The sequence below is a fragment of the Tursiops truncatus genome, chromosome 10 (assembly GCF_011762595.2).
Source record: "Tursiops truncatus isolate mTurTru1 chromosome 10, mTurTru1.mat.Y, whole genome shotgun sequence".
Lineage (NCBI taxonomy): Eukaryota > Metazoa > Chordata > Mammalia > Artiodactyla > Delphinidae > Tursiops > Tursiops truncatus.
The window spans coordinates 90,650,483-90,722,571 of NC_047043.1; the positions used below are offsets into that span (position 1 = coordinate 90,650,483).

Genomic DNA, 72,089 nt, shown 5'->3' on the forward strand with positions numbered 1-72,089 from the left:
GCTTGACACAAAGAGAACAGAGCTCAGAACCAAGAAGAACTTACCCACAGCCCTCAGAAACGGTGAGAAAGACAGAACTCAGAAGAGTTTGTGGTTACTATGCCTCTGTTTCTCATTGTCCCTGAAGCCACTGGAAGTCTCCTTCGACTCCACCATTGTCACCAAGTCTGTTAAAAAACAAAATTCAACGGAGTAAATTTGAAGATCTAATTTGCTTAATTTCATGATTCATGAATCGGGCAGCATCCCATCTTAGCAGATAGAAAGGAGCTCTAAGGAGCTGAACAAAATGAAAACTTTTATAGGAAGAAGGAGGCAGGGCAAGGAAGCTATTCTAGTGAAGAAAGGATTGTTTCAGGCAAGGTCACCTTCCTTTGGGGAAAGCCAGGGGGCTTTCAGGCAGATTACCTCATTAATACTGACCAGATAATTCCAGATTGACTGATTAAAGGTCACATTCCTGGGAGAGGCTGAAACTGCAATTAGGTTGGGTATGAAGTCTTGGTTTGCTGACTTGGGACTTAGCACAGGCAACTTCGTTTTGGGCCTGTTGTTTCTTTTTTTGACATTTCAACTGTGTTTTCTCAGACTCATGGCACAGAAAGATTTCTGCCTACTTTACATGGCAAAATGTGTATATGTGTCCTGTCTCTGTCACCTTTCCTTTCCCTTAAATTTGCACATGGCAAGGAAATCACGCAGATAAAGGGATTAAGAGGCAATAACTTAGGTAAGGGGGGAGGCTTCAAAAGGATACAATCTGAGCTGGCTCCTATGATCTATACAAAAATAACATTCATCACGGTAGACCTGCATTTTAAAAAACACATAAAAAATAAATATTTGCTGCATATTTTATCTCTGGGGCCTGAGAAAGTAACCGCAGCACTTTGTGTTCCCAAAATGTGACCATGCTAAGTTCTAGAAGCTTTTAAAAGATACCCAAGACAGAAAAAGTTCACACCTGCACTTGGAGTTCAACCAATGAAAACATTTAAAGAGAATTTCCAGGGCAATACATGAAGCACAAATGACGAAGCTTAATGCAGACCAGCACACGTATATGAAATTTCTTATTTTTAAGCCAGGGTAGTATGTTTTCTTAATTGAAGACAGAAAATTTTTAAAATACTACATTTCTTCTCTGTGCTAGGCATGTGTACTATCTCATTTAACCTGTTCAAACACACAGAGGGTAGGTATCTATACAATACCTGCTTCTCTAGATGAGGGAGCTGAGGTTTGGAGAGGTAATTAATTTGTCAAGGGTTATCACAATACCAAGAGCTAGGGCCAGAGTCACATCTGCCCTCTTAAACCCCACTCCAGACCACCTTGGACGACATCACAGCTACCTCCCAGCACAGTTTCTCATTTTAGATGCAGGGAGTTAAAGTCCTCCAAGGTAAAGAGGCTGCCTAATAGTGGATATAAAACCTGTTAGTATGACCAGCTCACTCTGGTCTAGACTGACCCTTCTGGTTTTGGGCACCAAAATATTGCATCCTGGGAAATCACTCAGTCTCTGTTTGAAAAAGAAAAATTTTGTGCACCAGTAAACCCCTCAGTTGCAGGCAAACTGGGACAGTTGGTCACCCTACCTGTGGTTTTCCCACATATGTAGGGGCAGAGTCAATCCTAACAACTGCTTCTTTAGCATCATTCTCCCGTGTCCCCACCACAGCCTACATCTGATCCCCTAGGGCCTAGCTAAAGCTCAGAGCCAAAACTAGCCCCTAAACATCGTAGAAACTCAACATATATTTGCTGAATTTGTGTCCATGTTTGTCCAGCCTCCCAGTTCATGGACCATGGTGTTTTGCCTCTAGTCAATGTTCATCAGTGTTTACTGAATCGTATATAGATGAAATCAGTCTGTAATAAACACTGATGGCAATCTTAGAGAAATAAAGAAGGTTCCAAGCAAGGGAGAGCTCTGTGTCTACAACTTGATGATGGTAGAGGACTCGGGGGTCAATTGAACATTTATGAATATCACATCTCTCTCTGCTAGAAGATCAATTGGTGGAGCCACATTTCCTCTCCTGGGCAGCAGCCTCCCCAAATCACTGCTCGACTGCCAACACCAGCTGGGCTTCCAAAGGAGCAAAGGTCAAGGTAGGTGCCCCAAAGACTGTTCTAGAAAACAGTTCTCATGTCTCAGGCAATGTGCTAATAATTAGCCCATTTAATACTTGCAACAACATGACACCGTTACTATTATTATTCCCATCCTATGGATAAGCTGACTAAAGCTTCTAAAGGGACTGAATCCAGAAGCCAAGCTCTTAGGCACAAGGACATAGTACGTTCCATGTTATCATACAGTTGATGGATATGCCATGCGTAATAATGTGGTACCTCACTGATTTCTGTTGTCTTTGGGGTGTCCAGATAATAACCAGAATAGTTATTTTCTGGTAACTGACAGATGTTAGGGAGTAAAAGATAATGTAAATGGATCTTTGTATATTTAAGGTAGATTAAGTTTGCTTGTTCTTTCTTCTGATTTTTGAAACTTTGTACTTGGAACTTGTAGATCTGAACCTGTGCCAAACACTGTAAGCAGTTTTCCTATACCTGCATCTGCAAGTATTTGCAAACTTAAAAATGCTTCCCTCGAAAGGCCCTAAATATGCCCTTTTGAAAAAAAAAAATCCCGTGCAATGTCTTTTTCAAATGTCCCTCCTTTCTTTCCCTTGCCCTCCCTTTTCTCTCCTTTTGTGTGAATTGGATGTTCTTGTACCAATATAACTAACTGAGGGAATCAAGCAAAATGTAAATGTAGGTGAAGCCATACTCCTTGAGTATAATATCCTTAACTACTCTAATTATAGAGAATATATTGGAATTGGCTGAATCCTACAGGAAATAATTCTTTAAACTTCTCTAATTTAACCTTAGAAATGCATAGAATCAAGAAATTTTAACACTAGAGAGAATCTTAGAAATAATCTAGTTTGGTGGTTTTCCACCTTTGGTCTACAGAGCCCTGGGAGCCTGATTAGCGAGTGACCAGCCAACAGGGTCCCATCAGCATCAAGGAACAGTGACAGGTAATGGTCAAAGAGGGGCTCCTGCTCACCTTCAATGAGCACCGATGGCATATGTTGTGAGCTGACCCACCCAGCACGTACTGCAACCCCTTTCTAGCTGGCCTCCTGTCCTGCACAGTGCCTAGGTTCAGTCAAGCAACACACCAGGTACAAGTGAGCTACATGAAAAGGCAGCCATAGGCTGGGGGTTCAGATCTTCTGGCAAGGACAATGGCAGCATCATTAGGCAGAGCTGTGTAGAGTTTCTGGATTCCAGTCTATAGTGTGGTAGGTATCAAGTGATGGGCAAGTGACAATGTGGCTTCCACCAGAATAGGGACATGGTGGAAAATTCTCTAGCTGCTTTGTTCCTGGATGGACAATATGCATGCCCAGCTGTCCAGCCTTCCAGAGACCCTGTAGGCTTACTTGTATCTTTTATTAAGCTCTTCCTACCTGAACTACCTACAGTAGATTTGGTGGTTGCAACCAAAAACCCAGACAAATTTGCTTTTACGTCTTGATGTAGTGTTTCCTTATGATTTTATTTAACCAAAGAATTCTGGGAGGAAGAAAATGTGACAACTATAGATTCTATCAGCTGCCTATCAGTTCTGATTCTATCAGTACTCTTATATACAAAGAACTTGGGGTTCAGAGAAGTGAAACTATTAGTGGTAAAGCTGAGTTTAGAATCCAATTCTCATGACAGGCTCACCAAGTGATGTTCCAGAAAGTGACCTTGGCAAACCAGATCCCATTCAATTGCCCAGTCCTTAAGAATCACCTAGGTGGGACTTCCCTGGTGGCACAGTGGTTAAGAATCCGCCTGCCAATGCAGGGGATGCGGGTTCGAGCCCTGGTCCAGGAAGATCCCACATGCCACGGAGCAACTAAGCCTGTACGCCACAACTACTGAGCCTGTGCTCTAGAGCCCGGGAGCCACAACTACTGAAGCCCTCAAGCCACAGCTATGGAAGCCCACGCGCCTAGAGCCCATGCTCTGCAACAAGAAAAGCCACCGCAATAAGAAGCCGGCGCACCGCAACGAAGAGTAGCCCCCACTCGCCGCAACTAGAGAAAGCCCGCGCACAGCAACGAAGACCCAACGCAGCCAAAAATTAATAAATAAATAAAATCTACATTTAAAAAAAAAAAAAAAAGAATCACCTAGGTGGCCTTTGGCTGGCCCTTCCTGCACACTATTTAAAAAGCTCCAGTTTTACAAATTAAAATATTGTTTCCTTTTACATTTCAAAAGTTTTCAAATGTCCTGCTGTAGACTATCAAATCTTATTATTTTGTGAATGTCTCCATTATTCTAATAAAATGTGATTAGCATTCCTCAGATTTCTCCTTTCCAAAAGTATTAAGATATTTGGCGACAGTTCCTAGAATGCTACATCAATCTTTTTTTTTTTAATTAAAAAAATTTTTCCCAAAAGGTGTATCTATGTCAATATGACCAACATGGGGCAGGTCTTTCAGATTATAGTACTGTATCACAGATGGAATCTGAGATTATATACTATAGCATAGCTAAGAGCATGAGTTCTGATATCTGGGGCATATTATCTACCCTCGTTAAGATCTCAATTACCCTATCTGAAGAAAACAAGAGTGATAATCATACCTACCCATCTCATGGGATTGTTGTAAGAACTACATGGAATCCATGCAAAAATCGCATCATGCCTAGCACATAATATATGCTTAATAAGAGTTAGCTGCTATATTTTTCTTCTCCTCCTCCTTCTTCTTCTTATTAAAACAAAATCTTAACTCTGATAAGGAAAATTCCAGAGAAAATTGCTTCGTGTCTTCCAACCCCAAACTCCTTTCAGATTTCAAAAGGAAATGCCCCAGAGGGCATTTAGTTATTTGTCCCAGAGTCTGTTGGTAACGTTTTTTCTGCCCAGGAATGAGGGTGAAGGGAAAAGGAGCAGCTGGCCGACACACTCCACATTAGAGCCCACCCACGTCATGCAGGCTGTCACAGTCTGTGGAAGCCTCATGCTGGAAGCCCATCTCTCAGAGGACCTTCCATTTTCCTGGCATCATGAAGAAAATGGCTGACATATTCCAGAGTTTGCAAAGTGCTTCACTGAAGAGTTTGACTTGATCCAAAACACCACCTTCTGAGGACGCAGGTGGGACAGATGTCTTTACTCTGACTTTCCAGGGTGCACATTTAAGCTGGCAGATGGCACACTAGGAGGTACATGCCCGGTCACTGGCACACTTATATCTTCTGTCTTTAGCCCAGGACTCTCTAGAGACTTATATACAAGTAACATTTGCATAATATATTTGAAGAGCCAATTCTAAATCAGTTTATAAATCATAGGTTGTACATTTCACAACCAAAGAGGCCAGTAATCTAAGTGTGTGAGTCAAGTCTGGTGTAAGGCAATAGGCAGGGTTGTTTCTGAGAGCATCTAAAATTCCCTGCCTCCCTGAAAACATTCACCTTCAAGAGTCGTTAATGTGCAGGCTTACTGTCACTCTTACACACTGCTGCTGGGAATAAAAAATGGTACCACCACTTTGGAAAGCAGTTTGGCACTTTTTAAAAAGCAAAAAAAAAAAAAAAAAAAAAAAAAACCAACCCACCTACCGTATGATGTAGTCATTTCATGCTTGGGTATTTACCCAGGAGAAATAAAAGCATACATCCAGATAAAGACTTGAACACAATTACTCAGTGTAGTGTTATATGTAATAGGCAAAAACTGGAAACAATTTAAATGCTCATCAACAGGTGAAAGAATAAACATATTGTGGCATATCCACAATGGAGTTCTACTCAGCAGCAAATAACAAACTATTAAAACACACAACAACATGGAAGGACCTCAGAATAATTATGCTGACTGAAAGAAATTCTAGAAAGTACAAATTAATCTAGAGAAAGCAGGTGAGTTTACTGAACCTAGGGATGGGCAGCAAGGAGGAGAGCACAGAGGGTAGGAAGGAACAGAATACAAGAAAGCACAAAGAACCCTTTGAGGGTGATGAATCTTTTCATGATCTTGTGATGATGGTTTCACGGGTGTATACAGAGGTCAAAATTTGATACTATAAATATGTGCAATTTATTATATGGCAATTGTATCAGTTTGCTAGGGCTGCTATAACAAAGTATTGATACTACAAACTGAGTGGTTTAAACAGAAATTTATTTTTCCATAGTTCTGAAAGCTGGAAGTTCATGATCACGGTGTAGGTAGGGTTGGTTCCTTCTTAGGACTGTGAGGGGGAATCTGTTTTGTGACTTTCTGCTACCTTCTGGTGGTTTGCTGACAAACATTGGTGTTCCTTGGCTTGTAGAAGCATTACCCTGACCTCTGCCTTTGTTTTCACTTAGTGCTCTGCCCATGTGCATGTATGTCCAAATTTTCCCATTTTATAAGGACTCAGTCATTTTGGATTAGGGGCCCACCCTACTCCAGCATGACTAATCTTAACTAATTACATCTGCAATGACCTTATTTCCAAATAAAGTCACATTCTGAGGTCCTGGAGGTTAGAACTTCAATATATGAATTTGTGGAGACACAATTCAACTCATACTAGCAATTATATGTAAATAAAACTGTTTAGAAAAAACCAAAAAAACCTACCAAACCAGTTAAACTCAAATTCAACCATCAATTTTATGTAAGAGTTGAACTTTTCCCCTTTTTTCCGTAAAATTAAGTCAACTTTTTAAGTGTGAACATGGTACTCATGCTCTCTCTCTTTCCCTCTCTCTCTCTCTAGTTTTGACTACTCCATGTTGTGGGGTGATTCAGTTCTCTTATCCTTTTTTTTCTCCCCTCACTTTTCAACTCATGAAGTTTCTCAGGAACCTTCTTTCTTGGAATGTGCTGAGACATCATGCGGCCTTTACCCGGTGAGAAGACATCATTTCTACATCGAAACCACCCCGTTTTCCTCTCATTAGTTCCGAATACTTTAAGTGGTACTGCTTGGCATGAACGTGATCATAAACACAAACATAAAGACAAGCACTGGCACTAGATGGCATTTTTCTTCGCTCAATTATAAGGATGCTATTCAAATGACTCAGAATATGCTTATATTAATTTTTCAGATTATTATTGGAATTCAAACAAATAACATTTTCTTATAGCAACCTAGCAGACTCCTGAGAGTGTATCCACAAAATCCTGGGGGCCCTGAGGATCCCAGTTAAAGTTATACTACTGCTAGAGAAAGATTCCTCACCTAAATATCAAAGAACGAGATTAGGTTTAGTGCTCCTATTAACCAGCAGTGTGACCTTGGATAAGGGCTTAAATCCACCCAAACTTTCCAGATGCTCTTGAGGTACACGGAAATGTTAGCATTCTTGAGACTTGAGTTTGCTCATCTGTGAAATGAAAGGGTTGAGCCAGATTACCTCTAAGGTTCTTTTCAGCCCTCAAATCCTATGGTACTTGCTGAACTGAATTGCAATACAGCCTCATTTCTAATGACAAGCCTAAGTCACCACTTACATATCGCACATCTTTCTGTGGTTTTTTCTTCTCCCAAAGTCACAAAACTCAAAACTAAGTCCCTTTTCCAAAAGACTGTGTACAGTGCAAGGTTTGGGCAGGATACAGACTCAAGGGTACAAGTGAATCAAACTTCAGAGGAATAAGGATTGCATTAGATGATCAGTCTGGTAGGAGAGTAGTTAAGTTATCCATGAAAATGGAATACAGGCAATGTTTTACTCAGAAGAGACTGTTAACATGCTCAGAGATATAAAGTGTGAATGTCTGTTATAAAATGGAGTGCAGTCAAAAATGCAGACAAACTTGACAGGGGAAGGTGTTGGATGAAATGTAGGGAAATTCTGTGAGCTTCCGTGTTTCTGCAGGATGTGTATAAACCATTTGTGTCTACTCTGCCTGACAATCTTTCTTTTAGAGCCTGGTATGCCCCTAGGACTAAAAGTAAATGTGGACATTAAATTTATGGTAATATGGGCACTGAATTCCAGTGCAGTAGTCTCTAAGCATTTTCTTACGAGGAAATATTCTGAACTTCTTTAAAGTTTTACGGTTACTGAAAGAAAAAGGATGTCAATGAAAGAAGGAGTACAAGCTGCTATTGGGGCAGCTGACAGTCGCCTTTCCGTGCTTTAAGTTCTCTGGGAACTTCGGGAAGGCAATATGGTGAGGGTAATCAGGTTAGCCATCCACCAAGAACAGTTTTTTTGTTTTTGTTTTTGCTGTACGCGGGCCTCTCACTGCTGTGGCCTCTCCCATTGCGGAGCACAGGCTCCGGACGCGCAGGCTCAGCGGCCATGGCTCACGGGCCCAGCCGCTCCGCAGCATGTGGGATCTTCCCGGACCGGGGCACGGACCCGTGTCCCCTGCATCGGCAGGCGGACTCTCAACCACTGCGCTACCAGGGAAGCCCACCACCAAGAACAGTTTTAAGAGGAAGTGAGAGGAGAATATAGCCAATATTTATAATAACTATAAATGGAGTATAACCTTTAAAAATTGTGAATCACTATATTGTCCATCTGTAACATATACTATTATACATCAACTATACTTTAATTTAAAAATTTTATAATAGTTAAAAAAAGGAAGTAAGAATTGGAAAGCCCTGTCTAGCAGCTGTTCTATGTATGTTTTGTTTGCTGTAATTATGGCCTCTTCCTTGCTGTATGACCTGAGTCAGTCATGTGCTGGCTCTCCTACCTTGTCAAACTTGTTATGAGGACTAAGCGAGATGAGAACCAACAGTAAGAGAGATTGCTGTATTTCTAATATATGTTGCTATATATTTAATACAGATCGCTGTGTGTTGCAAACTTTCTTCTACTCTTAGGCACACACCTCATCTACCTTTGCCAGTTTCCCTTGCTATTCGGTGTAGCTATGTATCTGAGTTCTTGCCAATAGAACGTAGGTGGAGGTGATGTGAGCCATTTCTTAGCCTGGCCCATAAAATTTTCCCGTGTGGTCCTTTCTTCTGTCTTTCTTTCCCCATCCTCTGTGTGAATGGGAAAGAGTCTGCAGAAATAGAGGAAGAAGAATCAAAAGATGGAAGGAGCCTACACCCTGAATGATCATGTGGAGGCCACCCAGCCAGGAACACACTCTGTTACACAAGTGTGAAATAAACTTGCCTTATTTAAGCTCCTGGGGTTCTTTATTTGTTCCAGCAGCTAGCATTATATTTACTAATACATTAATATTTAGTGAATGCTTGCTATATGTTAGGCACATAAACATCTCTTTAATCCTCACAAACCGCATGATATAGATGCAAATACAAAGAGGACTTAAATAACTTGCTCAAGTCCATACAGGTTGTGCTGGAATATAAACCTTAGTAACATGAATAAAGAGCTCTAGCTTATAACTATTATAGGATATTGCCTCTTTCAATATAAGAAACATTACAAAGTGTATTACCTGGCACAGAGTAAGTACTTAATTTATGTTAATTTATGTTAGCTATTATTATACAGGCAAAAAAGAAATCAGAATGGAGAGCAAATAACTGAAAACAAACATATCAACTAAAATCTTTATAACATAGAAGCAAAAAACCTAAATAATCCAGTATTTTTTAGTAAGGCCTGGCTGTCTAAAAATAAATAGTAATGAAAACAGAAAAAAATTGAATATGTTAAATTGATGATCCAAGCTATAGTTTATGTATCCATAGTTCAATAACCAAATGGGCATTTCTAATGAGTATGTTTACTATAACATACGTTTTAGCAAATAATTGATAAAGGCCTTATTTCTCACCAACAGAAGACTGGTGGAATGATACAGCCATAAAGCATTATAGTTCTAAAGACTTTTTAATAATACGAAGAAAATGCTCATGATATATGTGTTCTAATTATATAGAGACATTAATTTATTAATTGATTCAATTCATCCATTCAAAAAATGTTTACGGAGTACCGATTACATGCTGGGTGCTGGGCTAGGAGACAGCCATCTGGTCTCTGCCTTCAGACAGTATATAGTGTAGCTTTTTAGTGTAGGCTTCGTCAACAGACTGGCACAGTCCCTTTCTAGGGCTTAGTTTTCTTATGTGTAAAATAAGGAGGTTGGCTTAGATGATTGTCAAGGGCTATGTATGCAGCAATTAAATTAAGTGGAAATGGGATTCTTGATCCAGTCAGGCATAAGGACATAATTTGGTGTATGTGCAAGGTTATAACACAACTAAAGTTGCAAAAGTACCATAAACCTATCAATGTGAGTTATTTAGAACAATGAGTCATCTTGGTTTGATGCAGACTAAGGGGTTTCTGAGATGTGAAACTTCTAGGACTAAAACCTGCAAAGTCCTAGGCAAACCAAGATGGTTGGTCACCTTAGTTTCATGTCAAATTATTAACTTAAATGGTAAAATAATTTTAATTAATAATAATCAAATTATTTTGCTAATAATTAATACATAATAATTACAGAAACCTTAATGAATAGTTTTTTTGTATTGGAATGATTTCATATGCAGTACAAAACTGAAAGAACAGGAAATATGAATATGTAGTAAAGTCATTCAACTGCCAAAAATTTTTAGAGAAGTACACATTTCATGTGAGAATTAACAATGATCACAACAATCACATAATTATGAGTTTTACAGTCATCGTCCTCTGAAAGCTTGGTGATGATTAGTTTTGAAACTATAATCTTAATTCAGAGGCTGTAAAGAACACTATTAATATTTCAATTAGAGAGAGACATATTTTCTTTATTATTATTTTTTTTATTGAAGTATAGTTGACTTACAATGTTGTGTTAATTTCTGCTGCACAGAAAAGTGATTCAGTTATACATATAGATACATACTTTTTAATATTCTTTTCCATTATGGTTTATCACAGGATATTGAATATAGCTCCCTGTGTTATACAGTAGGACCTTGTTGTTTATCCATTCTAAACATACTAGTTTGCATCTGCTAACCCCAAACTCCCATTCCATTCCTCCCCCCTGCAATCCTTGGTAAGCATAAGTCTGTTCTCTATATCTGTGAGTCTGCTTCTGTTTCGTAGAAAAGTTCATTTGTGTCATATTTTAGATTCCACATGTACGTGATATCATATGGTATTTGTCTTTCTCTTTCTGACTTACTTCACTTAGTATGATAATATCTTCATCTCCAGGTCCATCCATGTTGCTGCAAATGGCATTATTTCATTATTTTTTATGGCTGAGTAGTATTCCATTGTATATATATACCACATCTTCTTTATCCATTCATCTGTCAATAGATATTTAGGTTGTTTCCATGTCTTGGCTATTGTGAATAGTGCTACTATGAACATAGGAATGCATGTAACTTTTTGAATTATTGTTTTGTCCAGATATATGTCCAGGAGTGGGATTGTTGGATCATATGACAACTCTATTTTTAGTTTCCTGAGGAACCTCCAAACTGTTTTCCATAGTGGCTGTTCCAGCTCACATTCCTGCCAACAGTGTAGGAGGGTTCCCTTTTCTCCACATCCGCTCCAGCATTTGTTATTTGTAGACTTTTTTTTTTTTTTTTTTTTTTTTTTTTTGCAGTACGCGGGCCTCTCCCGTTGCGGAGCACAGGCTCCGGACGCGCAGGCCCAGCGACCATGGCTCACGGGCCCAGCCACTCCGCGGCACGTAGGATCCTCCCGGATCGAGGCATGAACCCGTGTCCCCTGCATCGTCAGGCGGACCCCCAACCACTGCGCCACCAGGGAAGCCCTGTAGACTTTTTAATGATGGCCATTCTGACTGGTGTGAGGTGATACCTCATTGTAGTTTATTTGTACTTCTCTAATAATTAGCAATGTTGAACATCATTTCATGTGCTTATTGGCCATCTCTGTGTTTTCTTTGGAAATATGTCTAAGTCTACTGCCCATTTTTCAATTGGGTTGTTTGTTTTTTTGTTGTTAAGTTGTATGAGATGTTTATATATTTTGGAAATTAAGCCCTTAGAGAGGGATATATTTTCAACTTTTAAAAGTTGTGGCTTAAAATGGCATATTATAATTTTGTTCTTAAAATACAGATGTCCTTTTAAAGATTATTCTAAGATGATCACCTTCTAAAGTTACACCTTTCTTTCTTCCCTCATTTACCACATACACCAGTACAATTAGGCTAATATCAATTATAATGTTTCTTCAAACTGAAGCTGAAGAACCTCAAGGGGATAATGAGGGAACCCAAAGGGATTTGTAGTGTCTCAACAAGGCCAACTCCAGGGGCAAGAACTCCTCCCTACATCAACAGTAAGACCTGGCTCCCTTGGGAACTCTGGGGCCCTTCTATCCATTCCATTCTCCTTCAAAGCCTCCAAGGTTTTCCAATATGTAAGAAATAAATAAATATTTACTAATAAATTTAGGACCCCAGAACTGGGTGAGTTCACTAGGAGTAATTCAGATACATTTGAGGATTCTACAAAAGAAACAAATGAGTTTGGTTTAGTTATCCCTGTCTGTTGACTGAGTGTTTCCTCTTCATTCATTCCAACGACAAGGGGCTTTTAAGTGTCAGTTGATAAAACAATCCTGAAACCACTTCGCAGAGTTACAAAATGGCAGTTCCTAAAATTTGGACCCATAAACCATTTAGGCAATTCATCAAATTTCCAATGACTGAATCAAACTTCAGATTTCTTTATAAACGCTCTGCCTACATTTGTCCTCCTCTGTCCCACAGCAATCTTTCCAACACACAGCAATCTTCATGCTCCTCCACAACCAGACCCCCTCCCCAATTCTGGCACATACATTTCTTCCTAATGATAATGCTCCTTCTGTCAGAAGCCAAATATATGCAATGGTCAAGGGGAAAGAGGCAGAGGTTCCGTTCTCACCCTTGCCTTGGGGAAGAAGGAAATTAGTTTAAATAAATGATATGGTGATTTAAAAAGAAATGAACAGTGGAGAGACAGAGTCTGTTTCTCTCACTGGAGCTGCTAGTGCTTTTAAAATATTCTGTCACCTGTGTCGGTTCTGTGAAATAATCATCCCACCTGTCTGACCTGATGTCTTGCTTTAGTCCTCACTACCTGGCTAATAATGCCTAGTGCTTCCATGTGTTGAATGCTTACTATATACCAAGACCTGCACCAAGTATTTTACAGGCTTACTCTTACTTAACCAGCACAACCCTTTGGGATAGATACTGCTATTAACCCTACTTTATAGCCAAGGAAACTAAGGTTTAAAGAGGTAAAGTGACTTACCCCAGAGGGACACAGTTCCTAAATTGCAGTGCTGGGATTTAAAGCAGTGTCAGCCTGGTTTCAAAGTTCATACCTTGGAGTCTGACTCAGTTTCTTCTTAGCTGGGCTTAAAAACCATTCTCATGAAGTCTCTTCCAAAACCTGGAGCCTGCTAGATATCTTGCCCCTGGGAAAAGGAACTCCAAACCACCAAGAATTGCTTCAACTGCTCCCCAGGACCTACCTCTGTAAAGCCCCACTGTGCAAGGTACAGCATTGTTTCCCCTCCTCTCCCAGAAAAACCTAAAGGAGACTCCCTAAGAAACCTGTGTTTTGTCTTTCCCTGATCATTCAAGTTCTGTGTTTCTACCAGAGGCCAACCCTCTTTCGGACAAACTCCAAGCTACATGTAATCAGCATGAGAAAGGGAGGAAGAGACAAAAGTATGGCTCTTGAGAAAGGTTCTAGACAAGTTATTTTGAAAGTTTTTAAATCTTCTTTTATAGGTAGCACCCTCCCACTCTAGTTGCAATGGGCCGTTTCCTATAGCTGTCCTTCTACTCTTCACTTACCTTCTTCCCTAAATCCTAATATCTTCTTTCCCTAGAGCCTTCCAAGGCACACTGTGACCCACTGGTATTTATATGACAGTTTCAGGATAATATAGAGTAAATGGACATATGAGAGCATCAAATATTTATCAGACATCTATGAAAGACACCAAGAAATGCTATAGGAATCAAGATATAAGATTATTGTTGTTAAATTTCTACTATGTTTTCAAGGAATTCAAAAGATGATTCTATAATAATGAATGTATCCGCCCTAATTCCCCAGAAGTTCTAAGCTTGGACATCATGAGGAAATGTCACCACATTCTCTTGCGTGAAGGTGCTTGGCACTGAGAGGTTAATAATGCTCTAGCTTAAATCAGATCCCCCAGTAACAAGCACCAAGGGCTTCTCTGGAGTCTGGATCTAAGCTGGCCACTTGGAAGATGAAACTCAGGTTAATGAGCAGTTTCCAAAAACCCGTCTCCACCTTGCTCTCTGACACCCCCCTCTCCAAACAGACTATATTCTCAGCGCTCCGCTTATGTGAACACAACTTTCACACCTAACAAATCAGAAAGCTGTAATTACAAAGTTTCAGAAACGTTTTCTGAAAGCCTCCCTAAATAAAAAGCTGCTTCACCGTTCATTTAAGTGCCACAATACTCTCTTTCCGCGGCAAGGGCTCAGACCAGTTCCGCGTGCACGTACACCCAGGCATGTACACACAGCACAAGGAATCGCCATTCATTTTAGGAGGAAGGGTCAGATTTCATACTGAGACTTGGTTCTGTCGGGTTGAATTTTATCTGCTTCTCAGTCCCCGGAGCCCAAGTTCTACGTTGCACACAGATCTGGCACCGTTGTGCCTAGCTGGCCTGCTAGCGTGGGCTTTTTTTTTTTTTTCTGGTGTGTCTTTTGCTAAGAAACGGCAATGTGTTTTGCCTGCCTAACCCAGCCGCAGCCTGTCGTCCCCTAGACAAAAAGCGGCAGCCCGCTGCTGCCTGCAGCGGCCGCGGCGGCGACGCAGGGAGGCCGGGCCACCTGAGACCCGCGGCGCTACGCCTTTGTTGGGCGGGCTACAGATGGTGCCCCAGCACTGGGTTGAGCCGGGGGCGGGCGTGGGGGGCCGGAGGACCGGAGGGGGAGGTCGGGAAGGGGGTCGGGCGGGAGGGGAGGAGACCGTGGAGCAGCCAATCGGAGTGCAGCCCATCAGCTGACCGCTTTTGCTTACACCAGGTGCACGCCGGCTGCGGGGAGCACAAAGCCGGGCGCACCGAGGGCGCCGGCAAGAAGCCGGCGAGCTAGGCGAGGCCAGTGCGTCCGCGCCTGCAGCGCCCTCCGGGCGGGGAGAGGGGCCGCCGGCGTCAGCCCGGGCAGCGGCATCCGCGCGGTGGCGTCCCTAGGCGCCCCGGACGCCGTCCTCCGGACCTGGACGCTCGCTGCCCCGCCCTCTGCACCCCACTTCTGCCTTTTTTCCCAATCCTGACTGCCCCTGCCCCGGCCCCCGAGAGCCGGATTGAGCCCAGGCCCGCGCAGCAGCTGTTGCTTGTGTGGCTGCCTCGCCTCCTGTCTTGGTGTTCTGCCGGGAGCCCCCCAAGGAGCCAGTGCCTGTGGGTTGGGAGGGAGGCGCCGCTCAGCCGGTCCTCCTCCTCCTCCTCCTCCTCTTCCTCCTGCTGCCACCGCCGGTGCCTGGTCCGTGCGCACCCCGACACCCCCGCCAGCCGGGCCTCGGGGTAAGTGCGCTTGCCTAGCCGGGCAGCGGCGGGAGATGTGGGCGGCAGCGAGGGGAAGTCGAGGCAAACTTGGCAGTGCGGCGGGCCGGAGAAGGGTCTGGGGAACCTGGGACAAGATCGCGGGCCTAAGGGGTACGAGGGGGCGCGGCTCATGAAACTGGGGAAAATGACGAAGTCGGGGAAACCGGAATCTAGTGACCTCCTTACTGAAAAAAATCACTGGGGTCGGGGAGAACGATACTTCGGAAGGAAGGCCGAACAGAAGCGAGCAAAAGACATTGACAGGAGGCGAGCCTGCTAGATTTCAGGGACCGACGCGGGGGAGGGTGATGCCCGGGTATCCGGAGGAAGGAGGGCTGCTGGAATGTGAACTGAGGAAGGCAGCCGGAGCCGGAGAAGAGCGCGGAGAGGGGGCCCGGGGAGTTGGAAAGAGGACTAAGACAAGGGGAAAGAAGGTGGCAGGCTGTGGAAAGAGAAAAGAGGAAGGATGTTTTGGCGGTGGCCTTGTAGGTAAAGAAAGGGACAAGGGGCGTAATTCACAAAGCATCGAGTGTACTGAAGTCAGGGTATTGGGAAGAATCTGCTCAACTGTCGCGCGGTCGAAGTGGGGAAAAGACCTCATCCTACACGTTCTGAGTCCAGAAGGGGTGGCAGCCTCAGGAGGCTTGCCAAGGATGCTGAAATGTCAGGGAAGCCTCGGTCCGCTCGAGGCACGGAGCCGGTGCTGGGTTCCCCGCGCGGCCGGGGTCGATGACGAGTAAAGTTTGCCAGCGAGTGTCCTTTGTGCTGCGTGGAGAGGGGTGTGGGCAGCCGCCGACTCGGCACTTCCCAGGGCCCTGCACCGACTACCTCCGCGGAGGGGAGTCCCTGCTTGGCAAGCCCAGGTAGAGTGGAAAGATCGAGTAGATGGAGGGGCGCGGCGCACTCGGGACTGGTGGGAAAACCCGTCCCAGGACGGTTGTGAGGGAGCCGGCCTGCGTACTCGCACTTGGAGGTTCGGCGGTGGTACCTGCTCTGGGAGACAGGGGACCTTGACTGCTGGGTTCACCGCTGTAGCCACAGTGCCTGGAACTGAATGAATGAATGAATGACCGGGGTGAGAATGGTTTTGAGGCATTCGAACCACAGAGGAAAAGGCCACGGGTCCAGGAAAAGAGACGCTTTTCTAAATCTCATGCCACCATTAGCATTAGCATTTTCACTCCCAGACCCAGAAAATAAAGAAAAAGTGGAATTCAGTGAGGGGACAGGTATTACTGACTTGAGCTGTTGCTTGTAGGATTTTTTTGAAAGACAGTATGTTGTTTTGTTTCGCAGTTTGCCTTGCCACGATGGTCTAAAGAACTAATATTACCCGAATACGCTCATTACTTCATTTTTAAGAGCTAGGACTGGAGAACTGGAAAGTTCAGGAAGGTACTTGGATCAGTGTAAGTCTAGAGTAAAAGTGGTGTTGTTGGCTCCAGGGCCATGTGTGTCCCGAAGTCTCTGATTCGCATGCAAATGTGAGCGAATCCTGGCAGATGTCTGGCCTCATCCATTCACATGAAGGAATTTGAAAAGACAAGGAGTCTTTAGTTAACAATAGACCTTAAGAAAATGGAATAAAGGCGCAGTGAGTTTTTCTCTTTGGGAATTCCAAGGCGTGCTGACACCTTTATTCAGGAGCCAAATTCCCTGAGTGCTATTGTATTGAAAGCCTCAAGTCCTGCTTGCTCTTTACCTGGCTGTGTGTTTTTGTGCAATTTCAAGCTGGATGTTCTGAACTAGTGAGCAAAATGGTTATATGAAGCAGACAGTAACTTAATTTTGCTTCTGGTGGTTTCAAGTAATTTCTGAATTGACCCCTCAACTTTTATTTAGAGTTTCTTCTCTTTTTCTTTTAGTAATCCCACCTCCTGCTCACATTTGCTCTCCATCCTCAGAAATATACAATATAGGAGAAGATAGTTGTAGGTGACTAACAGGAATCTCTCATTAGAATGTCCATAGTCCAGTCAAAATCATTTTAGTAACAAGCACCAAACTTGTAGAACTGCAGGTGATGAAACCATCACGTTCCTAGTCACCTGAGGGGTTTTCCGGTCACAGGACAGAACAATGAATAGCGAGGCAGTCATGCAATAGACCCCAAAACAGGGACATTTCTGCCTTGTCTAAGAGTAGCTAATAGACCACTGCACTGCTCACCTCCTGGCACTGATCAGCCGGTGAACAAAAGGCGGGCAGTGTGGGCCACACGTGAGTCCCAGGGATTATACCTACTGACAGGCCAGCCCAGTGGCCTCTTCTTTTGTCAGTCTCAAACACTGTTGAAGGGAAAAAGAACCTATTCACTGAACAGCGTTTGCCACTGTATGCTATATATTCACTGAAAGGGACATTAAAATACAACCAAAAAAAAAAAAAAACAAGACAACATTGTTTTGAGGACTCAGTGGAGTGGGGGTGGAGGATGGGTAGCAGATGTTAGTCTGCTGTTTTACATGTTTCCTTAAGTTATTTTCGCTGGTTCAGTGACTTTTTTACATATAAAGCAGTACTTTCCCAGGAGGGGAAAAATGAATTGAGTCAAATTTAAGTAAGAAAATGTTATAGCCAAGATTACATTTTCTGTCTTAGAGCTATCTAGAAGTCAGAAAGTAACAAATCACTATAATAAACTCTTATGTGACTTAAGCCTGGGATTTTGTCTTTATTATGGACTTGATGGCTACCTGTACAATGCAGTTGACATTTCTAAACTAGGCAATAAGCCATTTTATTGTAAAGTTATCATCTAGGTATTTTTGAAACAAATGTAAGTTTAAAATGACCAAAGCCTCATATTTTGTGAGGACTTACTTCGGCTGTTACCTGCCTGTGTGAAATCTTTGTTCTGCAAGTCTAATGAAAGGGAAGATTAGGGCTTACTCCTTGGTAAATAAAAGTAATAAAGTACTTATTATTAGAAAAGGATCACTCTGCTAAATAAAATCTTAGACCGGATCCAACTGCCGACTCTGGTTCTGAACAATAATATAGGTAGTTCTGGGCAGTGTCTGGAATTCCCAAAAAGCAGGGAAAAACTCAACCATTGATTTCTCTCTGGTTACACCCTGCTAAGGCTAGCTTCTTGACCTGAACTGTTAGAACAATTATCACATATTCTAAACCAGTGACACTCATGGGAACAAACCCAGTAGGTACTAAAGAAAATATGTCTCTACAGAATTATAATGCCACTTCCCAAGCCAGTTGGGCATGATTATAAATAATTAGAATGGCGGACTTTTTAATGTCACCATAAATAAGCCATGAATAAAGTATGGTAAATTATAGGACCTGGGTGTCACTTTTTACTAGACTTTCATAATGCTTTCTTATCATTTATTTTTAAGCTACAAAATAATAGTTCTTTGAATGATTTGCTTGAGCACTAATGTAAGCTTGCTCAAATATTGTATTTAACTTTTCAGAATTATTATGCTGAACACCTATTTTGGGTTAAGACAATCTGGAGATAAAGCAAATTCCATTTTAGATTCATAATTATATTTTGGTTTGGGGGAACAATGTAAGTATCTTTAACTCATGAATAGAGCTTTGATTAATATTTTATTCAAGATGAAATTATAATTATATAGATGAAGTCAGAAAAACATGTATTCTCTCTTGTTTTGGCTCAAAGTGCAGAATAGAGACAAAAGTTAAACCCTATATGTAAAATCCAATACTTTAGTGACCAAGGGAACCATTCATTCTACAAGTCTTCTTAAATGAAGTTTGCCTTTTAAATTTTCTTGTTTTACTTATTTTATGGATATATCACTGGATGTACCATCCAAGTCTCAAAACATTGACAAATGAATAATAAATTGTTTACTGCCATTAAAATTACAATACATGATAAAATAATATAGTATATATTTTCAGACTTTATGGCCACCCTATAGAAGTGTTAAGCATATTAAGCATATTATTCAATAATTAAAACATATGCCGTTTTATGTTAGAGTTTTTTTTTAAGAAACAATATGTAGGCTTATATATTATTATTCTTATTTTTACTTTTTGAATATTTCCAAAAGGTCTAACAAAGGTAGGATATTATTAGCAGTTTTATCAGTTATTTGGTTGGTAACTAAGCTAACTAGTCATAGCCAGTTGATCTTAGATCAGCTTCTTAACCCCACCAACCCTCAGTTTCCTCATTTGTATCGTGACAAGGTTGGGAGAATAGGGCTGGAAGGACTAATTACCATAATTAGTGAGATTGCTAAAAGGTTTGTGGAAGCTGTGTGTGTCTTCAATACCACAACTGACATAAACATTTAACTTGGATGGAACCATTACACTTAATATACCAAAAGTCATCCTGAGATGCACAGAAACTAGGCTTAAACTTGCATTGATACAGACTGGAGGTCTGTCAGCTCTGATTTGACGGTACCCTCCAAAGATGCTGCTGCCTTGACTTACAACATTTAGTTTTGAAAACTGTGTTTACGATGGCTTATTGCCTTCCATTTACACTCTTCATAGCTCAGGGGTTGAAATGTTATTTGAAAGCTCTGATTAATATAAATGTCTTGTAATTTTCTGGCCATCCTAGCTCACATCTATTATACCCCTGGCAGACATGTGGACTCCACAACTGCCCCCTCATTTGTATATGAAACAGACACACTGGTGGCATTTTTTGGTTACCATAGTTACATTAACAATATACACATGACCTGACATACTTCTTCGTGAAAGCTTTTTGTTGCAAATATTATGTTGACCTGGGAGTAAAGGACAACTATCTAAAGTTTGAGGCATACATAGATTAATCTGTTGTCCATTTCTGGAGCCACCATTTCAATCATGGGAGAAGAGCCATCCTACAGTGAGGTCCAGGAAAAGGCAATCGCAAGACTTTGACTAGCAAAGATGTCCAAGGGAGGCATTTCCAACAATGCTTAACCTCTACAGGAGGATGTCTGTTACATATTCATTTCAAAATATTTGCTTCTCCTATTCATGACTGCCCTTCGTGAGATAATGTATCAGCATCGTCATTTTTGGTCCATACAGGGAAAAAAGGACAGCATCTATCTCAGTAAGACCTAGGGGACAAAAAAATCAATCTGCGCTATTAAGCAGTAAGCACAAAGAGAGAATCTTCATTTAGGAAAACTAAAAAAGCTTTACAAAGAAAGAAAGATTGCTTAATTGGTTTCACGCCTATAATTTTCCCCTCTAGAAAAAAATGTTAGCATGGCAATAAAGAATATCACTAACCTGCACTGTTATTTCACAATAGTAATAAGTCTTAATTTGCATCTATAATAATCACTGTAATCAAGTACTGTACAGAGACTCAGGAAGGCACAGGCTCATTTCCCAGCTCTGACACCAATGACTGAATGTGTGACCTTCTGGATGTCCTGCATCCCTCCTGGTGCTTCACGCCCCTATCCGAGTTGTGTTTTAAAGGATCCAGGAACACTGGTAGATATTTCTAGTATTACCACTGCAAAGAATTTGATTTCTGCCCTATACGTCATGATGAAATGGAGCGCTAAAGGTCTGGGGGACACGGCAAGGTGATTTTTCTGGTTCCTAATCCCACAACTGAGATATTGCTTTGTTCTTTTAAAAATTTTCTCCCCCTAATAGGACAATTCCCCACCACCTCACTTGGACTCTCTTGAGGGAAAGAATTTTACTTGGGATATAGGAAGCTGCTTAGGATTACAGAACCCTTGCACACTCAGTAAATATATACTGACCACCAGCCATGTACCAGGCATCATAAGAGGGACTAAAACCGAAAGAAATTAGCTTGACTTTTCTGCATCTTGTATGCTTAATCCATCATAAGCATTTTAAGTATTTATTGAGTGCCCGGTATGAAAAAGCACTTGGCTAGATCTAGCATGGAGGCTTTCAACTAGGGATGATTTTGAGCACCCCCCACCCTCAGGGGACATTTGGAGACATTTTTGTCAATTATTGTCACAACTGAGGGTGGGGTGTGCTACTGGCTAGAAGCCAGAGATGATGTTAAACATCCTAAAATGCACAGACAGTCCCTCCACAACAGAGAAGTATCTGCTCTACATGTCAGTCAGGCCAAGGTTGAGGAATCCTGCTCTGGTAGAAGTAGCTCTGCCCTCAGTGAGTTTAAGTCTCGTACAGGTTACAGAAAGGAGACTGGCAAGTACAGTAAAGCATGCTGTGATGGTAAAAGTGTGAGCTACAGAATCTGTACACAAGTAGGAGCCTTCGTTCAAAGTTTGGCTGCCAGCAAAAGCTTTAAGAAACATTCTGATCAATTCCCAGAACGGGCTATCACCTGGAACAGCAGTGTTCAGCAGGAGACAATTTTAGATCTAACCTCATTGAACATAAGTGAGTTGGATGGTTGTTTGAAAGAGGGTAGACGCCTTAAGTTTGTTGGGAACTCTACACTGGGGATGGAGTTCTTAATTCCTCGTAGGACTCAGAATTCAGAGTGTCCTGAGTCATTAGGAGAGGAGGCTGGAAACAGAATGAATGTCATTGGCAAGAAACATAGGGCTGTACAAGCTGCTTAAAGAGAAGATGTAGCTGAGTTGACAAAGTGAATAATGCCTCATGTTTTAGAACCTCAAATTCTGCAGAGTCCTTAAATATGTATCTCGTTTGACCTGCCGCAATCTGAGACACCAAGTATTATCATTCCTTCTCCCTTTTTTCAATAACTAAGGAATCAGAGCCATGGAGAGATTCAGTGTGACCTTGGACGAGTCACTTAATATTTCTCTAATGTTTATCTATAAAAGAAGAGGGGTTGCAAGGCTCTTCTTCCTAATGCAAGTTCAGTTTGTCTCAGGACACATTTAGGGAAACAATGGAGCTGGGATAAGACCAGCCTCACTGCCTCTCTCAGACCCAGTGCCTTTTCCATTCACACCAAGGCTGCTTCCTGGACCGTGAAGTCAGAACAGGTAATAATATGACAGTGATTCAGCATTGTACCTCTTGGGTTACCAAAAAGAGCAAGGATTTTGGATGCATCAATTATAATGTATAATGCAGAGAAACTTAAGCTGGGTTTCCCAGATACCTAAGGACGAATCAGACCTTCCCTCTAATATTTTATTTTAAGCTGACCTTAGAAGCTTAAAAAAATACTGTGACAAGCTGGGAAGAAAGGTTCATAGGAGAGTGATGCTAGGGTAAGAAAATGATATAACCCAGAAAGTGTGTGCAGAACTGAGGATGTTCTGCCTAGAAAAGAGATGCAGTAGTGGCGTGGCTTTCTGCCTTTGATTTTGCTCTGTTCTTTGGCAGGGGTATTTTAACTTTCCTCCCAGAGAACGATGACCAGTGTGTACATACACACACATGCACACCCACATACAACAGGCATGACATACTAGATTCCATACTGAGACATTTATGTTTTTGCTTTAATTAAGACTGGCACATTAAAAATGAGCTTTGGGGAGAGCCTTCTCTCAAGATTTTAAAGATTTAACTACTTCTCACTTCTCTGCAATGGAGTAATGTTTTCTTGTTAGAAGGAAGACTGAGAAGCTACCTGACTGCTCAAATTTCTTTTCATCTTCATAATTCTGTGATTTCCAAGATCATGAGCGAGAGTTATGTAGGACTTCAGCCATGACCTGAGAGTTTCCGAGACACTAATGGAATGTATATTAACTTATCCAAGCATGATAGAACCACTGAAGACTCTGGAGTGGCAATTAACTGGATTTCTCCACTTGTTCTTCCAGCTGATTGTAGTTCTTTGCAGGGAGAACTACATGTCAGGTTTAACCCCTCAAAGGACCAATTAGCTTTGCTGTATCCTATGGGGATAGTCTGTCTCTGGAATCCCAGCTGACCTCCCGCACATACCCACAAACTCATCATTTCTCTCCTGGGAGGCCAGGTGAAAAATTTGAGTCTCTTCAAAACCATCTGAAGGAAAAACACAAAGTATGTGGGCAAATACTGGTGGGATAGTTTTCTTTTCATGCATGAAGGATAACACTGTCAAAATAGAACCCTAGTGAAGAAGTTTCCAAATGGCTTCACCCTCAGGATAGAGCAATGGAATGAGAGATTCACTCCATGCACATGAGATGCTTTAGTTTTTAGGAAGAAAATATTACATAGAACTCCCAAATAGCATCCCCAGGGCCCACCATATTACCTAATATAGAATGTAGAAGCAGTAGGAGAAAGGTAATGCTATCCAACATTATTGTGCCTTTCCAGTGTGCCAGGAACTATCTCACACACCTTACCCACATTCATTCATTTAATCCTTGCAACTACTGTATAATGTAGACACCCGCTTTACAGCTCAGGAAACTATCGCACAAAGCAATAAAGTAACTTGCCCAAGGCCACAAACTAGTGTGTACTCAATAACTATTTATCAAATGAATGAATGAATGAATAGAATATACATCTGTTTTAGAGAAGAGAGTCCTTTATTCGAATTCTCAGTTTATAGCAGTCCTGCTTTCTAAGCAGGGCACTTTCAAGAATGATGACAAATGAAGTCTGGATGACAGATGAAGTCTCAGGGCTGGTAAGTGACAGAGCAGGGATGTGAACTTGGGTCCGACTCTGCAACTGCACTGTTAAAGCACTCGGCTATGCTTCTTTCTCTTTAATTGCAGCTACGAAACAAAAGGATTGGACTAGACTAGCTTTCATAGCCCATCTGGCTCTAAAAATTCTACAATTCCATTACCAAAGTAAGGTTTGTAAAATAAAACATGATGTCTATTTTATTACTTTAAATTTTAAAATCTGATATTTTTATTTAACCAATCATCATGGAATTATCCTTTAAAATTACATTGGAGTTATTAACAGCATGTTTTTAAATTGTTTTTAAGATAAGTATTTTAAATAGATGAAAATGCATACTTAAAGATTGCATTCTCCTAACCAGTACCATCACATGGCATATTGAATTATATCATCATCTAAATTTAGAAGGTTTCTAAAAATTGAAAAACATCTTTCTGTTACACAGAGAAAAGAAGTCAAATTATTAATTGTGAAAAAAGTTACTTTGATATTTGCAGAGATAAGGAGATTGCTGAATATTATGAAAAGTATTGAGTGATTTTTACAAGAGCTTAAAGCTGCTAGCAATATTAGAAACTACTTGAGATTTGCTTCTAAATATTGTTTTGCTTTAAGAGATCCTTCTGGCATCCAAGTGATGCATCAGAACAATGTGAGTCCCTGCCATAGTATTACAGGACGTACAATCCAAGGCAGGGCAAAGAGAGTGGATAAATAGGCAGGTCTTAGAGTTGGGAAGAATTGGTTCCAAAACTGCATCCTAGCTGTGGCCTGGAGTGATTTCAGTGAGCCTCAGTATCCTTATCTGTAAAATGGGGATAATAATAGAACCTGCCTTATAGAATCATTGGATTCATTCAATGAGATCATGTGTTTAAAGCCCTTTGCACATTTCCTGGACCAAGGTAAGTGCTTAGTAAATAGTAGCAATGGGTAGTAGTGGTATTATTATGTGGAAATCTGGCATTCTGACTGCTATTGTGTCTGGATGCTCTTTTGGAGGCAAGTGGAGGTATTTTAACAGACAAGAAGAGTCAGACTTGATACTTCACACCATTGTCACCTTTTATGATGAACCCCAAGAGAGCTTTATATTTGTCCAGACATGCAAGAAATCTTGAGTCAGCGGATGTACTTTGAAAGAAGTGGCAAACAGATGAATACATTAAAGCTTTTTGGTTTCTAGATTCTGCTTTGTATCCACTCTCTCTGAAAATATTATAATACCCCTAAGTTGTGATTCATAGAATCAGATTTTCTAACCAGAGAGAAAAGGTTCAGTTCAGAGCTATCATTCCCCAAAGAGGAGCTGAATTCAAGACATTGTTAGAACTAACAGACCCAAAAGCTTCAACTCTCTGAAACCCACTGTTAGATAATAAAGTTGTTGAGGCATATAAAACTCTTAGAACAATGGCTAGCATCTTGTAAATGCTCAATAAATCCTGCTGCTACCACTGTTATTGTTGATTCTGTGTATCACCATCTTCATAACATTTATCTTCTTGCTTCTTGACCAAACTACAAAGCTCCTGGTTGGGAGCAGATTAGAACCCAATGCAGTGTAACCAAGAGTCCTCCTGGGAACAGGTCAGTCACAAAGCAAGAGGAAGTACCAGGCAAGCCAAATCAGGTGACTCTTAAGAAGGCCCCTGGTAGATTGACATAGGAAAAAGTTGCTACGATTTAGCTCCTATAGCCTCTACCCTGTTTCAGCCAGCAGATTCTCCTTTACTCATGAATGGGAGTGTTAGAATACAATTAAGTGCCTCATTTTCTTTGAGTTCTTTGAGGGCTGGAAATAATAATTATATACAGAGAACCTTATATTCATTGTCTGTTTAATCCTTCTAATCAGAGCTTCCCAACTGGTAGCTGGGTGCATTTACAGGTAATTGGAGATACTGATACTCTTAGCCCTTGGGGAAAGCCAGTACCACCCAGTTAGTCACCTCAGGTTACCCTTGCCAATAAACAGCATTTTCTAGTGTGCTGAGAGGACGGCATAGCAACTATTATCCCTGGTTTAAAGATAAGGAAAAAACCTGAGACAAAGAATTTGTCCAGTATCTCACAGCCAGTTAGTGTATAGGACCAGGCGCTTTTAACTCTGGTTTTCCTCCAGGCTGAGTTAGTCACACTGTCTTTGACTTTCCCACATTTCCTTGTCCTCACTTCAAGCATAGTGTGTTATCTTAGTTTAAGATTATTTATTCACATCATAGTGATACCACCCCTCCACCAAACAGCTCCTTAAGGGAAAGGCTATGGCTTACTCAGCCTTGAGTCCCTGGCACCTAGAAGAGTACTTGGCACATGGAAAACACACTTACAAATATTCAGGGGATGAAAGAGGAAAGGGATTTCCATATCATATGTCTTCTTCATTTTGCCACACTGTTTCTTCTCGTAATTAAAAAAAAAATTATTTCCTAAATAGTTTGGTAGAAATTAGTAGCTCTTAAACCTGTGCTTATACTCAGAGATGTTAATACATTACTATTTTAGACAGGTTATTATAGAAAGCTGAAATCATTTGAGGATGCTTTTATGTTATTAATGCCAAGGAAGTGTTATTAATCAAAAAGTGTTCATTAAATGCATGTAGAATATCCAGTGCTATTAGCAGGGTGATGTGGAGGAATGAAAAAAGTGTACAAGGTGTTATTTCCATCCCAGATAAGCTTTGAGACTCATTGGGGAAACAGAATGAATAGAGATGAGACAAAATAATTAAGTGATCATCTGTGGAAATTCCACAACAACAGAAAAAAAGAGGGGCTCGGATGAGATGGGTCTGGGTTTGAATTTCAACGCTATCACATACTAGCTGTGTGATCTTGGTTAAAAGACTTAACTTGTCTGATCCCCCAAGCTGTCTCATCTGTAGAATGGAGGAGTGATATGACCCCACAGGGTTGCTCTGAAGATATGTGGGAAAGCTCTTGCTATAATGCTTAGAACATGACAGTCATTTACTTCAGTCACTTGGCAAATACTGACAGCATCACCTCTGTACAGATCTTTTTGTGTGAGCTGGGGATACAGTGGTGAGCAAAACAGATGAAATGCAGTCCCCTCCTATGTGGGGCTTGCCTTCTGAGGGGGGATAAAAGCATTAATCCGATTATCGCACAAGGAAATGTAAAAGTATGGCTGTGTTAAGTCCAGTGAAAGAGAAGTTCATGAGGCCAGAATAGAACATTACATGGAGGCTTCTAAGAGAAGACCTGCCTAAAGAAGTGACATTTCAACCAAAATCCCAAGCATAAGTGAGAATTAGCCAGGCAGTGGGGTGCAGGGGGGAGCTTTGTAAGCTAAGATTTGGAGGTTGGAAGAAACTCGATGGGTTTGAGAAACAGAAGACCCGTGAGGCTTAGAATAGAGCAAAAGGGAGGCCATTAATCTCAGACCTTCCTTTCCCCCTTCCTCGAAAGTACACTAGAGTTCAGACAAGACAGATTATTATGAAGTTCCGCAAAGGCGGGAGTTTGCATTATGTACAGAAGGGATGGGATGTGTTGAATCTAGTCATGGAAAGGGGAAGAGAACAGAAGGCTTGAATTCCTGGAGAGAAGAATTGCAGGAGCAAGGGTTCAGGTGCCTGAGCTGGCTGAGTGGCATGCCAATGCCTTGACATATTTGGACTGACATACCAAGACTAAGAGCTAAAGAGCACAGGAGGAGAAAGTCTCTCCTTCCTTTCTGTGTGGTCTTGGGCATGTTACTTAACTTTTCCACCTCTTGGTTAAAGATAAAATGTATGTGAGAGTGACACAGTGTCTAGTAAGCTAATACACATCCTTTTATTTCCTGCTCTCCATTGCCTTTTTCCCCCCGTAATACATTTCCTTTTATTATAGATGAACCCCTGATTAAGACACTAGCTAACTGACAACACATCAACTGTGTTGCCCACAGATGTAAATTTTTAAATACTAGTTTAGGGTTATCTTAAAACCCTCTTGCTTGGTATGCAAATGTTTCATGTGTGGAATATCATTCTTGTTCCTGGTCTCCATCATGTAAATTGCACTTAGCCACATCTGGCCGGGTGTTAACATGAAAGACGTGACTGATGTTGAGTGTTCAAGATCCTCCAAGAGATTTAGATGGTAAGTAATTTCATTAGGGTGCTAATGACCATAAAACCTAGTTGTTATTGATTTGTCCTCCATGGAGAGATCTACTTTTCTGCCTGATCTCAATTATGGTTCATAATACAGAGGTCGTTTCAGCACTGAGTTAGCATGCTGCCCCTGTAATAATTTGTTTTCGCTTCATCTTTGTATTGACATATAACTTAATTCAGACACTATCACCAAATAGTTATCAAAGGAGATGATGGAGACAGTCATTTATTTTTCAGTAAGATGCCATTATCCTTCATCTTTGTACTGTGCTTTATAGCAGTACATCTCTGGTTCCCTGAACACTTTTATTACTATTCTACTTTTTTTTTTTAATAGTAATCTTTTATTTATTTATTTTTATATTTATTTTTGGCTGTGTCGGGTCTTCGTTTCTGTGCGAGGGCTTTCTCTAGTTGCGGCGAGCGGGGACCACTCTTCATCGCGGTGCGCGGGCCTCTCACTATCGCGGCCTCTCTTGTTGGGAGCACAGGTTCCAGACTTGCAGGCTCAGTAGTTGTGGCTTACGGGCCCAGCTGCTCCGCGGCATGTGGGATCCTCCCAGACCAGGGCTCGAACCCGTGTCCCCTGCATTGGCAGGCAGATTCTCAACCACTGCGCCACCAGGGAAGCCCTATTATTCTACTTTTCTCTCCATGCCTCTTGAGATCTTCTTAAGTCTTACGAATTTCACTTCTCATTACCTCTTATTTAGCTTATTGAAAGTGCTTCTTAGTGGGTTCCCCCATATCCATTATGTTCCCTCTCCTGTCTTACACACAGCCGGTGGATCAATCTTTATGAATTGTAGAAATGATCCCATAGTTCCCTGCAAAGACATTTAGTGGTCCCCACTGATAATGAGATTGTGCTGGATATTTTCCATACCCCTCCAGAACCACCCTACTCCACTTTGCTTTGTAACCTGAGAATCAGATTGTATGGACTGTCCCAGTGGGTCCTCTGCCATCTGGTTTTTGTTGACTTCTGCTTCGTGCAGTAGCTAGCTCAGGAGTGTTTGGCCACCCTTTGTGAGTTTACCTTAACCTTGTCCATGCCTTGTAAATGGTCCCTTTTTTAAAATTTTCTTTATTCACTCGTTTTGAATGTACCTTCTGTTTTCTGCTAGGTCTCTGACAAGGATAATAAATTGAGAGAATACTTCCTAGTGAAGCATAAAAAGCCCTCCATAGCTAGGCACCATCCTTCTTTTCTGTCTTGATTTCCATTCCTACCTTAGAGACCTTGAATCTCATTCACAATGAAATAGTTCTGATTCCATGTACCTATTCCGCCTCTGCTACTTTGGTGCCTTGACACCAGCAGTGTGCTGGTAAATGTTTTAACAGTCAGCTCTCCAAAAAGATGAGCCTGATTCGTAGTGTTTGCCAATTTCTGTAGTGTAAAGTACACTCACCATGACCAATCGTAAGCTAACAACATGATGTCTGTAAACTTGGATGTGAAAAGAAATGCTCACAATTGTCTCAAGACACCACTGCTTTGCATACAACTTCACCTCCACTTATGACGCCTGCTTCCCCCTACTCCCCAACAGTGCCTTACACAGAAGAACTGCCCGGTCAGCTATTCTAATTCATTTCTATTGTTCCTTTGAAGGGTACAATAACCTAATTGCCAGCCACATGTTGATGGTAATACTTCTGAACTCAGAATTTTCTCATGAGTGCTAACATGGGTGATTGTTAGATTTTGGAGACTTAAAAGTCCTGAAGCAAAAATCAGTTACCTGTCCATATTTTATCCCAAGTTGCTGAAGCTTACTACAAGTTGCTTAATTCTCCAAGAAAATAATTCTCATTTTCTGGTCTTGTGTTCAAATTATGTCTTCATTATCCTCATTTAAATATAACTTGAAGTAATAATAAAACAACATTAATATATTTCATCACTATTATAACCAGTTGAACATTCCACAGTTTAAATAGTGTACTTCTTAAACCTAAAGCTCTACAGAAAGCTTTTAAGGTGCATGTTAGTCCTAGATAGATAAAGATTGCACTGCATTTTATTCTAAAATGTACTTTATTATGAAATAACCTTTTTATTTAGTCAACCTTTCTAAGAGATAACTTTAATTTTGCTTCATTAAAAATATCATTCCTATATTTAAAGTTCAAAAAGTAACTACAATTTCCATTAGAAAACTAGGAAAAGTAATAAAGATGATCTTATAATAGCATTGGATCATTTTATATTTTAATGGTTATGATGGCAATACAAGATATTTAACTGAAACTATTCTTTTAACTTTTAATTTAATAAGACACATGAATTGAAGAGAGTATAGAATGTGTTATGATTTACAATGCCTGCTGGCATGTTAATGTTCTCAGCTGTTCCTTTGCATCATTGATTACACAAAGCCTAAACTGTGTAATTAAGAACCATCCCACTAATGTGCTCTGGTGGATTTATGGCATCCAGGTCATCCATGAGCTGAAGTACTTTGAGTATTGGACCATTAGTTTTGAATGCATACTAACATAGGTGAACACATTGGCATCAAAGAGAATCTATAATAAGAAACTATTTCAAATTCAGGGAGGTAGCTTTCACCTGATTTTAATTTACTAAACCAATTTAAAAACCAGATTACTAAAATCCTAATTAACTGGAATTCTTTTCCTCTAGAGTCTACTTTTAGGAGAAAATGGGAAATTGGAAGAAAATAAGTTTAATAACCAAGGCTTTAGATTTTTAAAAAATTTCCAATATGAGTTCATTATCAAGACCTTGAAGAAAAAATGTCTTTTAAAAAAACAAAAATTTAACTACCATTATCAAAGGCAAGAAAGTGGGTATTAGAGATTGAAGCTAAAAGCTTTCTAGGAAACCTTTAAATTTGCAAATTCCCTGAGCCTAATCTTCTGATTAACCAAGGTTTTACTTTACAAGTTAGTTTTATTCTGTGTACCTGGGAGAACAGCTGCAGTCTATTCGTGCTACTTACTGGAGGTCCCATAACATCACTGAGGCGGGGCTTCCCTGGTGGCGCAGTGGTTAAGAATCTGCCTGCCAATTTAGGGGACACGGGTTTGAGCCCTGGTCTGGGAAGATCCCACATGCCGCGGAGCAACTAAGCCCGTGCACCACAACTACTGAGCCCACGTGCCACAACTACTGAAGCCCGCATGCCTAGAGCCCGCGCTCTGTAACAAGAGAAGCCACCGCAGTGAGAAGCCCGCGCACCGCAACAGAGTAGCCCCCGCTCACAGCAACTAGAGAAAGCCCGCGCACGGCAACGAAGACAGCCATAAATAAATAAGTAAATAAATTTATTTTTTAAAAAAAAGATCACTGAGGCAAGTGGGTTCACAGAAAGGGTTCTCACTCAGACTGTAACATACTTGGGTTGAATATCAGCTCTTTTACCAATTAGCTGTGGGAATTCTGGTAAGTCACTTGATCACTGAGCCCTAAGGTCATTTATAAAATGAAAATAATCACATCTGCCACCATCTCGTGCTGTGAGAATATAGGCAAAGCACTTCCCACGGTGCTGTTCCTCTTGCTCTATATCCTGCTCCGCACCCCTGGCCTTTGGCTATCTTAGCACGCTTCCTTACAGAGCCACTGCAGCCCCCAAGCCTTCAAAGGGAAGGTTTGAACAGGCAGGCACACTTTTTGCTATATTTATCCTCTCCCAATGATGAAGAAAATCAGGTTCTTTGAGTCCTTATTAGAACAAAGTCATATAAAAATAGTTTAGAAAAAGAACTGAAACCAAGTTTATTTTAAGAGTTCAGGGACAGATGGCTTTATTTTGCTTCTTTAAAAAAGATGGCATTCTGTAGAAATACAATGTGCTTAAGGTCTATCAAACTGAAGGGCAAATACTGTCACTCCCTGAAACACTGCAGTCTTTAACCTTGAGTAGCAGGAACTTTTTACACTAAAGATATGTATACTTCTATATGTCGGTCTCCAAATTTTAAAGGAGCATTTCAATGTGGAAGGGATATGTTCTTGACATTTTCTCAGTCTGAGGTTTAAACAGCACTTAGTCTCCTATTTGGCAAACTCTAAGCAGTCAGATTCTTTAGAGAAATATCGCTAGATGAGATCTAAAAGTATAGGCTCCCCTCTGAAGGACATTGGATGCTTTCATTTTTTCAATAAAAATTTTGTGAAAATGTCAGTTAGGTAATAAAGATTACTACTGGATATAAAAAAATATAACAAAAGATAGTACAGAACTCTCTTTGAGCAAAGGAAAACGCAATAAATATTCTGAAATGGATGTAAAAATGTTTGCCATTTTTTAGATGAGAAGTTATTTTCACTATTACAAACTAAACTCTCGTTCAGTCTGGGAGCAAAAGAAAATCTAATACAATCTAATGGAGTTGCTTGACTTAGTTGGCATCCAAAAATCTACAGCGTTTGTATTAGCAGCCTACATATTGGCACTTTCCGTACCAACCATGATGAGTCTATTTTTTCCACTGGTCTATCTGTAGTTTTGAATGTATAATCAAGAGGCATTGTAGCAACTGGCTCCTTATGGAACATTTATTAACATGGCATGGTGAAATCCATGTGTGCAGTGAAAATACTAAGCAATATACTGTGAAATTCTTAAAAAGAAGTAGTGAAACTCAGCCTTCTAGGCATGTTAAGGCTGCCCAACTAAAGATCTCGCATTTATTTAACATTTAATCATGTCGGTAATTACAGAGCAATTATTTTATATAGACATATTATGGGAGGAGAGTTAAAATAATTTGTAAAAAGACTAAAATTAATTAATTTCATGGTAGTTTTTATATCACTGCGCTTGCTGGTACTAAAAAGGAGCAATAAAAATAGCCCAGTTGTTGGTTCATGTTTTGTTCTGTTTAGCCTTCTGTCGGTTTCTCAATTCAATAATGTTAAATTGCTACCTTATGATTCCAGTTATGCAAAAATAGCTCATTTCTTACGAAGAAAGAAAGAAAAAAAATTTCTTGATCCTGCAAGTAATGTAAACAGAAAGAAAAATTTTTTTCCTGGTCCAGCTTCCTTTGCCTGTCTTAGAATCTGAGGTTTAAAAGGGATTTGAAAGACTGTAGGTTCAAGAAGTCTGCAAACTGTAACTGGCACATGACTTTCAAAACAGTGGAGGAAAAATGATTTTGGCATGGAGCTGAAATAGCTCATGAGTAAGTATTAGTCTTGCTTGCTAAGTCCTAGAGAAGAAGCTCTAAAGACTGTCAAGTTTACCACGACATTTAAAATTAAGAATGGGTATCTCCCTATCCACAGGATGTATAGGCAATGGTAGAAAACAACCTCTTTTCATAATCAGTGTATGTGTTGTAGGTATGCAGTGGGGAGAAAGGTGGTGAGCAGAGTGAGCACCATAAATATTAAATAAAATAAGCATTCATGTAAAAATAATTAGGAAAGTAGTTAATACACATATAGCACTGTATTATTTTCAGGACTGCCATAATAAAGTACCAAAAACTGGGTGACGTAAACAACAGAAATTTATTGTTTCACAGTTTGGGTGGCTAGAAGTCTGAAATCAAGGTATCAGGATATCAGCAGGGTCATGCTTCCTCTGAAACCTGCAGAGGGTCCCTTCCTTGCCCCTTCCTAGCATCTGGGGGTTTGCTGGCAAACTGGTGTTCCTTGTGTACTGGTGTAGCTGTATAACTCCAGTCTCTGCCTTCATTGACACAGGGCATTCTCCCTGTGTGTCCCTGTATTCACATCATCTTCCCTCTTATAAGGACACCAGTTATATTGGATTAGGGGCTCACCCTGCGCCAGTATGACCCCATCTTAACTAATTACATCTGCAACAACCCTATTTCCAAAAAAGGTCACTTTCTGAGGTCCCAGGGGTTAGGACTTCAACATATCTTTTTGAGGGAGTACAATTTATTTGAGCCTTTTAAACGACCCCATGAAGAAAGGATGCTCACACTGCTCTCAAAGGAGGACCTGGAGTCTAGAAAAGTGACTCTCATGCATGCAGAGCTGGAGTCTGTTGGCTCAAAATCCTGAGTTTACTCTCATCTTCTCAAGAGCTGCCTTATCAGTTGGCATGTTTTCCCATCCCCTTTCTTCTAGCAGGAAATATAGAGATCATTTCCTGAGTTCTCAAAAACGATTTCCATCTTTCCTACCATAATATGAATTTGCCTTGCTGGTTTTTAGCATTACTTTTATCTCATGTCTTCTACTATTATCTTGCCCAAGGTTATGATCCCAAAATGACAAATGTTTTTGATGGGAGCCAACTAAAATGCTTAAAACAAAACAGGGGCATTAGCACCTAAAGGCCTATTCATTCCACAACGGATTCTGAGTGCCCCCTAAACACTCAGCACTCTACCAGGCACTGTGTAGCAAACACCATCAAAAATTCATAATTTCTAAAAAGTTTCCTACACTCAGCCTTGTCTTTAGGAAATAGACAAAGAATCATGGCAGGGACAGACATTTTTTGTTTAGGTTAGTTTTTATGCAGGATGGTTTCTGACAACTATTTTCAAAGAAGGTAAGGAGAACAACGGTGCACTCTGATACTTGGCTTGAAGGCAAGAGTCCAGACTTGTTTGCCTTATCCTGAGATCTGGACAAAAGAATTCTTTCTTTATGACTTTCCTTCTGGAGTCAAATTATGAATCTTTTAAAGAGTGCATTGGCTTTCCTATGTTTGCCTTTTGCACACCATCATCCATACACATGTTTCAGGTGGACTTTGTTCTCTGGGGTGGCAGGCCCCATGAGTGGAAGACTCTTGAAAATGTGTTTTGTGACATATCTTGGTTGTTTCAGCCAACATTTATATACCACTCATAGGCCAGGCACTGTGGCACAGTGCCTACCAAGAGGAATAAAACACAACCTTGGACCTCAGTTATATATTAGCTTAGAGTTTGGGTCACCTCTAAAAACATCTGGTTGAGTAGATGTAGGAAGGAAACAGAGTGGCTTAGAGCAAAGCCAAGTCAAGCGACATCTTTGCCTTTATCAGGCCCAGGCCAACGTGGCTGCCAGACCCTCTGAGCCTGTGCGTGGTGATAGGGCAGAGCCCAGCTAGGATAGCCTGAGGCTGGAGTATTAAACTTGGTCTGCTTTAGAGCCCCATGTGGAGCTTTATACACCCAAACCCTATCCCAGACCAACCTCATCAAAATCTCCATAAGGAATGAGAATCTGCATTCTTAAAAAGATCCCTGGGTAATAAACAGCTAAGTTTGTAGATCTAGGGCTCTGCTGCCCAATATGGTAGCTGCTGGCCACATCTGGCTGTTTACATGTAGTTGAAATAAAAATTTTAAATTCCATTTCTCATTCATACCGGCTACATTTCCAGTACTCAGTAGCTTACTCAATCCCCTGTTGGGAAGCGCCAGTACAGAACACTTCTGTCATCAGAGGGTTGGACTGGAGAGCGCTGATGGAGCTGTCACATGCTGGCAACTCTGATCTCTGCTTCCCAAGGATCCACATATCTACTCACTCCTTCCTTTTGACATGTATCTTATTTTACAGAGTCACTTGTGTATTTGTCTTCTCTCTCCACAGGATTATAAATTCTTTAAGGGCAGGGTCTGGTCTTTCTGGCTCTGTGACACAGTAAACACCCAATGAGTATTTGTTTGATTTTATGAATCTAATTAAAGTAGGCATCAGTTTATTAGATCTCTTTTGCATTTAGTCTGAATCCTGATTTCATCAGAGTCTGGAAAAAAAATCAGAGAGCAGGATTTTCATAAATCACAAGCATGAGGATGGATGGGGAGCAGATATGTGCTAAACTGGAAGCTTTTTCTTCTTCTTCTTTATTTTAAATAAAAGTGTGACATTTAAAAGCACAGGGTTTATATCAGCCCAAATGTAGAAGAGACCCAGTAGGACTGAACATTTGCAAGCTTAATATCATTGTCATATTTGGGCACCTGGAAAGCACATTTTAATTGATTCAATTATTTTATTTATTTATTGAGTGCCCACTATGTAGATGCCAGGGCAGTGTCATTGTGAACAAGACGGAAACAGGGTCTCTACCGCATGAAACTCAATTTAGTCCTGGCAGATTAAAATCTTGGCAAGGACTCCCCCTGCCCAGACAGACTGGGATAGAAGAGGAGCATCATTTGGCCTCTGGCCTCAGGTGCCTGGATTCACAGACTCTCCACCACTCTACTGGCTCCAAGATCTTGGCCAGCTTATTTCATTTTTCTGAGTCTCCATTTCATCATCCATAAAAATAGAAAAATTAATGTTTCCTACCTCATAGGGTTGTGAGCATTAAATGCAATAATTTATGTAAAGTGCTTAGTGCAGTGCCTGTGGCACTGTAAGAGCTAACTGCTGTTAGCAAGTACTGACTGCTATTATTATGACTACTACTCAGCCAAAACGACTCCACAACAAACATTAGATGTAAAAATGGGAAGTGTCTACAAGGCTAGAAAATACCTCATTATTTGGAAGAGATGCTTCCTATCTTTCTTGGGCTAACAATTTAACTCCCTTTGCTTTTTGTTTACATCTTTGCAGCCAGAGTATTTAAGAACGATACATAAATGTATTGGTAAATGCCCATCCCTTGCTTTATTTTTTGTTTCTTTGTTTGGCGAAGGATTTAACTCATTTGGAAATGGAAATGCTTGGGTTGTCATTCAACCTCTCTAAAGGTAGAGAGGTGTATGCACCCTTTTAGCATAGTGCTTGCAAAGGAGAATTCCTTAAAGGGTTTTACCATTAAACTGCAAAATTGAAACTCTAAGTAACCAGCATGTAAAGATTTAATTAGCATTGTCTCATTAAAATAAATGCGTGACACAGTCTTAATTCCAAAAATGACATTGCCTTTGAAAATGCATTTTGGAAATGAGCTGGGGAAAAGGGAGAATTGAACTTTGAAGGTGGTAATGTGATAATTGGGGAGTTTGCAGGTTGAGCCTTTTCTGAGTCCTGCCCATTGTTTGGTCTGAGGGAGAAGGACACCTGCTTATATACCTGTATTTCATGTTAAAATAAAACAAAATAAAAATCGTGGTACTGGGCTTCCCTGGTGGTGTAGTCGTTAAGAATCCGCCTGCCAATGCAGGGGACATGGGTTCGAGCCCTGGTCCAGGAAGATCCGACATGCCACAGAACAACTAAGCCCGTGCTCCACAACTCCTGAGCCTGCGCTCTAGAGCCTGCAAGCCATAACTACTGAGCCCACATGCCACAACTACTGAAGCCCATGCACCTAGAGCCTATGCTCTGCAACAAGAGAAGCCACCGCAATGAGAAGCCCGTGCACCGCAGTGAAGAGTAGCCCCCACCTGCCGCAACCAGAGAAAAGCCCGCACACAGCAACAAAGACCCAACACAGCCAAAAATAAATTAATAAATAAATAAAATTTAAAAAGTAAATTAATTTTTAAAAAAATCGTGGTACCTACCAGATTCTTCTGTAAAGATTCGTTGCAACCAAACTGCAGAACTACTCTTGTGCCTGTGTTCTAAAATCTTTCTAATATTCTAGAAATCTATTCTGTCCTTAACTGAGGGATAGAAGATGTCTCAGTGGTACACAAGATTTTTGGCATAGAGATGATCCATCCCTAGATCTTCACTCTGATCTCTTGAGCTCCAGTCATTTGGGAGGAATCTGTATTGCCTTTAAGAGCTATAAATGCTCCCAGCCAGCCAATCTATACTTTTGATACTTCATGGACAGTCCCACTCCTCTGATTCAAAAGCAAGGGTTCTTTGGGATGATCATGTGACATGTGGGAGGTGGTGTTTAGGGCATGGGCTTTGGAGCCAGGCTGTCTTAGTTTAAGTCCTTCTCCATCACTTTCTAGCTGTATGTCTTGAGCAGGTTACTTAATATCTCTATGCCTTGGTTTCTTCAGTGTGAAAAGGGACAATCATAGTTCCTACCTCCCAAGGATGTTATGAGGGAAAAATAAAGCACTAAATAAGGGTTGGGCTTGAGAGCGAGAGTGAGTGAGAGAAAGAGAGAGAGGGAGGGAGAGGGAGAGGAAGAGGGAGAGAGAGAGAGAAGCAAAAGAAGAAAAGAAGAAAGAAAAGAAAAGCTGTTCCAGATAATTTTCAGGAAATGTATTAATTTCCTTGTTGGAAGAGTAGATATTAAGTCGGTTTTCAGCACCTGACTCTAATTTTCTAAGTTGAGAACTCCAAAGGAAATGTATGATTATTGAGATTCTACTATGTACCAGGCACTGCTCAAGTCATGCTGTCTCATTTAATCTTCACAACACCCATGTGAGGCAGATAAATGTTGATCCCCTTCCAACAGGTGAGGAAACCAAGGCCCAGAGAGTTAGACTAATCTGTCCAAGGTGACGTATGTAGTTCCAGGATATGGCCCTAGCTCTGTCTGCCTCTTTAGACCATTTCTTTTTTAAAAAAATTGCTAAACACAGTTTCTCTTAAAAAGCCAGGATCAAGTGTTTTTCGCAGGTGTAAGAAGTGCTGCTTACACGGGTGCTATTAAGAGTTGAAACTCAGAAAAAGAGTCCTAAGACATCACCTAGACTTGCCCAACCCACCACTTACAGGCAGGAAAGATGGCCAGCATGATCTGAGTCGGAGGAAAAACCAGAGCTAAGGACTCGGGTCACCTAACTCTTCATCTAATACTCCAATCTCTGCACCACTCTGATTTTTGAACTACCTCCAAACCAGATAAGATTCAGAACTAGACAGTATTAGGGCATGAGCCTTATATCCTTGACTCAGTCTCATTTGAGATCTTGGACAAGCGACTTCACCTCTCTTTGAAAAATAGGGACGATCACACTTTATACCATATACATGTAAGTCACTCACTATAGTGGTTAGTACATAGTAAGTCTTCTATTAAAGTAAGTCTATTAATAAAGTTAGCTAATTCATATTATTATTATTCATGAGGCGTCTCCTGTCTTTAATGCTCACTTTCCAACTCCTACTCATGTTTGAAATCCACTTTACACTTCTCACATTTGAATATCTATGCCCTTATAGAGTTTGCAACACACAATCCATCAAATTAAAGGAAGTTCAATTTACGCATTTTACAAATTAAAGTTATAGAACAAATCAACCATTATAATCAATTCACTGCCATGTTTTAAAAAATTAATGAACATTGTTTAGATGACCTGACTTAACTTTTTGTAATAAGTTGGCCATCAGCATGATTGATTGAGCTGTCCACCCTATCTCTGATCTACCTAAGCAAAGGTCAAGACAGAGGTTACTAAACAAGCCACAGCACTCTTCCTAAATTGAATGTTTTCCTATGCGTCTAATAAATGGTAACCGATTAATGGAGTGCTAGAGGCCAACATCCTTCAGAGAGTTTTGGACCCTGCCCATTTAGACCCTGCCAGAATATGAATTTCACCTAATCCCAGACCAAGTGAAGCAGTGTAGGGTTCTGTAAAGGACCCTGTTTTTGGAGAGTAGGAATGCAGTCCAGCTTGGCCTCCAAATATGTGATCTCACCTCTCTGAGGTGTCCTCTGTGAAATGAGAGGTTTTTTTAGATGTGCCAGGTGATCTCTAAGGCCTTATCCAATTTTCACAGTTTGTGCTCCTCATTTCAAAGGGAGGCTAGCCTGCTAGCCTTTGATCAGTTGAAGCCAAATCAGAATCTGAAGTTGATGTTCTTCCCCAGGGCTCTTCCACAAGCACCTTCCTGATCATGCCAAGCCAGCTACTTGGATTTGGATTCACGGCAGGTGGCTCTGGGCTTTTGGCTCTCGTGTTTCTTTTGCCTTTTTAAAATTTTCTTTTGTACTTCTTCAGTTCATGCAGTCCTAGCCTGCCCTGTTTACCATTCCTGGCCAACCCTCCTACAATGGCTAATGTGCTGCCATGCCCAGCTCCTCTCAGGAGCCTGATGAATTGTGGCTCCAGCTTATACCCTCAGCTTGGAGGCCAGCTGCGCCTTTGAGCTTTTCCCAGAGGTGTTGGCTGATGCTGCACCTGCGGTGTGATGGATTTGCCCCAGCCCAAAAGAGGAAGGAAAATGAGGGGGAATCAAAGGATCACTTGTGTCCATCCTCTGCTTTACACACTAGTGCATTTGTACCGCCTAAGTGTGCCAGAGAATTTTTGAGTCTTTGTTAATTAAGAATAACAAATACAAGAAGAAAATGAAATTAGGGAAAGGACAACCAAATTTTTCTCTGGGAACCAGAAAAACCAACACAGAATTTTAAAATGGTCAGAGCAGGAAATGCTGAATCGGGGATCAAGACATTTGTGTTTTATTTTGTTCCTCTGCCAATTAACTGGGTCATCCTGGATCACCTAGGGTATCTCTAAGGTTCTGCCTGCCTTTAAAAGTAGGTCTTCCAAAAGAAAAGGAGTGTAAGATGAATTTTTGTAAATGTAATGGTTTTTTAAAAAGCACTAAACAGGTTTTCTTCAGAGCAAAGAGTCACACTGTAATATACTGTTTCTAATTATAGGTTTTCACATATGGAGTATTTGCCAATAATATTTGAAAATTGATATCTAATTATCAGATCCTCCCATTAGCTCAGCATTATTGGTGATAATGGTTATTTATGGTGATATTTAAATAATTCAGATGTGTCAGACTGGCCACATGCCATAAAAAGCCTCAAAAAGTAGATTTTTTTTTTTTTAGCTTGTACAGTTATAAACATCCATGGATGCCTCTTGGAGTGCATGCACTCTCCAGCTTTTTACACGACCACTACTTCCTTCTGTGTTCTACTCAGCTGACTTGACCTACCTGGCTCCTGAAGGCACTGCAGTTTGAGATCAAACACCATGCCTCTACAACAATTTAAGAACCAAAAAAGGGAAACAAAGGAAAGAAAGGGGGAAAAGAAGAGAAGGAGGTAAGAAGAAGAAGGGAAGGCAGGAGGAAGGATTACCTCTCTGAATGGTTCGAAGTATAGTTTTCATGACATGGGAGAATGGGCTAAGATGACTTCCCGAGGTTCATGTTGGTCTAGGAAGCTGTGACTGTCCCTCCTCTCAACCCACTTACTGTAAGACAAATAAAATAGGACACAAAGTCACTGGACTTGCTCACGGTCACCTAGAAAGTTTGTGGTGAAGCCAAAAGTAAGAATCCTTTCCCTGGCGTCCTCATCCTATTGCTCGGCCCACTCACACACTGCTGCACTGTTTGCTGATGAATAATGTGGGCTCTCAGGAACAGTTCCTTATGCAAAAGAGCCTCAGCAAGCTCCGTTATGTCCTTGCGAGGGGATGCACTTCACTGTTTTCTTCATGCATTATGGAGATGACTATAGCTTCTCCTCCCATACGCACCCTCCATCTGTGATCACTAACACACACTACAGGGTGCTTCACTTTGGATAATGTGTGAACAAGGAACTTAATTTTGGAAAATGGAGAAAAAAATCTAAAAGAAAGGGTCAGGGGCCAAACAAAAGTCCAAGAAACTAGTGTCTTTAAAAATAGTCCATGCAGGCTTCCCTGGTGGCGCAGTGGTTGAGAGTCCGCCTGCCGACGCAGGGGACACGGGTTCGTGCCCTGGTCCGGGAAGATCCCACATGCCGCAGAGCGGCTGGGCCCGTGAGCCATGGCCGCTGAGCCTGCGCGTCCGGAGCCTGTGCTCCGCAACGGGAGAGGCCACAACAGTGAGAGGCCCGCGTACGGCAAAAAAAAAAAAAAAAAAAAAAAAAGTCCATGCAGATTCAGCATTCAGAATGCATTTGCAAGACCTTCTTTCCTGCTCAAGGGAAATAAAATATACCCTCCATAAAGAAATCTCTGTAATCTCTCTCTCTCTCTCTGGCTCTACCTACACTAGTCATCTACACTGTTAGAAGGTCTCCACCTACACTAGTCATCTACATTGTTAGGTCTCTGGCCAGGCCCTTTTCAGGACTTGCAGTTGCTAATACCACAAAGGGCACCCTCTACTGATTTCCACTACCCTGTCATCCTCAGTGCCCATAAAGAGACTCAGATTCAATATGAGACATCAAAACTGTAAACAATAATAGCTAATATCTGTTGAGTACTTGCTATGTGCCAGGCCCTCGACCAAAAGCTCTGTGTTTAACATCTCATTCTACTTCTCTTAACCACCCTTGGCAAAGAAGGTTTCATTATATCCATTTTCTAAAACAAGGGAAATAGAAAGCTTCAATAACTTGCCCAAGTTCACAGAGCTGAATTTGAAACCAGGTATGTCTCTCCAGAAGCCACACTCTTAACTCTATGCTAAATTCCTGTTTCAAAAAGCTTAACAACCTTGTGAGTCTAACAATCAGCCACTTGTACCTGCAGTAGAAGTCAAGGTGGCCTTCAGACCCGGGGGGATTCCCTTTGGGGGGTCAATCCATCAAGGGAAGTCTGGCTGTACCTTAGCCCCCCATGCAAGCCCCCACCCACATCAGGAGGGTGGCTACAGGGAGAATTTGTATTGAGACAATCATTGTTTATAACCAGAGGAAAGCTTACTGGAACAAAAATCCCATTTCTCCATTATTCAAGCCATTCCCAAAAGAAGACATGCAAATCTGAATGTGGCATTAGCCCTGGATTTTTGGGGACTGACAGAGCTAAAAGACTGATTTTTCTGAACATTATGTACATGGTGTACATATGTACATATGTACATGAATTTGGCCACCAAAGAAACTTTGCATAAAAGCACATGTCCTATGAAGGCATTTTCTTCATATTTTAGGAGATCAAACTTTTAGTTCCTCATTGCTGTGACTAATAATGTCTCTGAGATGATGCTAGTTTCCATGTGGGGAGTTTGTGTTTCATAATATGCTTGCCTGCATCAGGTTTTAATTTAGCCCAAGTGTAATATTTGGTCTCTGAATTTCTAACACTATTAATTCCAATAATACTGATTGAAAATATAATGGAAATGGTAAACAATAATAGTTTAGAAATAATTAGAAAAAATTATTTTTTTAAATAAAAAAAGATATAAATTTTTAAAAAGTACCTGTTATGCCCAAGAGTCTTAAAGAGATTTGCCTATTCCTTACCTCCCAAAAGCCCTGCAGGGTGAGAATGAAATTTAACGGCAAACTTGATGAGGTTCCAGAGATTCAGACAAGGATTTGAGGACTCAGTCTGTGCTGGACTCTTCCCCAGATTCTGGGCTGAATACTTTCACATAGAGTATTTTATTTAGTGTTCATAGTTTTCATATATGAAGTATGTATAATTAGCCTTAATTTAAGCCATAGAAACTGAGACACAATGAATGTATGTAGCTCATACAAGGTAACACTTCTAGTGAGTAAGTGAAGAAGTTGGACTCTGAGTCCAGATCACTTGATTCCCCCAGGACAGAGTTCTTCCTATAAGTTGAGCGCTATTTGGATTTAGTATACCTAGAATTCACATAACCGTCATGTTACTGTGATTGCTTATTTCTTTCGCTCAACTCCCTAAGAACTTAATGAATGAGGATCCTAGCCCAAATTCCTATCAACTATTGTGATTTTGTTAAACTAACATCCCATCTGACATGATTCTATGGGAGAAATGGGGGTCAGTGCCAACTTCACGGATGGTGATGACCATGCAGTCCATTTCCTATGGAATTTTATATTCAGAGCAGAGTGTTCCAAACATATATTGTTAGAAAAAGAAGCATCAAATTCAATTATATAGTTGTTTGTGGGCCTCTTTGAAAGGCATCCCTTGCCAATTCTGGGCCTTTAAAGCCACGGTTTGTTATTTAAGGGATTGTTCCTTTAAACTGCCAGAATTGTTTGTGGAAGACATTTTCTTCTCACATTTGACCAACTTAGTTCAGTCAGCCCTAGAACAAAGCAATTTTACTTTTAAAAAGATCTGTGCCAGCCATTTTTTATTTGTTGCAGAATTTAAGATCTTAATTTGTATGTGGGTGATAAAAGTTGGCCTGTATTATAATTAATTTACTTCATTATAATGAAAAGCCCTAACATTAAATCTACCATCTTCCATTTTTAAGTGTATAGTTAAGTAGTGTTGAAATATATTCACATTGTTGTACAACAGATCTCTCAAACTTTTTCATCTTGCAAAACTGATACTCTACCCATTAAAATCTAATCCTCTCTTTTCTCTCCCTACAATCCTTAGCAACCACCTCTCTACTTTCTCTTTCTATGATTTTGACTATTTAAAATAATTCATATGAGTGGAATCATACAGTATTTTGTCTTTTTGTGACCGGCTTATTTCATCTAGTGTAATGTCCTCAGGGTTCATCCATATTGTAGATATCACAGGGTTTCCTTCTTTTTTAAAGCTGCATAATATCCCACTTTATATATATGCCATGTTTTCTTTTTCCATTCACCCATCAGTGGACATCTGATGTCCACTGGACACTGGACACCTCTTGCCATTGTGAATGATACTGCAGTTTACATTGGTATGCACATATTCCTTTGAGATCCTGCTTTGAATTCTTTTGAATACATACCCAGAAGTGGGATTGTTGGATCATATGGTAATTCTGTTTCTAATTTTTTGAGGAACCCTCCATACAGTTTTCCATAATGGCTGCACCATTTTACATTCCAACCCGTAGTGCACAAGAGTTTTAATTTCTTCACATCCTCACCAAAAGTTTGTTATTTTCTGTTCTTTTGACAGTAGCTATCCTCTTGGGGCCCAACTTCATTCTTTTGCAGTGGATATCTAACACCACTTGTTGAACACACTATCCTTTCCTCATTGTGTAGTCTTGGCACACTTGTCAAAGATCATCTAATCATATACGGAAGAGTTTATTTCTGGGCTCTCTGTTCCATTGGTCTATATGTCTATCTCTGGTTATTATTACTTGTAGTATGTTTTCTTGGGTTTTTTTAAAGATTTTTTTGACGTGGACCATTTTTAAAGTCTTTATTGAATTTGTTATAATATTGTTTCTGTCCCATGTTTTGGTTTTTTGGCCATGAGGCACATCCCATGAGGGATCTTAGCTCCCCCACCAGGCATCAAACCCGTACCCACTGCATTGGAAGGTGAAGTCTCAACCACTGGACCACCAGGGAAGTCCCACTTGTAGTATGTTTTGAAATCAGGAAGTGTGAGGCCTCCATCTGTGTTCTTTGTTTTCAAGACTGTTTTGGTTATTTAGGGTTCCTTGAGATTCTATATGCATCTTAAGATCTGTTTCTATTTCTGCAAATATTGCCATTGAGATTTTGATAGGGATTGAATTGAATCTGTAGATTATTTGGGGTAGATAGACATTTTAACAATATTAAGTCTTCTAATCCATGAACATGGAATGTCTTTCTATTTATTTGTATCTTCTTTTATTTCTTCTGGCAATGTTTTGTAGCTTTCAGTGTACAGGTCTTTCACCTCCTTGGTTGAATTTATTCCTAGGTGTTTTATCCTTCTTGATGCTATTGTAGGTGGGATTCTTTCCTTAATTTCATTTTTAGATGGTTCATTGTTAATGTACTGAAACACAATTGATTTTGTGTTCTGAAACTTTCCTTAAATTGTTCATTAGTTTTAACAGTTTGGAGGGTTTTTTGCATGGCATCTTTAGGGCTTTCTACATACAAGGTCATATCATCTGCAAACAGGGACAGTTTTACATCTTCCTTTCCAATTTGGATGTCTTTTATTTCTTTCCCTTATCTAACTGCTCTGGCTAGGAGTTCTAACATTAAGTTCAATAGGAGAGGCTAGAGTAGCAATCCTTGCATTGTTCCTGATTTTAGAGGAAAAACTTAACACTCTTTCACCACTGAGTCTGATTTTGACTGTGGGCTTTTCATATAGGGCTTTTATTATGTTGAGGCACTTTTCTTTTATTCTTAGTTTGTTGAGTGTTTTTATCATGAAAGGGTCCTGAATTTTGTCAAATGCTTTTTCTGCATCAACTGAGATGATCATGTGGGTTTTGTCATTCGTTCTGTTAATATGGTGTCTTACAATGGTTGATTTTCATATATTGAATCATCTTTACATTCGAGGTATGAATCCAACTTAGTCGTGGTGTATAATCATTTCAAAGTGTCATTGAATTCAGTTTGCTAGTATTTTGTTCAGGAATTTTGCACCAATATTCATCAGGTATTGGTCTGTAGTTTTCTTCTCTTGTTGCGATAATGGATTTACTTTTAAACACTGTTAGTGAATAGGTCCTGAGATATAACCTAAGTTTTAAACGTATAAAATGGTATAGGGGCTCTGAAGCTTTGTTCTATATATAATTTCATGTTCAAAAGTAAGTCTGGGAAAAAATGCTAAAGAGAATTTACAATGTTATACAAATAGAAACATCTTAAACACCTCCTTTTGTGTTAAGGAAGTTTCATTCTCTACTCCCAAAGGAGCCAAATGCAGGTTTGAGAAAGGAAAATGTCTTCCCTCTGTGTTTGATATGACAGCTGACATTCTGAGCTTGTGAGGTTTGTTTGTGTGTTTAAAGAGGTGTGTATGTGTGTCAAAGAGAATTTTGAATATTTCAATGTAATAACCTCAAGTCATATAACTTAAACTAAAATGGAGGCATCACTCATGACAATATTCAAAGTATAGCCCCATAAAAGGTATTTTTTCATGGTAACAAATTGCTTTGGGAGTCTCACATAACTTACTAATACATATTTTACTTCCTGCTGTTTTCTTCAATTCAGTCAAAACAGAAAAATTAGTTGAAATTCCATCTCAGTTACGAAAGGTAGATTTTATTCTCGTTTTCTATTTTGAATTACAATTAAGGAATAACCTGTGGCAGAAATGTTCTTAACTGAACATTTATTGTGACTACTGTCCCTGTTTTAGGATTACTCTATATGGAAAGAAAAGAGTGGAATAAACTTGTGGAGTTAATAATATTTGGAAAATGCTATTCTCTGAGGTATGTTTTTATTTTATGGAATTTCTTGATAAAAGTTAAAATCAGATAGTGTTAAATACTGAAAAGTTTTGCATGTCCATGATATATGGTAAACTATCCAGATCAGGGGAGAGGAGAATGTCAGTGTGTTTCTCCTCACAGAGAATAGCAAGGATCCAGCATTATGCAACACATGCACTTCCTTCTCCCACTTCTGATGTGCCAGATCTGGACTGGATGGTTTTCTAAACTCCATCTTGTTAGCTGGCAACTTGGTTTGTGTATTTTGTAAAACAAACCAAAAAATGTAGAATTTTTCATTCTTTCTACTAAACTATAACAAATACAGAACTTTAGGACTGGCTGTTTGTAGTATTATACTTCTTGGTCCATCACAAGGATAACTGTGTTTTGCAAAGTATGAAGGTAGTAATAGTAGCAAATATGAATTGAGAGCCTGCTGTGTGTTGAACACTAGGGCTTCAAATATGTTATATGCTCTATTTTATTGAATCCTTACAGTAATCTTATGAAGATAAAGAAAACACTAGTCACTTAAGTTCCTTCAGTACTGAAAGCTGAAGTGCATTATAACAAGACAAGTGTAAGGAAATATATATCTCTACTTTCCATATCTTAGCAAGTGACTAGAGTAGTCTTGGGAAAGCAAGACAGACACTGGATCCATAATGGCTTTTTACACCTGATTGGAATCTAGAAAACTAGCAGCATTAGCTACTATATGATGTTTACAAGCAGGTGAGCAGTACATATTTGACCTCAGAAGACCTTATCAAAGTCAACAGATGATAGCTAAATAAAATCAAATATCTCCAGCTTTCCTTCTTTTACTTATCCTCCAATAACCACTACATAGCTAAAATTAACTAGATGAGCGATATAAGAAGATGATAATAAATACAATTAACCTTCATGAGAATTTAATATCTGCCGGGCACTACACGAAGAGCTTTACATAGATTCCTTTAATTCTCTCAGTAGTCCGGTAAGAGAGATACTTTTATGACCAACCCTATTTGATGGTTGAAGGAGCTGAGGCTTTAAAAGGTTAAATAACATACTCATGGTGTATATCCATGACTATTAAGTGGCCATGACATTCCCATGAGATTGATGAAATCATGCATGTGAGATTATATACATATATACATGTATAAGTGTATTTGTATTTTTAATGAAGACCAGTAGTGTGGTGGAATAGAGTCCTTTTACAATTTTATTCAGTCAAGATCAGATGTGGCTATGAGAATACAAGAAAAACTGGTATTTTTCTTTTGTAGTTCTGTTAGATTAATTTTTTGCATAAGAATAATTAAGCTAGATCAGGTTTGGCTGAATATTTCTACAGAATGTACCATTTGGAAAAGAAAGAATTCCTAAAAACAAATGAAGTATTAATTAAAATATAAATAACTAAAAATGAACTTTGAATCTTTAATAAACTGGCTTTCATGTTTTGCTTTCATGAGGAATTACCTTTTGATTTTTTTGGAGCCATGAATATACGTAGTTTCTAAGTCACCTTTGTTTTTAAAGAAATGACATCTGTGGGCTTTTCTAAGTGTTTCTATTATGTGTGTGTGTGTGTGTGTGTGTGTGTGTGTGTGTGTGCGTGTGTGTGTATGTGTGTGTGAATGGGTGTGTATGTGCAATGTGTGTTTAATGTTTTTACCCAGTAATACAAGTGGACCCAATTTAATTGTAAATGTGAAGGAACACTAAAACTACTAAGTGTAATAATATATGAAAAGTATTCTACAGTTTAAAAGCTTTAGTTTCTTTGAACATTGTTATTAGATTTATAAGTGATTATGCCTTTTTAGTAGACAAAAGAAAAGCTATAATGTATTAGAAAGTATATGGAATAAACATAATATTTGTCCTAATCTAATTTTCAGGCACATCTCCAGACTGTGATTTGGCTGAAATAACTTATGCCACAGAGCTGTGCGCATGCCTGGAATTGAGAGACACAGGTAAAAGACTCCAAACTGTTTCCTGCCTTTCAAAAACTCCAGGAAACCATCCCCTCAGACTCTGGAATTCTGCACATCTCAACAGAGACCTTGCTTGAATGTTTACATTTTCTGCTTGCTGTCCTTCATACCGCTATACAGTGTTCACCTTTTGTTAACAATTATCAGGAGTCGAGCTTGCTCAGCAAGCCAGCATGGCTAGGATGAGCTTTGCTTTAGCAGTTTGCCGAATGGTGCTGAGCTTGCTGATGACTTCATTAACTGGGTCTTCCCTACAGAATAGCGAGTGTCCACAACTTTGTGTATGTGAAATTAGGCCCTGGTTTACCCCGCAGTCAACATACAGAGAAGCCACCACCGTTGATTGCAATGATCTCCGCTTAACGAGGATTCCCAGCAACCTTTCTAGTGACACTCAAGTGCTTCTCCTACAGAGCAATAACATCGCAAAGACCGTGGATGAGCTTCAGCAGCTCTTCAACCTGACTGAGCTAGATTTCTCCCAAAACAACTTTACAAATATTAAGGAGGTAGGGCTGGCAAACCTGACCCAGCTCACTACTCTGCATTTGGAGGAAAATCAGATTACGGAAATGAATGATTTTTGTCTGCAAGATCTCAGCAACCTTCAAGAACTCTACATCAACCATAACCAGATTAGCACTATTTCTGCTAATGCTTTTTCAGGCTTAAAAAATCTTTTAAGGCTCCACCTAAACTCCAACAGACTGAAAGTGATAGATAGCCGCTGGTTTGATTCAACACCCAACCTGGAAATTCTCATGATTGGGGAAAACCCCGTGATTGGAATTCTGGATATGAACTTCAAACCCCTCTCAAATTTGAGAAGCTTAGTTTTGGCAGGAATGTATCTCACTGATATTCCTGGAAATGCCTTGGTGGGCTTGGATAGCCTAGAGAGCCTGTCGTTTTATGATAACAAACTGGTCAAAGTCCCTCAACTTGCCCTGCAAAAAGTTCCAAATTTGAAATTCTTAGACCTCAACAAAAACCCCATCCACAAAATCCAGGAAGGGGACTTCAAAAATATGCTCCGGTTAAAAGAACTGGGAATCAACAATATGGGGGAACTTGTCTCTGTGGACCGCTATGCCCTGGATAACTTGCCTGAACTCACAAAGTTAGAAGCCACCAATAACCCCAAATTATCTTACATCCACCGCTTGGCTTTTCGAAGTGTCCCTGCCCTAGAAAGCTTGATGTTGAACAACAATGCCTTGAATGCCGTTTACCAGAAGACAGTAGAATCCCTTCCTAATCTGCGTGAGATCAGTATCCACAGCAATCCCCTGAGGTGTGACTGTGTTATCCACTGGATTAATTCCAACAAGACAAGCATCCGCTTCATGGAGCCCTTATCCATGTTCTGTGCCATGCCGCCTGAATATAGAGGGCAGCAGGTGAAGGAAGTTTTAATTCAGGATTCAGGTGAACAGTGCCTCCCAATGATATCTCATGACACATTCCCAAATCATTTAAACATGGATACTGGCACAACAGTTCTCCTAGACTGTCGGGCCATGGCCGAGCCAGAACCTGAAATTTACTGGGTCACTCCCCTTGGAAATAAGATAACTGTGGAAACGCTTTCAGATAAATACAAACTAAGTAGTGAAGGTACATTGGAAATATCTAACATACAAACTGAAGAGTCAGGAAGATACACCTGTGTTGCCCAGAATGTTGAAGGGGCAGACACTCGAGTGGTGACAATTAAGGTTAATGGAACCCTTCTGGATGGTACCCAGGTGCTGAAAATATATGTCAAGCAGACAGAATCTCATTCCATTTTAGTGTCCTGGAAAGTTAATTCCAATGTCATGACGTCAAACTTAAAATGGTCATCTGCCACCATGAAGATTGACAATCCCCACATAACATATACTGCCAGGGTCCCGGTAGATGTTCACGAATACAACCTAACACACCTGCAGCCTTCCACAGATTATGAAGTGTGTCTCACAGTGTCCAATATTCATCAGCAGACTCAAAAGTCATGTGTTAATGTCACAACCAAAAATGCTGCCTTCGCGTTGGACATTTCTGATCAAGAAACCAGTACAGCCCTTGCTGCAGTTATGGGGTCCATGTTTGCCGTCATTAGCCTTGCATCCATTGCTGTGTACATTGCCAAAAGATTTAAGAGGAAAAACTACCACCATTCATTAAAAAAGTATATGCAAAAAACCTCTTCAATCCCACTAAATGAGCTGTACCCACCACTCATTAACCTCTGGGAAGGTGACAGCGAGAAAGACAAAGATGGTACTGCAGACACCAAGCCAACCCAAGTTGACACCTCCAGAAGCTATTACATGTGGTAACTCAGTGGATATTTTGCTTCTGGTAGTAAGGAGCACAAAGACGTTTTTGCTTTATTCTGCAAAAGTAACAAGTTGAAGACTTTTGTATTTTTGACTTTGCTAGTTTGTGGCAGAGTGGAGAGGATGGGTGGATATTTCAAATTTTTTTAGTATAGCGTATCGCAAGGGTTTGACACAGCTGGCAGCGTCTCTAGGCTTCCAGTTTGTGTTTGGTTTTTATTCTCATCATTATTATGATTTTGTTTTATTTGTTGTGCTAAACTCAATAATGCTGTTCTGACTAAATGCTAAATAAAATGATTAATGACAGGTTGGGGTTCCCCTGTGCTTTTACCAGTAGCATGACCCCTTCTTCTGAAGCCATGAGCAGACAGTACCATGTCCTCCAAAAAGCTAACACACAGTTGTGAAGCAGCATTGAACTTTTTGTAGCAATTTGGTCTACAGACTTGTAACTGGAGAAGCTAAGGCTAGACTTGTTACCTTTGTTGAATGATGTTAGTTGACTGTACTGTAATGTTGTATCAACTGAATTGAATGTTTGCTTTTGAACAACGACTTTTTTTTTTGTAATAGTTAAAAGGCTTAGAACAAGCTAACAGGCAATAGAAATATGTATATCAGATTTTTTAATGTAACTAACTACATGTTAATTGTTACCTTATTCTTTTTATCTTTAGTAGACACTTTTAAAAGACAATAATTTTGTTGTGTTTAACTCACCAACATGTGGTGTATAATGAAGACAGAACTATATAATAAATTAGTTTTGTTCTGATTTTTTTAGAACACTTGCAATAATGTATCATTTATAGTTCTTTCTAGTTGCAGTGGTGATATTTTTCACATTCCCCAAAACAACCACCAAAATAAATTACCTATATAGCATGTTGCTTTTTAAAACTAGGCCCTAAAAAGTTTTGAATTCTTTTTCTAAGGGAAGAAATAAATATTTTAATGAAGATATTTTACTGAATAGGATTTCTATATTTTAAATATTACTGACCAGACCTAATGGAAGGAAAAGTTCATTTGAAGAAAAAAGGTATATTACTGTATCCCACGTATAGCTAAACATGGTAAAAGAGATATATACATTGGATATGTCACATTCCTTTTCTGTAAGGGTCTTGTTAAAATTTGATTTTTTTTTTTAGTAGTATCATATTCCCCATCAAAGTCTAAATCATGCTGCTATGTAATATTCCAAAATGTATTACATGTTATTCCTCTTTTAACAGCTGTCATTACGCCTAGATCCATATTAGTCCACATATCAGTGGGGGGATATCTGCTCAGACAAGTAAATGATTAATAGAAAACAGAACAACTTCTCTACAGTTGGCATTTTTCATCCAAATAATATACAGAAACAGTTTTGCAGAATTAAGTGTTTCACGGGTAATGTGTGTGAAATTTACAACAGAAGGAGCTAGATTTAGGTAGGATCCCAGTTCCACAAAGTGGGCGAGGGGGAAGATTTAAAGGTATAGGTGGAGGAAAAAGGACCCACTTGAAAATGCAGGTTGATAAAGCAGAGAAACTTTTTTAAAAGGCTGCTCTAGATGGCACCTGCTTCCACTGACATGCTATCACACCAGGAACGATGACATTGTAAAAAGGGACTGAGAGCAAGCAGGTGCCAGCTGAGCAAAGGCAAGGAAAAGGGAGAAAGAAAGCGCAGGCAAGGAAGGATGAAGGATTTCTTTCTTGGTAAAATTCCTTGTTTCATGAATCACTTAGGAAAAAAATCGTCACCTTCCTTCCCATTTCTAAGGTGGAGAAAAGAACTTCAAATGCTGAAGCAAGTAAGCTGCACAGGAAAACAATGAGTGTCTGAACCAGGAGCATCTTTGTCCACAGCCTACATTTGTTGGCAGAAAAACCTAGGCCCAGGGAGGAACTGTTAACTTGCCCCGGTCAGACTCCTGCCCATTGAGAACTCTGCCCTCCCTCTATTGCTCTGGGTCCAGCAGCCTTCTAGGTTGCTGTGCAGAGCTTATCTTTCTCAGTTCTCAACAACTGTTGGTGCCCTTGCTCCAAAAATGCACTATATCCTCAAGGTCTCATTTCTTCAGGACATATTTTAGCACAAGGGCAGAGCAGAGGGTCAGGAAAACTTCTGCATTGTGGGTATTGCCAAGTACATGTGGGAAACATCAAGAATTAGAGATGCCTTGGATGCAGCCTTGGGCAGGGGTCAGAGTGGGGGTGGGGGTTCCTGTTGGGGATTCTTGTCTTCAAATATCTACAGAGAGTAGTGGACTATCGAAGAAAAACAGTGAAAGGGGAATGACACCGAAGCATTAGGCCCAGAGCAGGGAGCCCAGAGCAGGGAGGAGGCATTGTTTATCCCATAAAGCAATGATTTGAACCTGGCACATAATCAACACTCAAATATTAGTGGAATAAATGAAAACAAAAAACAACCACCATTTCTCTATTCTGGATATATAGCAGTCACCAGGAAATCCAAGTGTTTTTTTGCCAACTACCTTTTCCCAGGCCACTTTGGGGGGAAAAATATCCCTTTTATTCCTCCTCCAATAAAATATTTGAGCTTCTTTTTCCTTGTCCGTGCTACTTGGTTTGGTTTTCAGTTGATAGAAAGCAAAATGGCATAGCACTTTTTTTTCCCTAGCCAAGTATTTCCTCATTTGTACTTAATTTAATTTGATAAGTTCGACAGCCAGTAAAATTAGACATCAAACTAGGTCCTGATTGGTAATGGAGGTTATGTCACCTTTACCAATGAAGTGACTATTATAGGTCACTTTCTAATTTCATATTTTCCCTTTTGCTTCGGGCTGCCCTCAGGGCATATAATGTATCTCTAACCTGATTTTACAAGGTTATTTCTGGATCAGCTTCTTAAAACAGGCATTCCCAAATTTGCCTGTTTAATTAATGAGAACCTGAACTGATGCCATGAATATAAAAACAAATGCAATGTTTGATTATCAAATTTTCTAATTTGGCTGTGTGATTGACAAAAAGGAGTCATCTCCATTCTTTCACAAACAAACAATACTGAAGTCCATTATTTTCTCTCATGTGGTTTTCTATTTATTCATTCCTTTATTTGCCAAGGACACCACAATCAGTCCTTTACTTGGTGTTTGCTTCCTCTCTCTGTCTTCATCTTCCAGGGCAATTTTCTTTTCTTCATTACTGGAAAAAAACATTACACACCCCTAACACTTTGCTGGGAAAACCATGCTGTCTGCCTTTCTATTCACTGATAGGGGGATTTTAACTATTTCTGATGCATTCTAACTACAACCGAAAATGCTTTCTTCACCTCAGTTCTTTCACTCTCACCCTGCTTGCAAATAGAGTTTTTTTTATTATTCATAAGGGATTACTTGGAGGAAAAATGTTTCTTAGAAGATGAATTTGAGAGTCATCATCCATCCAGAGCTCTGGAATGACTTTGGCATAGAATCCCTGCACGACTTGATCTAATCTGGCGTGGGCATGATTCCTCAGTCCTCCCCCCCTCCCCGCTTTGCAGTAATACTAGCACCAGCTCCTTCTCTCTGTACTCCAAGTCAGGAACTTAGCGTATATGGTAAGAATAAGGAGATGGCAAGGGGACTCATTATTTTTGTACCTGCTGGTTCAGCATTGCCCAGCACACCTTAACAGAACTAAATGGGTTTCTTGTATTGTAGAACTCCTCAGAGACTTGAAGGTACTAATATAAATTACATAGCATTTCCCACAGCTGTTTGACCATTAGTATATTTCAGGCTACTATTCTGTACTACAGATCCTGAGAAACTGAGGATTTAATTTAATCTCCAAAACAGTCCTGATAAATTGGCTATTATTCTTCGCAATTTACAGAAAAGACGACCAAGGCCCATAGGAGTAATCATTTGGTGACACCGTACATTTCTGTAAGTGGGTGATCATGATGGGGCCCGTCACTTCCAGTTTCCTCTCCATCCATCCAGCACCCTTCTAAGGTGGAGGTGGGAGTATCTATAGAAGGTGAGAGGCTGGAGGTCACAGAGCACCTGGGGAAAGCAGAGTAAGTACATACAGGAGAACCCATGGGAGATAACACTGAAAACTTTCTCTATGTCTTAATGTTCTTCTCTCTTCCCCTTTAAAGATTTATGTGCTGGGAAGTTCTAAACTACCCATCAAAACTGTGTTCACATCAGGCTAAATTTTAATTCTAACCTTCAGTTCTCCTATACTCTCCTCTCTGTTACCTGCTCAGAAAATTTGGAAGATTTTGTGGAGGAAATGCCAAGCTCATTCTTTCCTTAGCAGTAAATCATGGAAGGCGTATGTAAAATTAGTAACAAACTCAATGTTTAGCTCCAAAGCTTAAAGGGGGAAATGTGAAATTCATATAACTGGGCAGTTGCAATGGTGTATATGACATACCTGGAAACAAATGGCTTTTGTACAATCACCAAGTTTGTGGAGTTGGTGGGATATTTTTATTCAGGGTTCTCTCTGTTCCCCAGAAAAAAATTCTATCCAGAGGCCGTAAGACATTAAAAGGATGCCTTTCTTTTTTTTAAAATAAATGTGATAGCCCTCCTGACATACTCCAATTTTGTCAGTTACATTCTACTTAATATGAAGCAAAACCAGTTTCACTCACTTCATGAAAGTAGCTCTGGGTGCACAGTGGGTCAGACCATGCAGTCCTCTCCTTTCCACCTTGCCTCCCTCCCTCTCTCCCATAAGATTAAACTGACAAGGTAAATTTCAGCCTGGGCCCTGACAAAATGGTCATGAATTCCTAATGGGGGGCTGCCCTGAATTACGTAGCATTTTAATGGGAATTGGGTATATTAGTAAGACAGTCTGCACCGCAGCCTGTCTTACTAACATAAACAAGACAGGGTGGTCCTGGAGGGAAGAAAAACAAATTTACAGTGGTGACTTATGAAAGAAAAAGGAGGGAGAAACATTCTTTGTGTACATAGCCCTCTGCTAGGAACTTCACATAGATCATTTACATTTAATCCTTTTAATTGACCCGCCTCCCCCAGGGAGTGGGTACAGGGCAGGTACCATTGTCCCTCCATTAGAGAGGAGAAAAATGAATACTCAGCCTCAGAGATGCAAGCAATTTACCTGAAATCACACAGCTTGTAAAACGCAGAACTTAAACTTGAGGTCTATATGCATAAAACTTATTGTTTTTCCATTATAAAATGGTCTGCAGGCTAAATCTGGACCAGGAGTGTAGAACACAGAGCCCAAAAGCCAATTTGGCACTTGAGATAGAAGGAAAAATGGAGCAAAGAGAGGCACTGCCCAGAAGTGAGAACTCAGAGTACAGGGGTCTAATTTAAGACCCAAACCTGAGATCAATATACGGAAATAATACTAAGTCAGAGAGAGGAAAAAGTAAAGGACTATTTGTGATAACAAATACATGCAAGCAAATGGAAGACACTGAAGCTGAAGAAGAAAAAAACAGTTTAAAAAAAGGAGGAGGGTAGTCTGGGTAGGGGTGGAACTCAGAGTATGGTTATTTCTATGAAATAGGTATATCATTTTTTTACATGGAGAAACTGAGCCTCAGTTCATCAGTCCTAATTCGAAGTCAAATCTTGAAGCCAAGATTTCAACCCTGGCTGTCAGACTCTAAGGCCCAAGACTAACCACTAAACTGTTCTGTAGCTAAAAGGCACCCAGAGGACTGGGCTGGCCATCTCATTTGCTTGATTGATTTAGTTCTTCCCCGAGAGCAGCAAGAAAAAGGGTAGGTTTCATGACCTTGTAAGGATCTTGCAAGGACCTTCCTACAAAAGGTATATAAACCTGGGATTAATGCCACAGGCTTTGGTGGGGAGAAAAATTCTGCCTCAGTCTTTTTCTTTTGTAACCATTAAGGTCAGCCTCACATTTTAATCATTTCTCTGATCTGTTTTACACCACATCACCCAGAGCAAAGACTTGTTCTGGTTCTCAGTGTAATCTAATCTTAACTTTCCTGTAAATCATTCCAGCGGACCAGTGTGTGTGTATGGGAGGAGGGTGGAGGTGGAGGAGGTTTTCAGGAGGATAAACTCCCTGGGGTACCTTTAAGTGAAGAGTTTTTATGCCATATCTTTGTGATCTCAATAGCCCTTCATTTTAAAATATATTGCTTTCTATCTTATAAGAAGCAAATTGGTTTAAATACCTCCTACTCTACTGATAAAACTATGAAAAAAAGGCCACTATGAATATTAACTAAAAATGTATGCTCCTGTATTACTTTTCCTCTTGTTAGAATATCACACATAACAATGCTCTATTTCACCAAATTTTATTCTAACTGGCTTTGGTGTACCCCTGCCATCATAAGATAGTTCATATCTGCCATTCATTTTTAAATGTTATTTTTTTCTTCGATTATGACACTAATATATGTTCACTATAGACAATCTGGAGAAAAATAGTAAGAAAAAACAGTGTTTATCAAAATAACCAAGTGAGATTTTGGTGTACTTTCTTCTAGCCTTTTTTCCCTCTGTGTGTATATTTATATATGTATATATACAATAATTATAAAATATACATATTTATGAATATAGAATTAGAACCCTGATATATATGATTTTGTATACTGGTTTTTTTTTCTTCATGCAAAAAATAAGCATCTTCTCATATTATTTATTAAATTCTCTTGGAAAGCCTGTTGTTAAAGTCTGTATAATCATATGGGTATCCAGTGATTGAAAAATTCCTTCCTTTGGGGGTACTTTTCTTCTACTACATCAAGCACTAGGGGCATAAAAATAAGCATCCCATGCCCATGCTCTCCAGCGCACAGTCACAAAGAAAGATGAACATCCACATAAGTGATCACCCAGTATAAGAGCTGTCACCAAGAGGATGAAATCGTGGCATGAAAGCACAGGAAAAAGAACCCTGGTCAACTGGGGAGCTCAAACTTCAAATCTTACTACCTAAGCTCAGAATTAAAAGATGAGGTGAGGGACTTCCCTGGTGGCGCAGTGGTTAAGAATGCACCTGCCAAGGCAGGGAACACGGGTTTGAGCCCTGGTCCGGGAAGATCCCACATGCCGCGGAGCAACTAAGCCCGGGTGCCACAACTACTGAGCCTGCTCTCTAGAGCCCGCGAACCACAACTACTGAAGCCCGCATGCTTAGAGCCCGTGCTCCTCAACAAGAGAAGCCACCGCAATGTGAAGCCCGGGCACCGCAACTAAGAGTAGCCCCCTCTCGCCGCAACCAGAGAAAGACTGCACAGCAACGAAGACTCAACACAGCCAAAAATAAATAAATAACTTTATAAATTTATTTTAAAAAAAATGATGAGGTGAGCATTCAAGGAGCCAACATTCAGAGGGAGGGTGTTCTGGGTGAAAGAAGCAAGTCCCTGTGATCATAGAACTTCCGATGACATGGAAGAAGGCTTCTCAGAGGAGCTGGGGATTCTGGAGGCATTCTGGCCATGAGGAAAGGGCTACTAAAAATACAGAGTAACTAAATAGGAAGCTGAGGCAGGAGGAAAGTTTTTGTGCAGAGATGCGAAGGTGAGGCTGAGTAATACAAGGGGGCTATGGGCCCCAGAAGGAGCTTTGCTCCCAATTTAATTTCTTTCAGCCATTCCACATAATCCCTGGAGGAGTTCCTTCCTGGTGAGATAAGAGAAGCTTGCAAGAGCAACTTGATAAACCTCCCAAGCCCTGGGGCTTCAATGTGGGATCTCAACTGCAGAAATACAAAAAACCCAAGCATTAAACAAATGAGAGATTGCCCTAATTGCATATGTCTACCCATCAGTGTCCTGCAGTTAGTTCAGGTTTCCTTTGGGGATTGTGGTGTCAAGGAAATAGGAAGTGCGTGTTTGGAAAATGGAAACTGATTATGTGAGATCTTAAAGCACAAAAATTCTCTGTTCAACTTACTCCTTACCCACTAAACACAAATATTTCTGGTTCTCTTGTTTAGAAAAAAACCTGATTTTTTAACGTAAGAAACTAGGCCTTGGGCTGGGAATAGCAATAAAGAACAAGCCATACTTTGACACATCTACCTGCAGGCTCACACACTGCACCCCTCTTTGTTCCCCAAGTAAAAGAGGTCAAAAACACTGTAGTGTAACCTAATACAAAATACTTCTGAATCTAGAATCCATTCATATGGGATTTCCTTTGGATTCTTAATGTGATTAATTCCTGAGAATAGAAATTCATGACAGCAAGAAGAGTTTGGTAGAGAAGTTTCATTTTCCTAATTCTGCTCTTAATAAGTATATTAGTGGGACATAATATTTAGTAGTGTTTTTTTCATTGGGAGATTTTTCCAAGCCTATTTTCACATTCCCTCAACTCACCCTCTGAATTATTGGTCTTTCTCTGGAGAAAGATTCAAATAACCATTCTACAGATATCTTCATTCCAATCCGTTTTCCCCAGACAACGTAAGTTATAGTTATCTTCCCATTAGGTACATACATTGAGACAAGCAGTTTTGTAGACAGTGAAAAACACTGGGCAGTCCTAAAGTCAATAGCAGTTTGTTGAATGAGTGAATTCATTCACAATTTTGACTTCGGAGTGAAAAATACGTTTTTGCTAGGAGCAGATTCCTCTTCCTAGTTAGCTTTTGTTTTGGCTGGTAATAGATTTTTGGACTGCTGCAGGGAGCAAGATGGCATTTGGTTGATTTGGGGAACAGACTGCATTTCTTGTATTTTCTATTTTTCTTCTGTATTGAGGACTGGGAAACGTTGCCTTAACTTCAATCCAAGTTTCTGGATATCATGCAACGTAGGACATCTGCTTGAGCTGAGCCACTTTTGGTGACCCAGGATTGTTGCGATTTCCTGAACACACCACACAACAGCTTACAATGTCTGGGCATTATAGCTAGCAACTGTCAGTGGCTTTGGTAGCCTCGAGTACTCCCCATGCAGATGAGTACATATGCTATATAGTTCAGTGGAGTACACCTTCCCAATTCCCAAACTCTGGAAGCCTTAGTCAAAATAGCATAGCCACCTTTTCGTTTCTGTTTTTGTTTTTCCCACAAAGCCTTGTGCTTTGCAGACAAGCAGAAATTCATATACAATCTCCCTCAGGTTTCACAACTGCCAATAGGCAGGCTGGGGGAGAGTTTTGTTAAGAGTAATGCCACTAGGGGAGAAATGGAAAGAAAGCCATGCAATGCAATGACTGTAGAAATGCCAAACAATGGGGACAATGTAGACAGAAAACTGCTTAGGGGCAGAGTGCAGAGAGACAACCACCTCCCTAAAAGCTCTGTACCATGCAACCATGGTAGAAGCAGAGAAAGGACAAAGTTTGCTGGAAAAGAGCCTCTTAAATTGATCTTTTGTGAATCCGTCTCCTTTTCCCCCCTTTTTTCTCATTTTCTCTAAGCAAAGCACTCTGACATTTCTACAATCACTCCTAGCCCCTCTCTCACTTGGGTTTTCTCCTGGGGAGTGAAGAGAACTTCTAGTTGGACCTAGAAGAGTAGAGGCAGGGTCCTAGTCATTAAGTTATCTTTTAAATCGTGAGACGGGGAAAGATACCAACTTGGGCAAATCTCCCCATCCAGTGAGTAGAGAAACTGAAACAAGAACCACGGTCTCCTGAATTTCAGAAACAGGCAAACTTAGGCTTCCCCCGCAAATTTTCCCACCTTGCGTCAAAAAGATAATTGTATCAGGCTTATTTCATTTAGTCTGTCAAGGACAAATAATCTGTGGTCATATAGTGTTCTGGTTATGAAAGTGCTGCTTTTAACTCCTACAATATAGGTGGGAAATTCCTTTCTGTTTTTAACCTCAACACCTTGCCCATATCAACTACGCTGAGCAAAACCACAGGTAGCACCCCCGCCCCAAGACCAATTCTATTCTTGAAAAGAAGCATTTTTTTCAAAATATAGGGGACTTCATCTTTTTTTTCTACCATCTTGCGAAGGAAGATGACGACAGAAATAATCCATCATAATCTGTTCAAATAACAAAGCACTCTGTTTCCCATGCAATCACTTTTAACCTGGATCATGAGTGAAAATGGTAGCTATCACAGAGAAGAGACCTATGAATCTGAAAAGATTCAGCTCTCACCTATAGAATCCCCAAAACCAACCTAAATTCATGAGCCATAAAATATATCTGACATGTCACCAAATCCTCCCCAGGCTCAAAGTTCAAAGCGTCTTCGAACCTCACTATACACACACCTAAATTTCAAATTTAGGATGAAATGCGGTCTTCTGATGGAATGATACACATGGTAGCCATAGAGAGTTCCTTTCACTCCACACAGATCCTTTCCCTGAATAAATATTGAGCATCTACTGTGTTCTGGACACAATCACAGGGTAGTTGCATTTACCAGTTAAGGCCAAGCAGCATGCTAGGGAGGACTGACGTTACCTCAGAGATGCAGGGGAAAGGAAGAAACACGCTCCAGATCTCAGTCACCAAAAGGGAGTCCAGAAGCGCATCCTTGATTCAAGCGGCTGCCACTTTGACCTCAGAAAAATATGTCAACGGGATTTAAAGAAAGGAGAGGACACTTAGAAGTGTGGGGAGCAGGAAAGGAGGAATTACTTTTGTGGAAGCAGTTAGACAGGAGGCAACACTGTGAGAGGGCATCAGAGAACGAAGAACATTTGAACTCGGGAAAGGGGGAAGGAGTGAGGAAAAGCATGAGGCAAAAGAAGTCTGAAAGAAAATGTAAATTATGGGGTACTTGCAATAGTGCTTGCAGCAGTAATTAGTTCCATTTGCTGGATCAGGGGAGAGAGGTGGTAAAAATAACAATCTTTTATTGAGCCTTTACAATGTTGTATGCATAAAAGTGTGCATTTTATATGCATAATTTTAATTAATCTTCAAAACAACCCCCAGGAGATAGGTTCCATTGTTTGCTCCATGAGAAAATAGGAGGTTTGGAAAGATTAAGCAATTTGCCCGAGGTCATCCAAGAGGCAGAATCAGATATTTAATCCCAGAATCTATGCTCATAAACAACACTATTCTAGAATTTGATTGTAAGAAAACTTAAGTGCGGAGTGAATCCTGAAGACTTTATCTACAAGTGTTGGGGAGCTGGTGAAGGGTTTTGAACAATAACACAATCAATGTCATTCTTCAGGAAGGCAAAGAGACCCAAATAAATGTCCAAAATACACACAAAAAAGACCTCCTAGAATTTATACAGAGAGTAAAAAACAGTACAGCTTTCAAGAACAAAGGCTCTTTCCCAACCTCAACTACCATTAAGGAATTGAAGCAGTCAGCGAGTCTCCACCCTTCCCCACCCCCATTTCACGCATAGCTCCAGGTCATCAGACTTTGGGCACCACAACAAAGGAGGCTGGAGGGACAGGTGACTCAAATCCTCACAGGTGGTTGATGGAAGGTTCAACACACAATTGCCTCACCTTTTAAAGCTGTACAGAAACAAAAATCAATCACCTATAGAGGTGGTACACAGGTTGGAGATTATCTAGGGCAAATGATTAATCTCAGTGTGTATCCCTACTACCCCCTCACCCCATTTCTGCCTCAGTAGTATGAACTGTTTGGCTTTTCAAAACTGACAAAAAAAAAAAAAGGGTGCACTTTTTACAGCAACTTAACACGACAAAATGTGTGTTAAGAATTTCTTCATCAGAAAAATAAAAGAGATAAACAAATTACTTTTCAAACTTAAAAAGAATCTATTGATACTTGGTGAATTACCCATTTCAGTGCTACCAGATACATATGCTAAAGCTCCTTAAGAAGTTCCCATTGATATAGGAGAGACCCACATGTTTGGTATCATGTGTCAACTTATTTATTTCTTCTCTATAATTGGTATCTTTAAAATCACTTTCATGGGAAACTGCCTATTCAGTTATTGGAATTTGAAATCTCATGGGCAGTTATCTTGGCATCTTGGCATATGTGGTGAAATACTGTCATAAAGGAACAGGAAGATTAGATCATGGGTTATATAATTCATTCATTCATCACTAAATAAATCTTTATTGAGCCCCTACTATCTGTCAGGCACTGTGCTGGGTGCTGGGGACACAAGAAGAACAAAGCATATTTGGTTCCTGCCTCCCTTGAACTTTTATGTTCTTGACGGGCAACCAGAGATAAATAAGTTAAATAATTAGTCAATAATTTCAGCTTATGATAAGTGTTTTAAAGAAAATGAAAGTACTGAATAAAAATAACTGGTGTGGGAGAAAGAGGGCGGTCTGTTCCTTTCCCTCAGCATGACTACCTACAGTATATTGTAGATCCTGCTAATATGAGAAGACTTAATACCCTGGGTGCTGGCATTATAGCAGGAGCTGACTGTACTCTGATGAGGATGCTTTGTTACTGAAATATCTCCCTAGCAAAGGATGCACAGCAGTTTTCAAATGGCATTTCCATTCATCACTGCAGCACTTCTGAGAGGCAGGAGAGAGATTCAAGCCTCATTACCTCTATTTAAAAAAAAGAGGAAGGGCAATGACTAGAGAACTACCCCCAGCCAGATACCAAGGAGCAGAGCAGCTGTAGGGTTGATTCAGTGACAGCTCAACTCCCCTGTTCCTAGCTGTTTCCACTAGTCTGTTCATTCTCTCCTTCAGTGTAAGTTAGGAACTCACACAGGCCTGGAGGTTTTGGAAATAAACCAGCTCAAACTATAACTCAGAAAAAAGGGCTAATTTGTTACAGCAAGAAAATTGTTCCCAGTAGTCATTAATATGAAATTTGATTACCTAAACTTATAAAATATCCTATGTGAGAAATGTAATAAGTGGAATCACAGACTGAATAATTTTCTTGAATATTTTGCCTGGCTTTTTCCCTCCTTCACAATAACAACAACAAACAAATAATAACCTTCCACTGGAAATTTCTTTGATGTCATAGTTGCCACATCAAGTGGAATGTATTATAAGGCAAAGTCATTATGAACCATACCCAGAAGAAAAGATTCAGTTATTCAAACATCCAAAGGACATTAGAGAATCATAAATGAGTGTTCTGGAAGGGATGAAGAAGAATCAAAGAACAGCTAAAATCTTTAACATTCCAGACACGGTTTGAAGCCAAGAAAAGTAAAATGACTTAGCAAAGGTCACACAACTACTGAACCAGAACTCAAATTTCAGTTTCTTGATTCTCAATCCAGTGCTCTGTTGCAGGTATTAGAAACTCTACTCAACAGTCAACATATCTCTGGGACACAGTGAAGACAGAGACAGTGTGGCTTAAGAAAGCCGAGGACATTTTATTTATCTCATAATGTCAACACAGCAACCTGTAGGTAAGCAGGGCAATGACTCAATGACTAAAATGCCTTATACTTTTCACCTTTTTAAATTTTTGCCATACTTAAGATATAGACAAAACCTGCGAGAATAGTACTGAAAAATTCCCGGATACCTTTTACCCAGATCCTCCAAATGATAACATTTTACTACATTTGTTTCATTCTCTCTGTCTCTCTCTTCTGAACTGTTTGTTTCTTATATGATGTTCCTTCATCCTTAAATAAGTCACTGTGCATTTCTCAAAAATAAGAAAAGTCTCTTAAGTATTCTAAGCATAAAAAATAAGAATATTCTTGTACATGACCACAGTACAATTTATAAAATCAGGGCCATTGATATTGATAAAATACTATTATCTAATCTAAAGCCCTTATTCAAATTTTTTTTCAGTTGCCTTAATAATGTTCTTAATAGTAAAATAAAAACTCAAGATCATGTATTTCTTTTAGTTTTCATGTATTTTTAGTCTCCTTTATTCTGGAATAGTTATAGTTCTTGAATCTTCCTTTGTATTTCATGACATTGACATTTTTTAAGAGGACAGGCCAGTTGTTTTATAGAGTGTTCCTCAATTTAGTTCTGTCACTTTTTTTCACGTTTAGATTCAAGTTATGCCCTTGTGGCAGGAATACACTGAGATCCTCTCAGTGCCTCACATTGGAAAGCAGATGATATGTCCCATTGACCAATTAGATAATTTGCTTAAGGTGATGGCTACCAGATTTCTCCACCGTCAAGCTATACTCTTTTACCCTTTGTAATGTCCTTGTAGGGAAATACTTTGAGACTACGTAAACTCCTGTTATTCCCAAATTTTTACCCCCTGGTTTTAGTATCCACTGAACTTTCTTGCTTGAATCAGCTATTATTATGATGTTTGCCAAATAATGATTTTATGATTCTATCCTCCCTTCTTCATTTATTAGTTGGATTTGACTGTAGGAAGAACTTTCCCTTCTTATTTATCTGTTTGTTGTTTCTTTATCAGTGGACTCATGGATCTTTACTTTATTCAATAGGTAGTAATCCTTTATAATCATTATTTACTGTCTCAATTTGGCTATTGGGAGTTCCTTCAAGCTGGCTCCTGTGTCCGTTTGACCTACTCCCATAATTTTTTTAATATAAATTTATTTATTTTATTTATTTATTTTTGGCTGTGTTGGGTCTTCATTGCTGCGGGCGGGCTTTCTCTAGTTGCAGCGAGCAGGGGCTACTCTTCGTTGCAGTGCACGGGCTTCTCATTGCGGTGGCTTCTCTCGTTGTGGAGCACGGGCTTTAGGTGCACGGGCTTCAGTAGTTGCGGCACGCAGGCTCAGTAGTTGTGGCTCACAGGCTCTACAGCACAAGCTCAGTAGTTGTGGCTCATGGGCTTAGTTGCTCCGCGGCATGTGGGATCTTCCCGGACCAGGGCTCGAACCCGTGTCCCCTGCATTGGCGGGTGGATTCTCTACCACTGTGCCACCAGGGAAGCCCCTACTCCCATCATTTTTTGAGTACTCAAAGAAATTCACTCTTCTAAGGGTTTACAGATATTAAGCAATTGAGCTGTAAGAAGCAGACCCTGAAGCAGGACAGGAATAAAGACACAGATGTAGAGAATGGACTTGAGGACACAGGGAGGGAGAAGGATAAGCTGGGACGAAGTGAGAGAGTAGCAATGACATATATACACTACCAGATGTAAAACAGATAGCTAGTGGGAAGCAGCCTCATAGCACAGGGAGATCAGCTGGGTGCTTTGTGACCACCTAGAGGGGTGGGATAGGGAGGGTGGGAGGGAGATGCAAGAGGGAGGGGATATGGGGATATACGTATATGTGTATAGCTGATTCACTTTGTTATACAGCAGAAACTAACACAGCATTGTAAAGCAATTATACTCCAATAAAGACGTTAAAAAAAAAAAAAAGAAGTAGACCCTGAGATTTGAATGGAAGTACAGATCTTCCTTGACTTGTAATGGGGTTACGTCCCCATAGATCCATCGTAGGTTGAAAATATCGTTAAGTAGAAAGTGCACTTTATATACCAAACCTACCGAACATCATAGCTTTGCCTAGCCTACTTTCAGCATGCTCTGAACATTAGCCTACAGTTGGGCAAAATTATCTAACACAAAGCCTATTTTATAATAAAGTATTGAAAATTTTCTGTAATGTAATGAATACTATATTGAAAGTGAAAAACAGAATGTTTGAGTACAGAATGCTTGTAAGCGTATCGGTTGTTTACCCTTGTGATTGTGTGGCTGACCAGGAGATGCAGCTGCCACTCCCCAGCATCAAGAGGGAATATCATACCACATATCACTAGCCTAGGAAAAGATCAAAATTCAAAATCGAAAGTACAATTTCTACTGAAGGTATATTGCTTTCACACCCCTGTAAAGTTGAAAAATCATAAGTAGAACAATCGTAAGTTGGGGACCATATGTATTTGAATGTGGGAGGTTCTTCCAGGAAATGGGGGTTAGTGAAACAGGAAAGGGAAGGAAACCAGGAAAGGGTATATTAACGAGCAAGTAATCAACATGGATAGCTGGAGCAAAGGCCTGCTGGGAAACTCTGGAAACTGTGCAGAACATATGCTCAGAGCTATCTCACTCAAGGAGTGAGGGAACTGGGTTATTTTACACTGAGGTAGGCAGAATAATGACCCCCAAAGATGTCTGTGTTCTAATGCCCAGAACCTGTAGATATGTTGTTAGCTAACAAATGGGACTTGCTGGTGTGATTAAATTAAGGAAGGGCATTGAGATGGGGAGATTATTTGGACGGGTCCAGAGTAATCCTTATAAGAAGCAGGCAAGAGGGTCAAAGTCAGAGAAGAAAATATGACCATGGAAGCAGAGGTCAAAGTAATATGGGGCCACAAGCCAAAGAAGTCTAAAAGCTGGAAAAAGTGAGGAGACAGACTCTCCCCTAGGTCTTCTAGAAGGAACTCAGCCCTGCTGACACCTCGACTTAGTCCCACAGGACCTGTGTTGGACTTCTGACCTCCAGAACTGTAAGATAATAAATTTGTGTTAAGTCACTGAGTTGGTGATGATTTGTTACAAAAGCAAGAGGAAACTAATACATACACCAACTCTTATGAGTTGCTGGTTAGGGACTACTCCTGGGGTGCTAATTCCCCAGTACTTCCAGCCTGAAGGCAGGTGAGTGCCCTAAGGTGATCAAAAAAAGCCTTCAGGCAAAGAGATGCAGGCGTAGGCATCTACACCTCGGGTTGGTATACATCCAACAACATGGTAAGAGCGGAGCACCCACTCCCTCTACTATTTTCACCAAACTGCAGCCTATTTCCTAATCCCCTCCCAGGGAAACAAACACCCTCTCTTCCACCACAACACTTCAGTCATTAAATAAACAATGGGGAATATTATGGAAAGAGGCGAAAAGAGAACACTTTGCCATGTCTCTCTGTGGATCTCATCTTGGAATGTTATCTTCTTGCTATGGGTTCTTTGCGATTTGAGATAAATGGTCCTGTCTATTATCACTGGAAAAGGCCCCAGATAAGGACAAGGACTTGTAATTTATAAAATTTAGCTTCACAACGTCTTCTGCAAGGTTTAATATCCAAGTATCACAGATAAGACAAAAGGTCAGTTTACAAACATCTACAAAGCAAGCCCAGGAAAAGTGAAGGCTCTCAATTTATTCTAGAATCACAAAAGGAGACTGTAAAAATATTTTTAAACAATATTGGAGAATGTTACTATTTGGCACTATTCATAGAAGGAAATACAGAATCTAATCAGTATATAAGGAAACAGCCCAAAGAGAAATGAAGGTTAAGGTGGGTTTGAAATACCCACTAACTGTCTACCTCTGATCATTAAGTGCTCAGTATGGATCCCTGTAAGCATCTCCCACTAATCCATGCTGTCTCCTTCTACATTTCTTTATCTACATGCCTACCTGTAGGACAGCATTATAGCGAGATTCTGGTGTTAATGCCAAGTGCAGAACCACTCCTTCAGAAGAGAGGATAAATAAAAACACGTGTTGGGGAGGATATGGAGAAAGTGAAGTCCTTGAATACTGCTGGTGGGAAGGTAACATGGTGCAGCTGCTGTGGAAAACAGTCTGGAAGCTCCTCAAAAGGTTAAACATAGAATTACCATACAATCCAGCAATTCCACTCCTAAACATACACCTAAGAGATCTGAAAACATATGTCCACACAAAAACTTATAAATGAATGTTCATAGTGACATTATAATAGCCAAAAAGTGGAAACAACCCAAATGTCCATCAACTGATACATGGATAACAAAATGTGCTATATATTATAATAAAATATTACTCTGCCATAAAAAGGAATGGAGTACTGATCCATATGCTGGTATGTGGCTGAACCTTGAAAACATTAAGTGAAAGAAGCCATTCACAAAAGGCCACCTATTGTACGATTCGTTTATACAAAAAGTCCAGAATAGGCCAATCCTTTGGGAAAAAATGGTGCAGAACGTAGATCAGTGGTAGTCAGAGGCTGGGGGAGGAGGAAAGAATGGGAAGTGACTGCTAACAGGTACAGGATTTCTCTGGAGGTGATGAAAATGTTCTGAAATTAGCGGTGATGGCTGCACAACTTTGTGAACATACTAAAATAAAAACCACCAAAGTATACACTTTTAAAAGGTAAAAGGTATATTTTGTGGTATATGAATTATATCTCAAACAAAACGTACAAAAAATAAGAAAGAGAGGATAAGTGAGCTACTGCTTTATTTCAAAGACTGTAAATTTTACAGCAAAACCACCGAATATAATAAAGCATTGTAGCTGTTTCCAAAAATGCTGTTAAATTTTAAAAAATAAAGCATGCTATTTCCCAGAAATTCCTGAAAGAGAAAGTGTACACGTGATTGGAAATTTTCCACTGCCTCTTGTTTCTGTTTTTAAGTCAATTAAGTTCATGTTATTATCTACCCAGCACCAGCCTGACTCTAGGTGAAGATTTAAGAAGAGTAGAGGGAATATTGTCTGAACATATTATTCTCCTGCTTAAAAACCTTCAGTAGTTTCCCATTCCCTACAGCATAAAGTCTATCTTTCCAGTATGCCATATTATGCCCTTCACAATTTGTCCCTTTCTCTATAGCCTCTTTGCCCACTGCTCCCCAAGAGGCTCCCTCCCTCCAGGTATGCTATCTCATCCTCACACCTCCTTACCTCATATGCCACACCATCCTCCTCCACTGCAAAAACTCATTGCTCAGCATGGGTGCTCTTTGCCTCCCACCCTGCCTGGGAGACTCCTGCTCAGGGAATTATCTGGACACACAGAGAGGACCAATACACCCATCCAGAGTGGGTGTACTGTGTACACACCTCTGTTAATGCTCACCACCTGTGAGGGTGTGTATTCAAGGGAATGTTTGGTCTCCATACCTGAGCTGCTTGAGGTGGGACCATAGTTTATTCCTTGTAACTCAATTCCTAGTGCATGTGTGACACATGGGAAGCATTCTGTAAATGTCTGTTAGCTGAATGCAAGAATGAATATTTGGATGAGATTTTTAAAAATCTAATTTAGAAGGCAAGAGGCAGTGCAATCAGTGCAATCCAAACTCCTAGTCTGACAGCAAGCAAAACTGTCTTACAATTCTGGCCCTGTCCTTCACTTGCTGTGTGAACTTAGGCGAGTAATCTACATTGCCCAGGCCTCCATTTCCACATTTGGAAATGGGAGACTTGGAAAAATGGTGTCCAATGTGTCTTTTAACTCTAACTTCTAAAATCTTAGAATTTTAGGAAATCTTGCAGCTGAGAAATATCTAGACAGCACAAAGTCGAATACTAAGTTGTGTAATTGAGATTCCTATATCAGGAGTTCAGAGGAGAGAATGGATGGGGAAATTTTGCAGAAAGGCAAAGAAAACATCAAACAAGCTTCTTCTGTGACCTGCTAGGATGTACTTCATATTAAACCATGTATATAGAAACAGGCCCAGCTGAACATTACTCTAATTATCTTATTCTTCCAATTCCTCTTTCATGCTTTGCTCCTTTCCCCCTCTTTCTCTAAAAACACAGTACTTCTGAGAGTTGAAAAGTAAGTTTTCAAGAAGAGATGAAAAGAAGTTACTTTGTTTTGCCTAAAGATCAAGTTGAGAGGCAGCAATAACTACAATGCAAGAAAAGACAGCATACTTTTCCACTGCACAGTTTCATCAAATCCTGTTTTTCACCAGAATGATCTACAAAGTTGGCATCTTGAAACATGAACTAGAGATGCTCAAGACAAGAGTGCTGCATTTAAAGCCTTCATTTCAGTTGCAAAGTTTTCAGGGGTATAGGCTCTGAAGGCAAACTGTCTAGGGTCAAATACAGGCTCTGCTGCTGACTAACCGAGACCTTGGACAAGAACTTAACCTCTTTGAGTCTTTTACCTTACCTGTAAAATGAAGATAATGATAGTAATTACCTCCATAGGATACTACTATAAAAATTTAAGAGATAATACATGTAAAATAGTCAGCATACAGCCTACTTGCAAGCTTATTATAAGCATAGCTGACACTTCTCAGACTTGTACTACTTTTAAAGGAAATGACATATTAGAAATACATATAGACTGGTATGATTAGTGTATAGATTTCAAGATGGGGAGCAGCTAGAAATGAGACAAGTTGGAAGGATACGTTTCCTCCAAATAGTAACCAACTGACTGACTGATTCAATGATTGTTCAATTGATTGACTGATTCAACAATATTTACTGAGCACTTACTATATGTCAGGTATTATGCTGATCACTAAGAATGAGCAACAAAACAGACATGATCTCTGTCATCCTGGAACTTACCTTCTAGTGAACTGTTAGCTACAAGATTGCCATTCTAGAGATTTTTTTCTATTTGAGACCTATCTAAAAGTTTCACATGAGGACAATGGCAAAATTTCATGAACCCAAATTATAAAAATATCAGTTCATACAGATATTTGAGGGAAATTTTCGTTTAAAAATGAATGAAAGCCTAGTATTAGTAATACTAGTAATACAAAGCTCTTGTGTTTACAGAAACAATATGGTTTACAATATAATTCACACTTGTCATGTGATTCTTCATTTGATCCTGAATTAGACGAGAAGTGGTATGATCTCAATTTACAGATACAAAAACTAAGATGCAGACGATTATTAGTTTGCTCAAGATCACAAGTGAATTCTCCTCTTAAATCTTGAATAGAGGACACATAATCTGCTGGGCCAACCGCAGGAGGAAGCCTATCTGGGAAATCTACCAGGCCCTCACTCCCCCTGGTGTCGTCTACCTGAATTACAAGTACAGTTCTTGAAAGGAATGAACCAATTCCCAATCTAGGGAATGAATGTACTTTGCAAAGTAAATCTTGCTAAGCGAACATAAACATCACAACCTGAATATTAACAATTGTAAAACTTACCAAATAACATAGTACATTCAAGGCCCTTGAC

At 40.1% G+C, this 72,089-nt stretch overlaps 1 protein-coding gene across 2 annotated transcripts; it reads left to right on the forward strand.

Annotated features, from left to right (window-relative positions):
- Positions 1-15,371: 15,371 nt before the first annotated feature.
- LRRN1 (leucine rich repeat neuronal 1) lies at positions 15,372-52,152 on the forward strand. Of its 2 annotated transcripts, none has more exons than XM_033865304.2 (2): positions 15,372-15,516; positions 48,941-52,152. In XM_033865304.2, exon 2 carries the CDS (start codon positions 49,213-49,215, stop codon positions 51,361-51,363), a length of 2,151 nt encoding a protein of 716 aa, XP_033721195.1. In that variant the 5' UTR covers positions 15,372-15,516; positions 48,941-49,212; the 3' UTR covers positions 51,364-52,152. The 2 variants fall into 2 exon arrangements, with proteins under 2 accessions (XP_033721195.1, XP_019803019.1); XM_019947460.3 differs by lacking the exon at positions 15,372-15,516 and adding an exon at positions 26,583-28,193.
- The last annotated feature ends 19,937 nt before the right edge of the window (positions 52,153-72,089 follow it).

What these genes read in the sequence shown, in the direction of transcription:
- LRRN1 (XM_033865304.2), top strand. Translation starts at nt 49,213, where the DNA reads ATGGCTAGGATGAGCTTTGCTTTAGCAGTTTGCCGAATGGTGCTGAGC.